The 68225-nt window shown below is 48.0% G+C and overlaps 7 protein-coding genes across 7 annotated transcripts in view; 1 reads left to right on the top strand and 6 right to left on the bottom strand.

Annotated features, from left to right (window-relative positions):
* The window catches only part of LOC137905643 (mitochondrial adenyl nucleotide antiporter SLC25A23-like), a 3888-nt gene extending 1496 nt beyond the window's left edge, over positions 1-2392 (bottom strand). The window contains exons 1-5 of the mRNA XM_068749885.1: positions 2105-2392; positions 1244-1396; positions 893-1006; positions 387-554; positions 238-263 (exon numbers count right to left, since the gene is read on the bottom strand). Coding sequence (XP_068605986.1) covers positions 238-263; positions 387-554; positions 893-1006; positions 1244-1396; positions 2105-2263 — 620 coding nt within the window. The 5' untranslated portion in view covers positions 2264-2392. The remainder of the gene's footprint in view (positions 1-237; positions 264-386; positions 555-892; positions 1007-1243; positions 1397-2104) is intronic.
* A 1221-nt stretch (positions 2393-3613) lies between these two features.
* Positions 3614-10153, bottom strand: LOC137905920 (major histocompatibility complex class I-related gene protein-like). Its single transcript, XM_068750204.1, has 7 exons — positions 10090-10153; positions 8482-8748; positions 7985-8263; positions 6827-7129; positions 5668-5772; positions 4498-4711; positions 3614-4239 (listed from the first exon to the last, which is right to left on the bottom strand). The coding sequence occupies exons 1-6, from the start codon at positions 10151-10153 to the stop codon at positions 4503-4505; spliced, it is 1227 nt and encodes a 408-aa protein (XP_068606305.1). The 3' UTR covers positions 3614-4239; positions 4498-4502.
* Positions 10154-17072: 6919 nt separating this feature from the next.
* LOC137905921 (mitochondrial adenyl nucleotide antiporter SLC25A23-like) lies at positions 17073-19559 on the bottom strand. The gene is made up of 6 exons (XM_068750205.1): positions 19479-19559; positions 18618-18770; positions 18265-18372; positions 17759-17926; positions 17485-17635; positions 17073-17391 (listed from the first exon to the last, which is right to left on the bottom strand). Exons 1-6 carry the CDS (start codon positions 19539-19541, stop codon positions 17213-17215), a joined length of 822 nt encoding a protein of 273 aa, XP_068606306.1. The 5' UTR covers positions 19542-19559; the 3' UTR covers positions 17073-17212.
* A 1429-nt stretch (positions 19560-20988) lies between these two features.
* LOC137905918 (major histocompatibility complex class I-related gene protein-like) lies at positions 20989-28143 on the bottom strand. The gene is made up of 7 exons (XM_068750203.1): positions 28080-28143; positions 26494-26760; positions 26018-26296; positions 24217-24519; positions 23054-23158; positions 21873-22104; positions 20989-21614 (listed from the first exon to the last, which is right to left on the bottom strand). The coding sequence occupies exons 1-6, from the start codon at positions 28141-28143 to the stop codon at positions 21878-21880; spliced, it is 1245 nt and encodes a 414-aa protein (XP_068606304.1). The 3' UTR covers positions 20989-21614; positions 21873-21877.
* Positions 28144-36017: 7874 nt separating this feature from the next.
* LOC137905641 (mitochondrial adenyl nucleotide antiporter SLC25A23-like) lies at positions 36018-39784 on the bottom strand. The gene is made up of 9 exons (XM_068749884.1): positions 39578-39784; positions 38717-38869; positions 38369-38482; positions 37863-38030; positions 37696-37739; positions 37088-37095; positions 36423-36536; positions 36160-36329; positions 36018-36041 (listed from the first exon to the last, which is right to left on the bottom strand). Exons 1-9 carry the CDS (start codon positions 39734-39736, stop codon positions 36018-36020), a joined length of 954 nt encoding a protein of 317 aa, XP_068605985.1. The 5' UTR covers positions 39737-39784.
* A 3332-nt stretch (positions 39785-43116) lies between these two features.
* On the bottom strand, positions 43117-53329 carry LOC137905640 (major histocompatibility complex class I-related gene protein-like). The gene is made up of 5 exons (XM_068749883.1): positions 53246-53329; positions 52952-52985; positions 45782-46021; positions 44403-44705; positions 43117-43344 (listed from the first exon to the last, which is right to left on the bottom strand). The coding sequence occupies exons 1-5, from the start codon at positions 53327-53329 to the stop codon at positions 43184-43186; spliced, it is 822 nt and encodes a 273-aa protein (XP_068605984.1). The 3' UTR covers positions 43117-43183.
* A 4272-nt stretch (positions 53330-57601) lies between these two features.
* LOC137905639 (all-trans-retinol 13,14-reductase-like) lies at positions 57602-65185 on the top strand. Its single transcript, XM_068749882.1, has 12 exons — positions 57602-57767; positions 59453-59635; positions 60126-60264; positions 60383-60485; positions 60995-61190; positions 61275-61472; positions 62464-62583; positions 62679-62817; positions 63340-63449; positions 63577-63743; positions 64788-64947; positions 65037-65185. The coding sequence occupies exons 1-12, from the start codon at positions 57602-57604 to the stop codon at positions 65183-65185; spliced, it is 1830 nt and encodes a 609-aa protein (XP_068605983.1).
* The last annotated feature ends 3040 nt before the right edge of the window (positions 65186-68225 follow it).

Raw genomic sequence — 68225 nt, 5'->3', positions numbered from 1 at the left:
AGGCTATTTTGCACATTTGAAAGACGCAGTTCTTCGTACACACTGTTAGTAAATCGGGTTGTACATTTATCTGTGTGTGTTTACTGTGCTATGAGGTTTGCACACTACACGCAGCGCTTTAGTATATCCGGGCCAAACACTCATCCAAATGCTCCTGGCCCGGCCCCTCTGTCAAAATTTCAAACCCAATGTTACCCGCACGTCAAAAAGTTTGCCCACCCCTGATCTAAGCAGTACCTCTGAAGCCAAGCGTTCTTCAGAGTCTTTCGATGGAGCAGGAACAGGCAGAAATAGTTTCATATGTAAAGGTGGCGAGTTGCGAAAGTAAGGTCAAACTTTAGCGGGCTATCTTTGAGCTTCTGATTTTGACTGTGGGCTGCACACACCTCGTACACGGCCAAATCGATGCCAGCATAAGGAATGATGCCGACTGTATTTGGCAGGTAGCCCCTGTAGAAAGCCTGGGCTCCCTCCACCTTCAGGATCTTCCTGGCACAATCAGCCACACCCGAGTACTGTCCAGTCGTCCTCAGTGTAAGACGAGTCTTCAGCACCTACACACCAGAGTGGAGAAGCAGGGTGAGGATCGACTGTACCCCTACGGCGTCTTTGTATTTATTTACTTTATTGTGCTGCTACGTGCACCATTAGAAATAAAGTTCACTTTAAGTCTAGGCACTGAACTTAGTGCCACAGAAATACACTGCAGAATGTGAGAACTTTATGCCTTTGTCGGTCCAGGAGTGTGACGGAGTCCACAGCCCTCACCTGGCTTAGAGGAAGCCACACCTGCGGTATGAGTGCAGCCACTGTATGAATGGATGAATGCAGGCTCGTGTTGTAAAGGACAGACCCAGAAAGGCAGCAGAGATACGATGACCTTTAAACTGACCTCCATTGGGTAGATGATGATCTGGGCAGTAGCTCCTGCCAAAGATCCAGCGATAAACCTTTCTTGTACCCTTAAAGAGCCCCCCTCTTTACTGCCCCGAATCAAGCACTTCATCTAAAGTAAAAGAAAGAATGGTTGGCGGGGAAAGACAGACGTGGGAAGGGCCCAGAGGGGGGGGGGGGGGGGGGGCAATAATATGATGCATTTGTGGAGAGAATTCAACTATCCGGACATGAAAATAGGCATTATTCAAGACTGGGTAGAGTTCTGGTCTTACATGTACCATTAGGTTTATTTATAAGGATTGAGTTCTAATTATTTCTTGTCATTGATTGGTTGGAGCGCACCGACCTGTTCATAGGCCATAAACTTAATGGCCGATTCAGGAGCAATCTTGAGGACATTGATCCCATTTCCCCTCCAGAGTGAGAACACGCCTCCTTCCTTGATCATTCCCCTCAGTCCAGACCAGAGATTCATTCCTTGAGATTTAGAACCATGTACCTGAATGCAAAAACAAGTCAATCATCTGAGTACAGTGGGTACAGATACAAGCTGCCAAACTGAGCTAGTTCAACAGGAAGGGGGTGCGAGGTGAGGTCCTTTATCAGGTTCAGGTCAGTGATGGCCCTGGGCAAAAAGCAGTTTTCCAGCCTTGAGGTGCGAGCTTTAGTTTAAAGGCTCTATAGTTGGTGACAGCCCAGAACCATTCAGTTTGACCACTGATAGGGTCATTTGCTTATTTTCATTTGTTTAAATGTAACCGTTAGATAAAGAACAGCCCCATCTGGTGGGCAGCGATGTTGTGCGCTCTGAAGGTATCGTGATGTCACTAAGTCAAGAGGTGGAGCCATGAACGTTATAAATAAACTTGTTCCGGGAAGCGGAAACAGTTGGTTGGAGGAAGCGCGCCAGACCAGCCGGTCCGGGCAGCGTGAGAGAAAATAGAAGCCTGGTGTCCGCCTGTTTCATTTCGGTGCGTTTGTAAATTAATATCACAATGTTAGAGACTTAATCTCTAACAACCACTCAGTCCCGAGGTGTGAATCAGCCTCGGTCATCCTCGCTGGTGGCTCAAACACTCTTAACGTCAGCTCCTCTAACCGTTTGTTTCACCGTCTCGACAGACAAAAACTCTCCGAGCACAAATGAGAAAAGCTTTGAGACAGCCCTTCACAAAAGTATAATCGTGAACTTTGTGAAATGACCCACCTGCAGGAAGACTTTTAGACGGTCCAATGGTGCAGTGCCTGTTCGGGACACAGCGCCTGCCATCGCCCCAGCAACCAGCTGCTTCCACACCAGACCTGAGCGCCGCTCACGCTCTGAGAACTCGTCTGGCACAGTCAGATGTTCTCCGATGTCAAACATCTGTGGCACCAGGAGAAATGTAAAGGACAACTTGTACCGGTATATCTTCCAGGTGGCCTTTAATCATTTGTGTTGTCGAATTCTTTGCAGGTTACAACTGAATGCATCACGTTTTCACTATAAAAAAAGAAGCAAGCTTTTTCATATGTCTTCTATCTGATCCTTTCTGTTCCAGTTTTGTTATGTCCTGATCTTTTTTCAGAATAGTTTTTATTTATTTAGTTCTATTTTATTTTTATTTTTGTTTACAGATGACAGTAATTACGGGGCAGAATGGTGGCGCAGTGATTAGCGCCGCCGCCTCACAGCAAACAGGTACTGGGTTCGATTTCCATTCTGTGTGGCGTTTTTTGTTCTCCCCGTGTCTGTGTGGCCCCGCAATGCGCTGGTGACACATCCTGGGAGTACCCCGCCTCTCGCCCGTAGTCAGAAGAGACGATTGTTTCATGTACAAGAAGATGTTGTTTTATTTTACCTCTATTTAAACAGGTAAGTTAATTGAGAACTAATTCTCATTTGGAACATGAGCCAATCAGAGATTGCAAACCCCGCCTCCAAAAGACTATTCGATCTTGTGAGACAGTAAACAGGGCTTCCGGATCAGAGGGGCCAAACCTGCTCTAGCTTGCTGCTCCGGAACGGGAAAAGATACAACTACAACTGTAACATATATGAAACCAGAATGAACTATGAGTGTGCACACCAAATTTGAAGTCTCTAGCTCCAGAATTGAGGTCAGGATGGACTCCTGAAAAATGCAGATTTTAGAACGAAAATTAGCTCTCAGATCCGGATTGTGATCCGGATTCGGCCGAAATTAGTCATGGTCATAGACCTTTAAGGAGTACTTATGTGTGATTTTTTCAGATCCATACCGCCATGCGTTTTGAAGAAATTAAGAAAAGTGCCCTATCTCGCAATGTTAAAGAATCCTTTAAAAACATTCTAGAATCTGGATCCAGACAGACAGACAAACAGACCCAATTGCAATACCCTTGCCTCCCCTTCGGCGAGGGTAATAAAGACTCCACAAAGAAAGGCCCCCAGCCGGATTTGAACCTGCGACCTCCATCCAAAACGCAGGATGGCTGTTATCAGTCTGACTATCAGGAACTGTATCATTTCTGTCACTGAACACAGCAGACTTACATGCGATTTTAGTTTTATAGATTGGAGACGGAGTGATGAGACTGGGAATATTCATGGGATTGGAGACGGAGCGATGAGACTGGGAATATTCATGGGATTGGAGACGGAGCAATGAGACTGGGAATATTCATGGTTTGGAGACGGACCACTCAGACTAGGAATATTCATGGGATTGGAGACGGATCAATCAAACAAGAAACGTGGGAAATGTGGGATTTTATTGTAAAGCAGAATTTCTGTCTAAAGAAAGGAACCAGCAGGACGACTTCAGCCTTCGTCTCGTTAACAACACAGGAAGTGATTGTGATCCGTGAACAGACAGGAAGCACTGGGGGAGGGGCGGAGTCCAGGAGGAACAAAGACACGCCCGTTTACTCCGACACCTCCGGACTCGTTAGTGTCCGAGTCCCGCCGCAGGTTCCAGGAGGACTGGAAGCAAAGGAAGGATTTCTGAGGACGGACAGCAGAGACGACTCTAGAGGCCGTCAGATGTCTCTCGTCTCACATCACATGACCCCAGGAGGACCCATAGGACAAAGGGAAAGCACAAACAACCCAGCAGCCGAAGAGTTAAAGTGTAATGATGGAGGACGTTCTAAGGACGTTGGATGAAGACAGTCTTAAAGATCCTGTTTGACGTCTCCAGAGAAGAGAGACGAGAACAATCCCCGAAATATTTAAATGACACCGTTTAGACTCTAATCAATAAGTATCGATCACTGGATCCTCGTCGCTGATATCTTTGATCGGATCGTGTTCTGGTGAAGACCCGGTGGACTCCAGTTCAAACAGGACGATGTGGGGACACCGCTCCTTGTCCCAGAACCCTGCGGAGACAGAACCAACAGAACTGAGCAGAAACGCCACGAAGCCACACCCGAACCCGATCAGTCCACCTTAAATGTCCAGGTGGACTCATTGTCTTTGTCCAACAACCTCAGATCCCTTCAGGTGAAACAACTTCACCTTTTGTTGTGGAAAAGACACCAAAGGTCAAAGACTATCTCGTCTCACAAGTCTGACAGAATAATCTCCCCGTGTCAGAAGGTTCTTCTACACATAGTGTCCCACACGAAGACACTCACTGCGTTCATTCTGTCCTTGTCCCAACGCCCTCCGGCTGGATGATGATCTCTGGCTGGATGACGACCTCTGGCTGGATGACGACCTCCGGCTGCATGTCCACCTCCGGCTGCATGTCCACCTCCGGCTGCATGTCCACCTCCGGCTGCATGTCCACCTCTGGCTGCAGTCTCTTCGTGAGCTCAGCGCTGTCCTCAGAAGGTGGACGAGGTTTACCTGGATAACAAAGACGCATCAGTCCACCGCTCACGGTTGCAGGTGAACGGATGCGAGTGGATCACCAGCAACACTCCATCAAACAAAAGTAGCTGCTGCTAAACAGAGGAGACGAAGAACGGGACGTCCTCCGAGAGGAACCGGGGACAGTTTAACGCTTGTGTTACAAAAAAAGTCCAATTCATGACCCTTTAAGTGGACAAAATGTCCACCTGTAAAATGTAATATTTTTCCTGACCTCATTCTGGACCTGATCCAGTTGGAGAGATAGACACCCCCCCCCCCCCCCCGCCCCCCCCCCCACCCTGCGTGTCAAATTCCATAAACATTGATAAATAATCAACTGAGATATTGAGGAGAATATTTTGAATCTCCATTGACTGCAATATTAACAAATAGTTCCAAGTGATCCAGAATCCAGGATCTCTTCTGGATCATCACCGAAATGTAATCATCTGTTCCTGGAAACATTCCCGACAAATCCTGGAAACTTCATCCAGATCCGTCCAGAACTTTTTGAGTTATCTTGCTAACAGCCGGACAGACAAACGGCGGTGGGAAATATGGGTTTTCAAATTTAAGCCCAAATTATCCCCCTTTCAAAAATCACCCCTCGGTGACCTTTTCTTGGACACTATGTAGAACAAATGGACATTTTTGTCTGAAGGGTCGTGGACAGGTTAAACAAGGATTACACAGTCAAATTATGGACGTTGAGATTTTGTGACTCCGCCTCACCAAAGAGGACGGTGGTTGTCCTGGAGGGAGCTTAGAATTTCTGAAATGGACTAAACTGTCCAGGAGTTACTCAAGGGTCAACACAGCACGACTGTCTTCCCTGGTCCGTCATCGTGGTTCTGGACTCTGAAGCTGAAACCACCTCCTGTTTGCTTCATCAGGTCAAAGTGTCCAATCAAAGCCAGGAGACAGAGACTGGTTCTGTCTGGGTCGCTCACCTGTCCTCTGTCTGTACAGCTTGAATCCAACGGCAGCCGTGAGGACGAGAAGAACCGCTACAGTGATGATGATGATGATGATGGCGTTCACGTTAGTGGGTTCCTCTGGAGAGCAGAAAACAACAAGTCAGAGAACAACGTCCATGTCCCAACAGAACCGTCCTGCAGACGGACACCACCTGGTTGGTGGTCCTGCCGTCCTGTTTAGGTGGTTTCATGTCCACCTGTCCACAGGAGGACGGTCTGTGCTGCTTTCTGTCCTGATGTTGGTTCCAGTCTCACGGAGACTCGTCCAATGTTCTAATGTTCTAGTGTGTTCTAATGTTCTGACAGAGGTTTGACTTTAAAACTAGAAACTTCTGAAAACTGAAATGGATCCAAAATACTTTTTCTCCAACTCTAGACTGAAACCTCCGAAGCGCTGGAACGCTGCGTCCCTCTGCTGAGGCTGGACAGTCCCACAGCTCTGTGGACCTGTCCTCATGGAGAAACACAAGGTTCTGATAACATCCTGGTCCACATCAGGAATATGGGGAACGTTTTACATCCCAGCTTCTGGAGAAACGAAGGAACGTGGTGAAGAACGCTGATTTCATAAAGGAGCGTTAGAATCAACGTGTCTTCCCACGGTACTGAAGGACTTCATGTTGGACCCGTGTCCCACCCTCCTAGCTTCACGTCAACATTCACTGGGTTCTGGATCGTCCTGCTAACAGATCCAGGTCCAACAGAACCTCCTCCGCTGTTCTGGATCGTCCTGCTAACAGATCCAGGTCCTATCAGAACCTCCTCCGCAGTTCTGGATCGTCCTGCTAACAGATCCAGGTCCAATCAGAACCTCCTCCGCTGAAGACATGAACTGACTTTACTGGCATCGTCCTGCATGAATGAAAGCCCAGTGGACATTGGACCGCCACCACCAAATGAACTATCACTGATTCAAAGGCTTCCGTCTTCTGTGCAGGTACCGGGTTAGGGTTCTGGTACCGTTGTCCAGGTCCCGGGTGGTTTATTGATTATCTGAACTCTAAAGTTACACAGAAAACACCAAACGACAGTGAAAGAAACAAAACTTCTGTCCATCTCTTCAAACCCATGATCTGGACCATCAGAGAGACAGAAATGTGTCCCCACCTTCACCCCCTGATCCCAGTCTCACCCCAGTTGGTCCAGATCTTTCCTTTGTCCAGTCTGGTGACCAAGTCGTCCTTCACACCGAAGAGCTGGAACACACAGTCGTACCTCCTCCAGTCTTCAGCCGCCGCCGATGAAAGGTCCAGGTCCACACTCATCTGGAAGGTTCCGTCATGGTTGGGGAGGATCTCTCCGTGCTCCACCTCCTCATGAAGCTCCTCCCCATCCTTCCTCCAGAAGAGAGCGGCTCTGTCTGGGTAGAAACCTGTAGCGAAGCAGCTGACGGGAGAGGAAGGAGTCTTCTGGAGGAGAAACACTGAGGGGAGCTCTGGAGGAGGAGACAAAGACACGTTAGAGAGGGGAGCTCTGGAGGAGGAGACAGAGACACATTAGAGAGAGGAGCTCTGGAGGAGACAAAGACACGTTAGAGAGGGGAGATCTGGAGGAGGAGACAAAGACACGTTAGAGAGGGGAGCTCTGGAGGGGGAGACAAAGACACGTTAGAGAGGGGAGCTCTGGAGGAGGAGACAAAGACACGTTAGAGAGGGGAGCTCTGGAGGAGGAGACAAAGACACGTTATAGAGGGGAGATCTGGAGGAGGAGACAAAGACACGTTAGAGAGGGGAGCTCTGGAGGAGGAGACAGAGACACATTAGAGAGGGGAGCTCTGGAGGAGGAGACAAAGACACGTTAGAGAGGAGAGATCTGGAGGAGGAGACAAAGACACGTTAGAGAGGGGATCTCTGGAGGAGGAGACAAAGACACGTTAGAGAGGAGAGATCTGGAGGAGGAGACAAAGACACGTTAGAGAGGGGAGCTCTGGAGGAGGAGACAAAGACACATTAGAGAGGGGAGATCTGGAGGAGGAGACAAAGACATGTTAGAGAGGGGAGCTCTGGAGGAGGAGACAAAGACACGTTAGAGAGGAGAGCTCTGGAGGAGGAGACAGACACGTCATCAGGAGTCACTGTTGTCGCCAGAGACACTGAAACGCAACGACGCAAATAAACCTCAGAGGAGAGGAGGCGACAAAAGAAGGGAGGAGCAGAGGAGAAGAAGACTGAAGGAGAGAGAAGGAGGACAGAGAGGTAAAGGACAGAGTGTGTCTCTGTGTGTGGGTCAGAAACAGCAGAGGAACATGAAGGTTGTTGGTTTGAAACTCCACCAGGTGATGTGCTTCTACCTGTTCTCAGCAGAGAGCTCCTCCCATACTCCAGATACTTCCTCCCCCACTCAGGACACTCCTGGGTGAGGTAATGCTTGTCGTATTCCATCAGAGCTCTATCATGATCCCATCTGTGTTTGGTGATGACAGCCTGAGGACTGGGAGCGATCCATGTCTCCGTCTTCAGGTCCAGGACGATGAAGTCTTCTCCATTATAACCGAACTGATTAAAACCAGTGACCTCTCCAGTCTCATCGTCCCACTCACAGCCGTACATCCGCTGGACAATGTGGACACCTGAGAGAGACAGACTCCAGTCATCGACCTGGTCCTCACTGGACCCAGCAGAACCAGCAGAACCAGCAGAACCAGTGTGTGTCCCGGAGCTTTAGAAACCCAGCAGTGATGCAAAAGCGTTCCTGCAGAGGTGTGTGTGTGCGTGTGTGTGTGTGCGTGTGTGTGTGTGTGTTTACTTCCTACAGCATGAACACAACATTTAATAAACACAAACAAACCTTCTGATTGGTTGAAGCGCTTCTTTAAAGTTTCCATGTTGAATTTGTACACTTCTTGTTTCCCCACATTGTTCCTCTTCTTTCGGGTCCAGTACTCTGGATGCTCTGCTGTGACTTTGTCCATCCAGTCCTGTTTGGGTTCTGCTCTCTTGGTCTTACTGTCATAGTGAACCATCTGGACGTCATCGATCAAACCAACGGACACAAACTCCGGGAAGTTTGAGACTCCAGAAGACGCCGTCTCGAAATACTTCAAAGAGTGAGTCTCTGAAAGAAAAACCAGAATCACGATCTGAAGGTTGAACCTGTTTCCACCTGATGACATCACTTCCTGCTCTCCACTCACACCTGAACCTGTGACCGATGACAACTTCTGGTTCTGATCACAGGTTTGAACTCTGAGGCTCCTGCAGCTGAAACCCAGCAGAACTTCTTCTTCTATGGTTTCACAAAGTCGCGCTGGTCATTTTCCACCATCAGCTGATAACTGGCATCATTTTCAAGGCCAGATGTCGGAGAGTTTGTGAATTAAAACGGTTTGACCCTAAAGATTTGGGTTTCAGCACCACAACAAATAAAGGTGTGACCCGGTCCCGAAACACCGTCAGGTCCTGATGGGCAGAACCTGCAGAACCCAAAGCCTGTTTCACTCACAACAGATTTTGTGATGAATATTTCTCATTAATATTGATACATTTAATATTTGAAGAACACGGTTCTATATAAGAAAAATCGCCAGTCTAACACCAGTTATAACACCAGTCAGCAGTTATTACAGCAGTTATAATACCAGTTATAACACCGGTTATAACACCAGTTATAACACCGGTTATAACACCAGTCAGCAGTTATTACAGCAGTTATAATACCAGTTATAACACCAGTTATAACAGCAGTTATAATATCCGTTGGATTCAGAGCGGATTCTGATCCTCTGACGTTCCAACATTCCCTCCATCATCAGCTGACGTCTCTTCCTTCTCGTCCTGGTTCTAACAGTTGGTTCTGTTCAGGTATCAACAGGAAGGTTCTCTGATTTGTTCTCTTTGAGTTCTGACACTTCCATTGTTGTTCTCCTCAGAACCTCCGCCGTCGTCTGAAGACGTGGACGTCCTGTTTCTGTGTCACGTCCAGAATGCTGAACAAATCCGTCCCCTGCTCATAGTTCGGTGTGGAAACCGTGCGGTCCAGTCCATGCTGGGTTCTGAGGCTGACACGGGTCAGAACCCATCCAAACGGATCAGGACATTTGTCAGCTGGAGAATAAAGCTGTCCACTCTCTGGTGGACAAACTCTATCATGAAGACGCAGCTTGGAAACCATCTCTAAACCGGTTTGTTGTTGGACCTCAGCAGAACCACCGACCGACACCAGCACACCTCCGTCATCAGGTCTGATGTCCGTCTGAGCCGGAGGTTCTGAACCCATCAAATTAAAGAGGACAAAGAAGGAAGCACTACCTCTGTCCTCCTGTCCCAGTTGGACCTGAAGTAAATGGACTTTACTTTAAGATGACGGGTCGGTACCGTTTGGACATTTCTAGACTCCTAACATGTCAGGAAGTCCAACAACAGAACCGTCAACCCAGACAGCAGGATAGAAACTCACCTCCCACCGCCCCAGGTACACCTGTACCCAGAACCAGAACCAGAACCAGAACCGAGGTCTTCATCGTGAACTGTCCCATCTGCAGCTCAAACAACAGAACAGCCACAAGATTCTTTAAAGCTTCCAGTCCGACCGTCAAGGGTGAAGTGAGGACAAAACCCGAGAGGAGCGGACTTCCCCGTCCGTCTGAGCCAATCAGAATTTAGTCTGAGCGATGACGTCACTTGTTACTCGGCAGAACTGTCACAGGTTGTGAATCAAAAGCGAAAGTAGAATGGATCTTATTTTAAGCTGCGTCAGAGTCTTTGTTTGAGCGTCTCAGCAGGTTCTGAGTTCTGGACGCTGAAAACTTCTGGACCGACAGAAACGTGAGCCGCTGTTGATGTTTGATCCAGATGCTGCTCCGCTTTCTGCTCCACTTTCACTGCGCTCGTGTTCCTGGTAGAGTCAATGCGGAATAATAAAAGTCCCACCTTGAGTTCTTCAGCTGAGACAACAGAACCCATGATCCGAACAGGGTCCATCTTTACCTGACAGGTTCTGCTGTTGGTGACGTTGAGGCTCGACCTGCTGGTCGTTACCTGAGCTCATCATTTAGCTTCAGGAAGGAAGTAAATGTTATTTATATATTATATATTATTCATGGATCACCTTCACAGACAACAAGCCACAAAGTGCTTCACAAGGAGAAGACAGCCTCCACGTGGCCTCCGCATGTCGCTGTTAGGTTTCTCCTTTTTCCCCGGTTCTTTTATTATATCTCGTGTTGGAGGTGTTTATTCAATAATGAGTCAGGATTATAAAACGAATCAAGTTTACTGAAGGTTTTCAGTAAGTACAAAGCTGGTAAGGAAACACAGCGCTGGACTCTCCTACAGACGCGCGGGGGGGGGGGGCAGTGAATGTTTCGGCAGTGGGCGTAGAACACCCTCCTCCTGGGAGGGGCCCTAACTTATGCCCACCGTGTATCAGTTAACAATGTGTGAGTCTTTATATGTGATTAATATATGTGTGTGTTTATTACCGAAAAGTATGTAGAGATGAAGAAACTAAGAGTGTTTGTGCAACCTGTGTATTGTGAGCGTGCTGCATAACTCAAATATCTAACAAAGCGAAACAAATGTCTTTATAACGTCCACCGTCCACAGCTCCAGCGCTAGCGCTTCTCCAGCTCAATGTCGAAGGCCTCACCACTGCCAAGATTGACATCCTTGAGCAATTGGCCCGAAAAAACAACGTGACAGCGATCACCCTGCAGGAGACCCACCAGGAAAACAAGAACATCCTGAGGGTCCCTGGGTACACCTTGGCTGGCCACATTGCCAGTAAACATCATGGCACGGCCACATTTGTGCGCATAGATATGTCGTGGTCAGCTGCCGGACAGTCTCCAGATGGTGCAGAGATAGAATGGATTAACACCAAAGTGCAAGACACTACCATCGTCAACATCTACAAACCACCGCCAAGCAGATTGGTCCCATTGTCCCTGCCGGATGTCCCTGCCCCTGCCCACCACTCAGACCGGGGTTGCAGCAGCTCCAACGCTGATGGTGACTTCCTGGTAAACTGGGCCTCCACTGTCGATGCTGCACTCCTATACGACCCAAAGGAGCCACACACGTTCTACTCTGCACGATGGAACAGCAACACCAACCCAGACCTGGCATTCGCAAAATGGCACAACGACCAGCCTCTCCCTGCAAGACGCATTCTGGACATGTTTCCCCGGTCACACCACCGACCGTCACTCATCACCATTCCATCTTTGGTCCAGCCTGTGCAAGGGAGGGATGTCAAGAGATGGAACTTCCAGAAAGCGAACTGTGCAGGTTTCACTAAACAAGTGACCAAGGCAGTTACTACCCTACCACACCCGTGTTCCACCAACCTGAACGACGCCTACAACTCGTACTGCAAAATGATGCTGGCCGCCGCCAAGAACAACATCCCCCACGGTGAACGTAAAGCCTCTGTTCCCTGTTGGGATGACGAAAGGCAGGGAGAGAGCAGCAGGAAATCTCTTCAGCAGACTGAAAGAGAAACGCAGGCAACGTTGGACTGAGACAGTGGAGTCAATCGACTTCACACACTCCAGTCAAAGGGAGTGGCAGACCCTAAAAAAGCTGACCGGAAGGTCAACAACCCCGGCACAGTGCCCCATTACTGCGAACTCCATTGCGTCGCTCCTGTTGAGTAACAGCTGCTTCCCGAACGCAGACAAGGACCTCACTCGAACAACATCAGCGAGAGTCCATGAACTGCACAGGGCCCCAGGGTGTGATGCCAACCTATCGGTTAACTTCTCAATGCAAGAAACCGAACAAGCCATAAAACATCTTAAGACTGGTAAGGCACCAGGGATAGATGAAACACCAAGGTAAGAAGGTAACTGACTGGCTCCGTTCCTTCCTATCTGCATGTCTCCAACGCCTAAAGCTGCCAAAAATCTGGCGCCGTGCCAAGGTGATCGCACTGCCGAATCCCAACAAGCCAAGCGATGACCCAAAGGGATACGGGCCAATCTCCCTTCTGTGTGTACCCGTCAAACTGCTGGAACGCCTCATCCTGGCTTGCCTTACCCCAGTGATCGACCCCCAGCTCCCCAAAGAACAAAAGGCTGGCGCCGTCTTCTTGGACCTCACAGCTGCCTGACACTGTCTGGCTGCGCTGGCTACATATGAAGCTTCTGAAGACCATCCCGGACAAGCACCTGGTGAGCTTCATTATGGAGATGCTGAGCAACCGCAGCTTTAAGCTCCAGACCAGCAACGGCCAAAGCAGTAGGGTAAGAAAGCTCAGGAACGGTGTCCCACAGGGCTCTGTGCTGGCACCGATGTTATTTAACATCTAGGGCGATGGTGGCGCAGGTGGTTGAGCGGGTCGTCCTATGATCGAGAGGTTGGCGGTTTGATTCGATTCCCGACCTTCACATGTCCACTGTCGTTGTGTCCTTGGGCAAGACACTTCACCCACATTGCCTGTGTGAATGTAGTGAGCGAGTGAATGTTGGTGGTGGTCAGGAGGGCCGATGGCGCAAATTGGCAGCCTCGCTCCTGTCAGCCTGCCCCAGGGCAGCTGTGGCTAGTAGCTCCACCACCAAGTGTGGTGTGAATGAATAATGCACAATGTGAAGCGTCTTTGGGTGCCTAGAAAAGTGCTATATAAAATCAAGCATTATTGTTATCTACATCCACGACCTACCCCTAACAACATCAAGGAAGTATGCCGTCCTTGTATATAAGTATGTCGTCTGGCTATGCAGACAACATGGCAATCCTGCTTATCAAACCCTCTTGGGAAGCAGTAGAGGAAGGCCTTACAGAGGATATGGCCATCCTATCCTCTTACCTGAAGGACTGGCGACTCAAGCTCAGTGTCAAAAAGACTGTTGCAACAATGTTCCACCTCTACAACAGGGAAGCAACACGTGAAACCAACATCATCGTTGCCGATGCACAGCTACAGTCCCAGTCCTCCCCGACACACCTTGGCGTGAAGCTCGACAGAACATTGTCCTTTAAACCAGCGGTCCCCAACCTTTTTCCTGACACGGACCGGTTTCTTGCCGGTCAATTATTTCGCGGACCGGGGGTGTAATTAAATAAAAAGAAAAATGAATATATTCTTAACAATAAACTTTATATTATGCACCTTGAATAACTATTATAAACAAGTATTACACCAATATCTAGTCACCATAAATTGTGGTCCCAATAATTACTTCTGTCCTTCATGTTCACGTTTTTTGTTTAATAAATACCACATTCTTGTGTTTTAATCCAGGGTTCAGGTCTTTTACTTCTGGGTTCTTGTCTTTATGTGCTGAAGCAGTTTTGAACCCTTCATTGCTCGTTAACAAAGCTAATCAGCTGTTGTAGATAAACCGTGTTTTAAGTCTGACTCCTGGTTTGTCTGTGAAAATAAGTTTTATTTTCTTCCTCCTCAGTTGGACTTTCCATTAGCAAAGAAGCTCTGCAAAAACGTTTGTTTTGTAATTTTATCTTCGCTAGTTTACGTCTGTTTTTAGTAACGTATCACGTAAAGCATGACTATTCACAGGTGAATGTTACGTTGGCAAAAATCTGGTTGTTTTTCAAAATAAAACACCTTTTAGACGCTAATAATCGATACAACTTAAATTGCATACATTATTTATTCTTTCTGTGCGGCCCGGTAACAAATGCCTCACGGACCGGTACCGGGCCGCGGCCCGGTGGTTGGGGACCACTGGTTTAAACAACATCTGGACAGTGTGAAAGGAAAGACCACTGCCCGTGCCGCACTGATACGGCGTTTAGCCGGAACCACGTGGGGAGCCTCCACCGAGGCCCTGGTCCTTCCTGCTACTGAATACTCTGCCCCAGTCTCGAGCCGTAGCACCCATTTCCAAAAGCTGGACGCTGCCCTTAATAGCACACTACGGACTGTCTCCGGATGCCTACGTGCCACTCCAACCAACCAACCGGTCCTTGCTGGAATCACCCCAGCAGAGATCAGGCGAGACGCAGCCATACTAGCTCTTGCTTGGAAGGCACATCTGAGCGAATCCCACCTCCTCCACAAGGTTGTCATGGAGACGCCACATCATACCCGCCTCAAGTCCAGTCGCCCTTTTGCCGCACAGGCCCAGGAACTGCTTCGCACAACACCAGCTGACATGTCTAAGGAATCCTGGGTGAAGGCCAGATGGAGGGACCAGTGGAAGGCGGCAGTACCATCCAGGCTCCACCGCTGCATTGAGGATCCAACAGATGTTCCTGGCCAGGACCTGCCCCGCAAGGATGGGAATACCCTCAACCGGCTGCGGACAGGAGTTGGACGCTTTGGTGCAACAATGCAGAAGTGGGGTCTTGCAGACAGTGCCCACTGTGAATGTGGGGATCCATCACAGACTGTGGACCACGTGCTGACCAGCTGCCCCATATACCGCCGGCCAAATGGTGATCAGGGCTTCATTGATTTGGACAATGACACACTGGACTGGCTTGCTGCTACAGAGCTGAAGGTCTAAGGACATACGACAGAAGAGGAAGTGCTACACAACACAACACAGGAAAGAAATTATACAAAGTTACAGGAACAAACATTGACCAAAGTATGTCTCCATGGTAACCCTCTGGCAACTGAGAGGCTCCTCCCCCTAAGGATGGCTCAGAATTAAAAAAAGATTTTCAGGTCATTTATTTAACCATTTTATGCATCACATTATTTTATGGATGAGTTTACTGTTGCTATGGGAACCCAAACAAACAGTGTTCAAAACAGATTAACTCCAGGAAAGGGAGCAAAGGAAAAATACAGAGATCATCGAGGATCAAGAAATATGAACGTCCAGAGACAAGACTTCCTGTTTCAGGCTTTTTCCTTCAAAATAAAACGACAGCTTTTTTCGGGTGGAATGAATTTCGAGTGGATCGCCAATGAGCAGATTAATGGATTCCCCCTTTGATCCGGATGAACCATGGTTTGTTCTTTCATGCATTCAGTATGCCTCTCTCATCAAGTTGAAAGGGCTCAAGACACGACACAAACTTTATGTAAATTTACCATGACATAATGCATCTTCTTTATGAGATAATGTAACATTTTCAACGCCAGCGGCTTCAAAACTACGTCGCCATTCCGTGACGTCGGCGACAGAACCACTCAGGTTACTACGACTGTGTTACGACCACTGTTAGGAGGTAATTACAAAGTGCAAAGGATTCCTATAAACATTTCCACATTCACATTTTCATAAACTACTTCAATGCTGGATCTTGTCTGAACATAGGGGGGTCTGAGCAATGTCGTTACCATACCCCTAACCCATTGACGTCATCAATGTGCACGCAAAAACATGGCGGCCACCACGTATGAATTTATGTTCTAAACAAAACGGATTTGATAACTGAGGAGAAATGTTTATATATTTTTGTAAATGTACTTTTAGACCGATTTGTAGTTACAGTCGAGGTTCCCTTTAAACTTTTACCCAGGTGCAAATAGTCACGTCTCCAGCGGCTAGCAGGTTGCTAGCAGAACTGTCACACCCACAACACCAGGAAGTTGGGAAACCATAAGGAAGACCCCGAAGGACAAAACTCCCTGGAGTGAGTTTATTGACAGGACAGGGTGTCCTCTATGTTCAGACAATATATAGTTTTCACCTTCTTAACGACACGTCATAATCCAAAGCAGCGTCTGGGCTAATCAGGCGTTTGAAGGGTTAGGGTTCGGGTTGGCCAAGGGTCACGCAGGTCGCCAGCCGAATTGTCTGAACACCGGGGTGTCTGGGCAATGTCAAGGCCATCATGCCATAATCAAAAGGCTTGAAATATTTCAGCTATACTGTAAAAGGGTCAAACTTTAAATTAACTTTTCCATAATCTTCTAATGGCCCTGTGATGAACTGGTGACTTTTCCAGGGTGTGGCCCACCTCTCACCCATAGTCAGCGGGGCTAGGCGTTACCCGGCTTCGGTTAAATGGCTGAACACAATGGGGCTCCTTCTCGTCTTCAAGAATGAATGAATAGTCCTCTCATTTATTGAGATGCACCCGGGTAGCCATTCATCCATTCATCCATTCATCTGCCGAGCGCTTTCCCGCTCTGCCGGTCGCGGGACTCGCTGGAGCCTATCCCAGCTTGCTATGGACAAAATGCATTTCACAATATTCCACCAAAGAAGGCTGAAATGTAAAATCAGCTTCAGCTCTCGTCTGATCACGGGCCAGTCTGGATCATTATCTCACATTTCGGGGTTCAAACCGGCGCCGACCACGGATGTCTGGAGCCAACACAGCAGAGATGGTTTCATCGATCGTCTCGTCTAATGGAAGATGGATGGATGTACGGATGCTGACATGGCATTTAAAGTTGAACAGTTAAAGCCCTCTTCATTACGAAACGATGGAGATTTATTCCATCCCAGCAGCATGTAAAGTACAGCACTCATTTTGGCTCCAAATAAAGTTAAAATTGCTATTTTTATTGGGGCAAAGAAGCCTAAGGGTAGTCAAAGACTTGAAACTGCATGTGTAAACAGGAAGTAGAACCCACAGCACTGTGACCTGCGTCTGTTCAGCGGCCCTTCGCTCTGAGGAGCTGCATCATCTCCTCTCTTCTGCTTCTCAGTCTACTAACCCACCCCGAGGATTTTCTTCATGCGCTCATACACTACGTAGGAGATGCTGACAGCTGGAATGACTTTGAGAAAGTTGGGGGTGATGCCTCGGTACAGGCCGGCTACACCCTCGTGTGATATGATGTACTTGAACTGGCCCACCATGGTCAGCTTGGGTTTCCCTTCAGTAATGGCTGAAAGAAAAGCAAAAGAGGTTGAGAGTTGACTCCTAGCTGGGCCATTGATTATGGAACAATATGTTAAGAACACGTCGGAATCCGTTTTACCTTGTGCCTGCATACGTGTGCGGATGAGAGCCAGGGGATAGGACGCCAGCTGTCCACAGGTACTTGAGATGGTACCACAGCCCAGGAGCACAAGAACTCCTGGATCTGCAGAGTCTAAGCAGTACCTCTGAAGCCAAGCGTTCTTCAGAGTCTTTAGATGGAGCAGGAACAGGCAGAAATAGTTTCATATGTAAAGGTGGCGAGTTGCGAAAGTAAGGTCAAACTTTAGCGGGCTATCTTTGAGCTTCTGGTTTTGACTGTGGGCGGCACACACCTCGTACACGGCCAAATCGATACCAGCATAAGGAATGATGCCGACTGTATTTGGCAGGTAGCCCCTGTAGAAAGCCTGGGCTCCCTCCACCTTCAGGATCTTCCTGGCACAATCAGCCACACCCGAGTACTGTCCAGTCGTCCTCAGTGTAAGACGAGTCTTCAGCACCTACACACCAGAGTGGAGAAGCAGGGTGAGGATCGACTGTACCCCTACGGCCTCTTTGTATTTATTTACTTTATTGTGCTGCTACGTGCACCATTAGAAATAAAGTTCACTTTAAGTCTAGGCACTGAACTTAGTGCCACAGAAATACACTGCAGAATGTGAGAACTTTATGCCTTTGTCGGTCCAGGAGTGTGACGGAGTCCACAGCCCTCACCTGGCTTAGAGGAAGCCACACCTGCGGTATGAGTGCAGCCACTGTATGAATGGATGAATGCAGGCTCGTGTTGTAAAGGACAGACCCAGAAAGGCAGCAGAGATACGATGACCTTTAAACTGACCTCCATTGGGTAGATGATGGTCTGGGCAGAAGCTCCTGCCAAAGATCCAGCGATAAACCTTTCTTGTACCCTTAAAGAGCCCCCCTCTTTACTGCCCCGAATCAAGCACTTCATCTAAAGTAAAAGAAAGAATGGTTGACGGGGAAAGACAGACGTGGGAAGGGCCCAGAGGGGGGGGGGGGGGGGGGGGGCAATAATATGATGCATTTGTGGAGAGAATTCAACTATCCGGACATGAAAATAGGCATTATTCAAGACTGGGTAGAGTTCTGGTCTTACATGTACCATTAGGTTTATTTATAAGGATTGAGTTCTAATTATTTCTTGTCATTGATTGGTTGGAGCGCACCGACCTGTTCATAGGCCATAAACTTAATGGCCGATTCAGGAGCAATCTTGAGGACATTGATCCCATTTCCCCTCCAGAGTGAGAACACGCCTCCTTCCTTGATCATTCCCCTCAGTCCAGACCAGAGATTCATTCCTTGAGATTTAGAACCATGTACCTGAATGCAAAAACAAGTCAATCATCTGAGTACAGTGGGTACAGATACAAGCTGCCAAACTGAGCTAGTTCAACAGGAAGGGGGTGCGAGGTGAGGTCCTTTATCAGGTTCAGGTCAGTGATGGCCCTGGGCAAAAAGCAGTTTTCCAGCCTTGAGGTGCGAGCTTTAGTTTAAAGGCTCTATAGTTGGTGACAGCCCAGAACCATTCAGTTTGACCACTGATAGGGTCATTTGCTTATTTTCATTTGTTTAAATGTAACCGTGAGATCAAGAACAGCCCCATCTGGTGGGCAGCGATGTTGTGTGCTCTGAAGGTATCGTGATGTCACTAAGTCAAGAGGTGGAGCCATGAACGTTATAAATAAACTTGTTCCGGGAAGCGGAAACAGTTGGTTGGAGGAAGCGCGCCGGACCAGCCGGTCCGGGCAGCGTGAGAGAAAATAGAAGCCTGGTGTCCGCCTGTTTCATTTCGGTGCGTTTGTAAATTAATATCACAATGTTAGAGACTTAATCTCTAACAACCACTCAGTTCCGAGGTGTGAATCAGCCTCGGTCATCCTCGCTGGCAGCTCAAACACTCTTAACGTCAGCTCCTCTAACCGTTTGTTTCACCGTCTCGACAGACAAAAACTCTCCGAGCACAAATGAGAAAAGCTTTGAGACAGCCCTTCACAAAAGTATAATCGTGAACTTTGTGAAATGACCCACCTGCAGGAAGACTTTTAGACGGTCCAATGGTGCAGTGCCTGTTCGGGACACAGCGCCTGCCATCGCCCCAGCAACCAGCTGCTTCCACACCAGACCTGAGCGCCGCTCACGCTCTGAGAACTCGTCTGGCACAGTCAAATGTTCTCCGATGTCAAACATCTGTGGTACCAGGAGAAATGTAAAGGACAACTTGTACCGGTATATCGTCCAGGTGGCCTTTAATCATTTGTATTGTCGAATTCTTTGCAGGTTACAACTGAATGCATCACGTTTTCACTATAAAAAAAGAAGCAAGCTTTTTCATATGTCTTCTATCTGATCCTTTCTGTTCCAGTTTTGTTATGTCCTGATCTTTTTTCAGAATAGTTTTTATTTATTTAGTTCTATTTTATTTTTATTTTTGTTTACAGATGACAGTAATTACGGGGCAGAATGGTGGCGCAGTGATTAGCACCGCCGCCTCACAGCAAACAGGTACTGGGTTCGATTTGCATTCTGTGTGGCGTTTTTTGTTTTCCCCGTGTCTGTGTGGCCCCGCAATGAGCTGGTGACACATCCTGGGAGTACCCCGCCTCTCGCCCGTAGTCAGAAGAGACGATTGTTTCATGTACAAGAAGATGTTGTTTTATTTTACCTCTATTTAAACAGGTAAGTTAATTGAGAACTAATTCTCATTTGGAACATGAGCCAATCAGAGATTGCAAACCCCGCCTCCAAAAGACTATTCGATCTTGTGAGACAGTAAACAGGGCTTCCGGATCAGAGGGGCCAAACCTGCTCTAGCTTGCTGCTCCAGAACGGGAAAAGATACAACTACAACTGTAACATATATGAAACCAGAATGAACTATGAGTGTGCACACCAAATTTGAAGTCTCTAGCTCCAGAATTGAGGTCAGGATGGACTCCTGAAAAATGCAGATTTTAGAACGAAAATTAGCTCTCAGATCCGGATTGTGATCCGGATTCGGCCGAAATTAGTCATGGTCATAGACCTTTAAGGAGTACTTATGTGTGATTTTTTTCAGATCCATACCGCCATGCGTTTTGAAGAAATTAAGAAAAGTGCCCTATCTCGCAATGTTAAAGAATCCTTTAAAAACATTCTAGAATCTGGATCCAGACAGACAGACAAACAGACCCAATTGCAATACCCTTGCCTCCCCTTCGGCGAGGGTAATAAAGACTCCACAAAGAGAGGCCCCCAGCCGGATTTGAACCTGCGACCTCCATCCAAAACGCAGGATGGCTGTTATCAGTCTGACTATCAGGAACTGTATCATTTCTGTCACTGAACACAGCAGACTTACATGCGATTTTAGTTTTATAGATTGGAGACGGGGCAAAGTGACTGGGAATATTCATGGGATTGGAGACGGAGCGATGAGACTGGGAATATTCATGGGATTGGAGACGGATCAATGAGACTGGGAATATTCATGGTTTGGAGACGGACCAATCGGACTGGGAATATTCATGGGATTGGAGACGGATCAATCAAACAAGAAACGTGGGAAATGTGGGATTTTATTGTAAAGCAGAATTTCTGTCTAAAGAAAGGAACCAGCAGGACGACTTCAGCCTTCGTCTCGTTAACAACACAGGAAGTGATTGTGATCCGTGAACAGACAGGAAGCACTGGGGGAGGGGCGGAGTCCAGGAGGAACAAAGACACGCCCGTTTACTCCGACACCTCCGGACTCGTTAGTGTCCGAGTCCCGCCGCAGGTTCCAGGAGGACTGGAAGCAAAGGAAGGATTTCTGAGGACGGACAGCAGAGACGACTCTAGAGGCCGTCAGATGTCTCTCGTCTCACATCACATGACCCCAGGAGGACCCATAGGACAAAGGGAAAGCACAAACAACCCAGCAGCCGAAGAGTTAAAGTGTAATGATGGAGGACGTTCTAAGGACGTTGGATGAAGACAGTCTTAAAGATCCTGTTTGACGTCTCCAGAGAAGAGAGACGAGAACAATCCCCAAAATATTTAAATGACACCGTTTAGACTCTAATCAATAAGTATCGATCACTGGATCCTCGTCGCTGATATCTTTGATTGGATCGGGTTCTGGTGAAGACCCGGTGGACTCCAGTTCAAACAGGACGATGTGGGGACACCGCTCCTTGTCCCAGAACCCTGCGGAGACAGAACCAACAGAACTGAGCAGAAACGCCACGAAGCCACACCCGAACCCGATCAGTCCACCTTAAATGTCCAGGTGGACTCATTGTCTTTGTCCAACAACCTCAGATCCCTTCAGGTGAAACCGCTTCACCTTTTGTTGTGGAAAAGACACCAAAGGTCAAAGACTATCTCGTCTCACAAGTCTGACAGAATAATCTCCCCGTGTCAGAAGGTTCTTCTACACATAGTGTCCCACACGAAGACACTCACTGCGTTCATTCTGTCCTTGTCCCAACGCCCTCCGGCTGGATGATGATCTCTGGCTGGATGACGACCTCTGGCTGGATGACGACCTCCGGCTGCATGTCCACCTCCGGCTGCATGTCCACCTCCGGCTGCATGTCCACCTCCGGCTGCATGTCCACCTCCGGCTGCATGTCCACCTCTGGCTGCAGTCTCTTCGTGAGCTCAGCGCTGTCCTCAGAAGGTGGACGAGGTTTACCTGGATAACAAAGACGCATCAGTCCACCGCTCACGGTTGCAGGTGAACGGATGCGAGTGGATCACCAGCAACACTCCATCAAACAAAAGTAGCTGCTGCTAAACAGAGGAGACGAAGAACGGGACGTCCTCCGAGAGGAACCGGGGACAGTTTAACGCTTGTGTTACAAAAAAAGTCCAATTCATGACCCTTTAAGTGGACAAAATGTCCACCTGTAAAATGTAATATTTTTCCTGACCTCATTCTGGACCTGATCCAGTTGGAGAGATAGACACCCCCCCCCCCGCCCCCCCCCACCCTGCGTGTCAAATTCCATAAACATTGATAAATAATCAACTGAGATATTGAGGAGAATATTTTGAATCTCCATTGACTGCAATATTAACAAATAGTTCCAAGTGATCCAGAATCCAGGATCTCTTCTGGATCATCACCGAAATGTAATCATCTGTTCCTGGAAACATTCCCGACAAATCCTGGAAACTTCATCCAGATCCGTCCAGAACTTTTTGAGTTATCTTGCTAACAGCCGGACAGACAAACGGCGGTGGGAAATATGGGTTTTCAAATTTAAGCCCAAATTATCCCCCTTTCAAAAATCACCCCTCGGTGACCTTTTCTTGGACACTATGTAGAACAAATGGACATTTTTGTCTGAAGGGTCGTGGACAGGTTAAACAAGGATTACACAGTCAAATTATGGACGTTGAGATTTTGTGACTCCGCCTCACCAAAGAGGACGGTGGTTGTCCTGGAGGGAGCTTAGAATTTCTGAAATGGACTAAACTGTCCAGGAGTTACTCAAGGGTCAACACAGCACGACTGTCTTCCCTGGTCCGTCATCGTGGTTCTGGACTCTGAAGCTGAAACCACCTCCTGTTTGCTTCATCAGGTCAAAGTGTCCAATCAAAGCCAGGAGACAGAGACTGGTTCTGTCTGGGTCGCTCACCTGTCCTCTGTCTGTACAGCTTGAATCCAACAGCAGCCGTGAGGACGAGAAGAACCGCTACAGTGATGATGATGATGATGATGGCGTTCACGTTAGTGGGTTCCTCTGGAGAGCAGAAAACAACAAGTCAGAGAACAACGTCCATGTCCCAACAGAACCGTCCTGCAGACGGACACCACCTGGTTGGTGGTCCTGCCGTCCTGTTTAGGTGGTTTCATGTCCACCTGTCCACAGGAGGACGGTCTGTGCTGCTTTCTGTCCTGATGTTGGTTCCAGTCTCACGGAGACTCGTCCAATGTTCTAATGTTCTAGTGTGTTCTAATGTTCTGACAGAGGTTTGACTTTAAAACTAGAAACTTCTGAAAACTGAAATGGATCCAAAATACTTTTTCTCCAACTCTAGACTGAAACCTCCGAAGCGCTGGAACGCTGCGTCCCTCTGCTGAGGCTGGACAGTCCCACAGCTCTGTGGACCTGTCCTCATGGAGAAACACAAGGTTCTGATAACATCCTGGTCCACATCAGGAATATGGGGAACGTTTTACATCCCAGCTTCTGGAGAAATGAAGGAACGTGGTGAAGAACGCTGATTTCATAAAGGAGCGTTAGAATCAACGTGTCTTCCCACGGTACTGAAGGACTTCATGTTGGACCCGTGTCCCACCCTCCTAGCTTCACGTCAACATTCACTGGGTTCTGGATCATCCTGCTAACAAGCAGATCCAGGTCCAACAGAACCTCCTCCGCAGTTCTGGATCGTCCTGCTAACAGATCCAGGTCCAATCAGAACCTCCTCCGCAGTTCTGGATCATCCTGCTAACAGATCCAGGTCCAATCAGAACCTCCTCCGCTGAGGACATGAACTGACTTTACTGACATCGTCCTGCATGAATGAAAGCCCAGTGGACATCGGACCGCCACCACCAACAGAACTATCACTGATTCAAAGGCTTCCGTCTTCTGTGCAGGTACCGGGTTAGGGTTCTGGTACCGTTGTCTGGGTCCCGGGTGGTTTATTGATTATCTGAACTCTAAAGTTACACAGAAAACAGCAAATGACAATAAAAGAAACAAAACTTCTGTCCAACTCTTCAAACCCATGATCTGGACCATCAGAGAGACAGAAATGTGTCCCCACCTTCACCCCCTGATCCCAGTCTCACCCCAGTTGGTCCAGATCTTTCCTTTGTCCAGTCTGGTGACCAAGTCGTCCTTCACACCGAAGAGCTGGAACACACAGTCGTACCTCCTCCAGTCTTCAGCCGCCGCCGATGAAAGGTCCAGGTCCACACTCATCTGGAAGGTTCCGTCATGGTTGGGGAGGATCTCTCCGTGCTCCACCTCCTCATGAAGCTCCTCCCCATCCTTCCTCCAGAAGAGAGCGGCTCTGTCTGGGTAGAAACCTGTAGCGAAGCAGCTGACGGGAGAGGAAGGAGTCTTCTGGAGGAGAAACACTGAGGGGAGCTCTGGAGGAGGAGACAAAGACACGTTAGAGAGGGGAGCTCTGGAGGAGGAGACAAAGACACGTTAGAGAGGGGAGCACTGGAGGAGGAGACAAAGACATGTCAGAGAGGAGAGATCTGGAGGAGGAGACAAAGACATGTCAGAGAGGAGAGATCTGGAGGAGGAGACAAAGACACATTAGAGAGAGGAGCTCTGGAGGAGACAAAGACACGTTAGAGAAGGGAGATCTGGAGGAGGAGACAAAGACACGTTAGAGAGCAGAGATCTGGAGGAGGAGACAAAGACACGTTAGAGAGGGGAGCTCTGGAGGAGGAGACAAAGACACGTTAGAGAGGGGAGCTCTGGAGGAGGAGACAAAGACACGTTAGAGAGGGGAGCTCTGGAGGAGGAGACAAAGACACGTTGGAGAGGGGAGCTTTGGAGGAGGAGACAAAGACACGTTAGAGAGGGGAGCTCTGGAGGAGGAGACAAAGACACGCTAGAGAGGAGAGATCTGGAGGAGGAGACAAAGACACGTTGGAGAGGGGAGCTCTGGAGGAGGAGACAAAGACACGTTAGAGAGGGGAGATCTGGAGGAGGAGACAAAGACACGTTAGAGAGGGGAGCTCTGGAGGAGGAGACAAAGACACGTTAGAGAGGAGAGATCTGGAGGAGGAGACAAAGACACGTTAGAGAGGGGAGCTCTGGAGGAGGAGACAAAGACACGCTAGAGAGGAGAGATCTGGAGGAGGAGACAAAGACACGTTGGAGAGGGGAGCTCTGGAGGAGGAGACAAAGACACGTTAGAGAGGGGAGATCTGGAGGAGGAGACAAAGACACGTTAGAGAGGGGAGCTCTGGAGGAGGAGACAGAGACACGTTATAGAGGGGAGCTCTGGAGGAGGAGACAAAGACACGTTAGAGAGGAGAGATCTGGAGGAGGAGACAAAGACACGTTAGAGAGGGGAGCTCTGGAGGAGGAGACAAAGACACGCTAGAGAGGAGAGATCTGGAGGAGGAGACAAAGACACGTTGGAGAGGGGAGCTCTGGAGGAGGAGACAAAGACACGTTAGAGAGGGGAGATCTGGAGGAGGAGACAAAGACACGTTAGAGAGGGGAGCTCTGGAGGAGGAGACAAAGACACGTTAGAGAGGGGAGCTCTGGAGGAAGAGACAAAGACACGTTAGAGAGGGGAGCTCTGGAGGAGGAGACAAAGACACGTTAGAGAGGGGAGCTCTGGAGGAGGAGACAAAGACACGTTAGAGAGGGGAGCTCTGGAGGAGGAGACAAAGACACGTCATCAGGAGTCACTGTTGTCGCCAGAGACACTGAAACGACGCAAATAAACCTCAGAGGAGAGGAGGCGACAAAAGAAGGGAGGAGCAGAGGAGAAGAAAACTGAAGGAGAGAGAAGGAGGACAGAGAGGTAAAGGACAGAGTGTGTCTCTGTGTGTGGGTCAGAAACAGCAGAGGAACATGAAGGTTGTTGGTTTGAAACTCCACCAGGTGATGTGCTTCTACCTGTTCTCAGCAGAGAGCTCCTCCCATACTCCAGATACTTCCTCCCCCACTCAGGACACTCCTGGGTGAGGGAATGCTTGTAGTATTCCATCCCAGCTCTCTCATGATCCCATCTGTGTTTGGTGATGACAGCCTGAGGACTGGGAGCGATCCATGTCTCCGTCTTCAGGTCCAGGACGATGAAGTCTTCTCCATTATAACCATACTGATGAAAACCAGTGACCTCTCCAGTCTCATCGTCCCACTCACAGCCAGACAGCCGCTGGAAAATGTGGACACCTGAGAGAGAGACAGACTCCAGTCATCAACCTGGTCCTCACTGGACCCAGCAGAACCAGCAGAACCAGTCTGTGTCCCGGAGCTTTAGAAACCCAGCAGTGATGCAAAAGCATTCCTGCAGAGGTGTGTGTGTGTGTGTGTGTGTGTGTGTTTACTTCCTACAGCATGAACACAACATTTAATAAACACAAACAAACCTTCTGATTGGTTGAAGCGCTTCTTTAAAGTTTCCATGCTGAATTTGTACCATTCTTGGTTCCCCACATTGATCCTCGTCTGTTGGGTCCAGTACTCTGGATCCTCTGCTGTGACTTTGTCCATCCAGTCCTGTTTGGGTTCTGCTCTCTTGGTCTTACTGTCATAGTGAAACATCTGGACGTCATCGATCAAACCAACGGACACAAACTCCGGGAAGTTTGAGACTCCAGAAGACGCCGTCTCGAAATACTTCAAAGAGTGAGTCTCTGAAAGAAAAACCAGAATCACCATCTGAAGGTTGAACCTGTTTCCACCTGATGACATCACTTCCTGCTCTCCACTCACACCTGAACCTGTGACCGATGACAACTTCTGGTTCTGATCACAGGTTTGAACTCTGAGGCTCCTGAAGCTGAAACCCAGCAGAACTTCTTCTTCTATGGTGTCACAAAGTCGCGCTGGTCATTTTCCACCATCAGCTGATAACTGGCATCATTTTCAAGGCCAGATGTCGGAGAGTTTGTGAATTAAAACGGTTTGACCCTAAAGATTTGGGTTTCAGCACCACAACAAATAAAGGTGTGACCCGGTCCCGAAACACCGTCAGGTCCTGATGGGCAGAACCTGCAGAACCCAAAACCTGTTTCACTCACAACAGATTTTGTGATGAATATTTCTCATTAATATTGATACATTTAATATTTGAAGGACACGGTTCTATATAAGAAAGAACACCAGTCTAACACCAGTTATAACACCAGTCAGCAGTTATTACAGCAGTTATAATACCAGTTATAACACCGGTTATAACACCAGTTATAACAGCAGTTATAACAGCAGTTATAACAGCAGTTATAACAGCAGTTATAATATCCGTTGGATTCAGAGCGGATTCTGATCCTCTGACGTTCCAACATTCCCTCCATCATCAGCTGACGTCTCTTCCTTCTCGTCCTGGTTCTAACAGTTGGTTCTGTTCAGGTATCAACAGGAAGGTTCTCTGATTTGTTCTCTTTGAGTTCTGACACTTCCATTGTTGTTCTCCTCAGAACCTCCGCCGTCGTCTGAAGACGTGGACGTCCTGTTTCTGTGTCACGTCCAGAATGCTGAACAAATCCGTCCCCTGCTCATAGTTCGGTGTGGAAACCGTGCGGTCCAGTCCATGCTGGGTTCTGAGGCTGACACGGGTCAGAACCCATCCAAACGGATCAGGACATTTGTCAGCTGGAGAATAAAGCTGTCCACTCTCTGGTGGACAAACTCTATCATGAAGACGCAGCTTGGAAACCATCTCTAAACCGGTTTGTTGTTGGACCTCAGCAGAACCACCGACCGACACCAGCACACCTCCGTCATCAGGTCTGATGTCCGTCTGAGCCGGAGGTTCTGAACCCATCAAATTAAAGAGGACAAAGAAGGAAGAACTACCTCTGTCCTCCTGTCCCAGTTTGACCTGAAGTAAATGGACTTTACAGGAAGAACTTTAAGATGACGGGTCGGTACCGTTTGGACATTTCTAGACTCCTAACATATCAGGAAGTCCAACGACAGAACCGTCAACCCAGACAGCAGGATAGAAACTCACCTCCCACCGCCCCAGGTACACCTGTACCCAGAACCAGAACCAGAACCAGAACCGAGGTCTTCATCGTGAACTGTCCCATCTGCAGCTCAAACAACAGAACAGCCACAAGATTCTTTAAAGCTTCCAGTCCGACCATCAAGGGTGAAGTGAGGACAAAACCCGAGAGGAGCGGACTTCCCCGTCCGTCTGAGCCAATCAGAATTTAGTCTGAGCCAATCAGAATTTAGTCTGAGCGATGACGTCACTTGTTACTCGGCAGAACTGTCACAGGTTGTGAATCAAAAGCGAAAGTAGAATGGATCTTATTTTAAGCTGCGTCAGAGTCTTTGTTTGAGCGTCTCAGCAGGTTCTGAGTTCTGGACGCTGAAAACTTCTGGACCGACAGAAACGTGAGCCGCTGTTGATGTTTGATCCGGATGCTGCTCCGCTTTCTGCTCCACTTTCACTGCGCTCATGTTCCTGGTAGAGTCTGTAAGTGTCCGTCTATGACGCATGACGTGTCACGTGACTGGGGCGACGCTGCAAGCCCCGGAACATGTATGGAACCGCGTATAAAGCCGGAAGAGTTCCGCCGGCGGGCGCGTGACGAACAGCTGGTCTCTGCAAACGCCGAGACAGGGACATGGTGCGCTAATAACCTGACGCCAAAGAAGAGCGCCAAACGATATTTTACGAGTTTGCACCCTTGGTATGCAGAGCGAGGTATGTCCGATACAATATGCTGTACCCTGCAATCTGACCGTTATGTTGAAACGCAGTATGCACTGACGAGTGGTTATGTTTTTTGTTTGATTATTTAGTTTCACGGTGTTTGAAGGTGCTTGAAGGTGCTTGAATAAAGTACGCAAAGCAACTACACCCGTTGGTGACTCTCTGCACTTATTTCGACGCCGGGGGCTGCAACAAGTTCTTCAGCTGAGACAACAGAACCCATGATCCGAACAGGGTCCATCTTTACCTGACAGGTTCTGCTGTTGGTGACGTCGAGGCTCGACCTGCTGGTCGTTACCTGAGCTCATCATTTAGCTTCAGTAAGGAAGTAAATGTTATTTATATATTATATATTATTCATGGATCACCTTCACAGACAACAAGCCACAAAGTGCTTCACAAGGAGAAGACAGCCTCCACGTGGCCTCCGCATGTCGCTGTTAGGTTTCTCCTTTTTCCCCGGTTCTTTTATTATATCTCGTGTTGGAGGTGTTTATTCAATAATGAGTCAGGATTATAAAACGAATCAAGTTTACTGAATGTTTTCAGTAAGTACAAAGCTGGTAAGGAAACACAGCGCTGGACTCTCCTACAGACGCGCGGGGGGGAGGGGGGGGGGGGGGCAGTGAATGTTTCGGCAGTGGGCGTAGAACACCCTCCTCCTGGGAGGGGCCCTAACTTATGCCCACCGTGTATCAGTTAACAATGTGTGAGTCTTTATATGTGATTAATATATGTGTGTGTTTATTACCGAAAAGTATGTAGAGATAAAGAAACTAAGAGTGTTTGTGCAACCTGTGTATTGTGAGCGTGCTGCATAACTCAAATATCTAACAAAGCGAAACAAATGTCTTTATAACGTCCACCGTCCACAGCTCCAGCGCTAGCGCTTCTCCAGCTCAATGTCGAAGGCCTCACCACTGCCAAGATTGACATCCTTGAGCAATTGGCCCGAAAAAACAACGTGACAGCGATCACCCTGCAGGAGACCCACCAGGAAAACAAGAACATCCTGAGGGTCCCTGGGTACACCTTGGCTGGCCACATTGCCAGTAAACATCATGGCACGGCCACATTTGTGCGCATAGATATGTCCTGGTCAGCTGCCGGACAGTCTCCAGATGGTGCAGAGATAGAATGGATTAACACCAAAGTGCAAGACACTACCATCGTCAACATCTACAAATCACCGCCCAGCAGATTGGTCCCATCGTCCCTACCGGATGTCCCTGCCCCTGCCCACCACTCAGACCGGGGTGGCAGCAGCTCCAACGCTGATGGTGACTTCCTGGTGGACTGGGCCTCCACTGTCGATGCTGCACTCCTATACGACCCAAAGGAGCCACACACGTTCTACTCTGCACGATGGAACAGCAACACCAACCCAGACCTGGCATTCGCAAAATGGCACAACGACCAGCCTCTCCCTGTAAGACGCATTCTGGACATGTTTCCCCGGTCACACCACCGACCGTCACTCATCACCATTCCATCTTTGGTCCAGCCTGTGCAAGGGAGGGATGTCAAGAGATGGAACTTCCGGAAAGCAAACTGTGCAGGTTTCACTAAACAAGTGACCAAGGCAGTTACTACCCTACCACACCCGTGTTCCACCAACCTGAACGACGCCTACAACTCGTACTGCAAAATGATGCTGGCCGCCGCCAAGAACAACATCCCCCACGGTGAACGTAAAGCCTCTGTTCCCTGTTGGGATGACGAAAGGCAGGGAGAGAGCAGCCGGAAATCTCTTTAGCAGACTGAATGAGAAACGCAGGCAACGTTGGACTGAGACAGTGGAGTCAATCGACTTCACACACTCCAGTCGAAGGGAGTGGCAGACCCTAAAAAAGCTGACCGGAAGGTCAACAACCCCGGCACAGTGCCCCATTACTGCGAACTCCATTGCGTCGCTCCTGCTGAGTAACAGCTGCTTCCCAAACGCAGACAAGGACCTCACTCGAACAACATCAGCGAGAGTCCATGAACTGCACAGGGCCCCAGGGTGTGATGCCAACCTATCGGTTAACTTCTCAATGCAAGAAGCCGAACAAGCCATAAAACATCTTAAGACTGGTAAGGCACCAGGGATAGATGAAACACCAAGGTAAGAAGGTAACTGACTGGCTCCGTTCCTTCCTATCTGCATGTCTCCAACGCCTCAAGCTGCCAAAAATCTGGCGCCGTGCCAAGGTGATCGCACTGCCGAATCCCAACAAGCCAAGCGATGACCCAAAGGGATACGGGCTAATCTCCCTTCTGTATGTACCCTTCAAACTGCTGGAACGCCTCATCCTGGCTTGCCTTACCCCAGTGATCGACCCCCAGCTCCCCAAAGAACAAAAGGCTGGCGCCGTCTTCTTGGACCTCACAGCTGCCTGACACTGTCTGGCTGCGCTGGCTACATATGAAGCTTCTGAAGACCATCCCGGACAAGCACCTGGTGAGCTTCATTATGGAGATGCTGAGCAAGCAGCTTTAAGCTCCAGACCAGCAACGGCCAAAGCAGTAGGGTGAGAAGGCTCAGGAACGGTGTCCCACAGGGCTCTGTGCTGGCACCGATGTTATTTAACATCTAGGGCGATGGTGGCGCAGGTGGTTGAGCGGGTCGTCCTATGATCGAGAGGTTGGCGGTTTGATTCGATTCCCGACCTTCACATGTCCACTGTCGTTGTGTCCTTGGGCAAGACACTTCACCCACATTGCCTGTGTGAATGTAGTGAGCGAGTGAATGTTGGTGGTGGTCAGGAGGGCCGATGGCGCAAATTGGCAGCCTCGCTCCTGTCAGCCTGCCCCAGGGCAGCTGTGGCTAGTAGCTCCAACACCAAGTGTGGTGTGAATGAATAATGCACAATGTGAAGCGTCTTTGGGTGCCTAGAAAAGTGCTATATAAAATCAAGCATTATTGTTATCTACATCCTCGACCTACCCCTAACAACATCAAGGAAGTATGCCATCCTTGTATATAAGCATGTCGTCTGGCTATGCAGACGACATGGCAATCCTGCTTATCAAACCTTCTTGGGAAGCAGTAGAGGAAGGCCTTACAGAGGATATGGCCATCCTATCCTCTTACCTGAAGGACTGGCGACTCAAGCTCAGTGTCAAAAAGACTGTTGCAACAATGTTCCACCTCTACAACAGGGAAGCAACACGTGAAACCAACATCATCGTTGCCGATGCACAGCTACAGTCCCAGTCCTCCCCGACACACCTTGGCGTGAAGCTCGACAGAACATTGTCCTTTAAACCAGCGGTCCCCAACCTTTTTCCTGACACGGACCGGTTTCTTGCCGGTCAATTATTTCGCGGACCGGGGGTGTAATGAAATAAAAAGAAAAAGGAATATATTCTTAACGATAAACTTTATATTATGCACTTGCAATAACTATTATAAACAAGTATTACACCAATATCTAGTCACCATAAATTGTGGTCCCAATAATTACTTCTGTCCTTCATGTTCACGTTTTTTGTTTAATAAATACCACATTCTTGTGTTTTAATCCAGGGTTCAGGTCTTTTACTTCTGGGTTCTTGTCTTTATGTGCTGAAGCAGTTTTGAACCCTTCATTGCTCGTTAACAAAGCTAATCAGCTGTTGTAGATAAACCGTGTTTTAAGTCTGACTCCTGGTTTGTCTGTGAAAATAAGTTTTATTTTCTTCCTCCTCGGTTGGACTTTCCATTAGCAAAGAAGCTCTGCAAAAACGTTTGTTTTGTAATTTTATTTTTGCTAGTTTACGTCTGTTTTTAGTAACGTATCACGTAAAGCATGACAATTCACAGGCGAATGTTACGTTGGCGAAATTCCTGTTGTTTTTCAAAATAAAATGTCGTGTCCCGTAGGGCCAAGGAGCAGATCCAGACCCCAAAAATGCGGAGACTGAGTTGGGAAATCAAAATACAGTCTTTAATGGTTCCCAAAAAACACAAAACACTCAGTCAAAAACTGTACTGAGGGGGTGGACAGGCTGGAACGTCCTAACAAGAAAACAACGCAAAATCACAGCCAAACAAAAGTGCAGAACCAACAGCTGGTCTGGTAGTTAACTCAAACAAACAAAATCAAATACTCAGCTGAGTTCAGAAACGGCAGAGAACGGAACGGCTTCACCAAAGAGCAGGGACTGGAACGGGAAAAACAGGAACAGATCGGAGGGGACGGGAGACATTTGGGTGATCTGGTGATTGACTGTGGGGACGGAGGAACTTTAAGCAGTGGGATAATGGGGATGATGGGTTTCAGGTGCGTCTGTAACTGCCGCTCCGTTCTCTGCCATGCCCACTGTCGAGAGAGAGGGAGAGAGAGAGGGAAGAATGAATGAAACCCCCTGAAACCCCAACATAAAACACCTTTAAGACGCTAATAATCGATACAACTTAAATTGCATACATTATTTATTCTTTCTGTGCGGCCCGGTAACAAATGCCTCACGGACCGGTACCGGGCCGCGGCCCGGTGGTTGGGGACCACTGCTTTAAACAACATCTGGACAGTGTGAAAGGAAAGACCACTGCCCGTGCAGCACTGATACGGCGTTTAGCCGGAACCACGTGGGGAGCCTCCACCGAGGCCCTGGTCCTTCCTGCTACTGAATACTCTGCCCCAGTCTCGAGCCGTAGCACCCATTTCCAAAAGCTGGACGCTGCCCTTAATAGCACACTACGGACTGTCTCCGGATGCCTACGTGCCACTCCAACCAACCAACCGGTCCTTGCTGGAATCACCCCAGCAGAGATCAGGCGAGACGCAGCCATACTAGCTCTCGCTTGGAAGGCACATCTGAGCAAATCCCACCTCCTCCACAAGGTTGTCATGGAGACGCCACATCATACCCGCCTCAAGTCCAGTCGCCCTTTTGCCGCACAGGCCCAGGAACTGCTTCGCACAACACCAGCTGACATGTCTAAGGAATCCTGGGTGAAGGCCAGATGGAGGGACCAGTGGAAGGCGGCAGTACCATCCAGGCTCCACCGCTGCATTGAGGATCCAACAGATGTTCCTGGCCAGGACCTGCCCCGCAAGGAGTGGAATACCCTCGACCGGCTGCGGACAGGAGTTGGACGCTTTGGTGCAACAATGCAGAAGTGGGGTCTTGCAGACAGTGCCCACTGTGAATGTGGGGATCCATCACAGACTGTGGACCACGTGCTGACCAGCTGCCCCATATACCGCCGGCCAAATGGTGATCAGGGCTTCATTGATTTGGACAATGACACACTGGACTGGCTTGCTGCTACAGAGCTGAAGGTCTAAGGACATACGACAGAAGAGGAAGTGCTACACAACACAACACAGGAAAGAAATTATACAAAGTTACAGGAACAAACATTGACCAAAGTATGTCTCCATGGTAACCCTCTGGCAACTGAGAGGCTCCTCCCCCTCAGGATGGCTCAGAATTAAAAAAAGATTTTTAGGTCATTTGTTTAACCATTTTATGCATCAAATTATTTTATGGATGAGTTTACTGTTGCTATGGGAACCCAAACAAACAGTGTTCAAAACAGATTAACTCCAGGAAAGGGAGCAAAGGAAAAATACAGAGCTCATCGAGGATCAAGAAATATGAACGTCCAGAGACAAGACTTCCTGTTTCAGGCTTTTTCCTTCAAAATAAAACGACAGCTTTTTTCGGGTGGAATGAATTTCGAGTGGATCGCCAATGAGCAGATTAATGGATTCCCCCTTTGATCCGGATGAACCATGGTTTGTTCTTTCATGCATTCAGTATGCCTCTCTCATCAAGTTGAAAGGGCTCAAGACACGACACAAACTTTATGTAAATTTACCATGACATAATGCATCTTCTTTATGAGATAATATAACATTTTCAACGCCAGCGGCTTCAAAACTACGTCGCCATTCCGTGACGTCGGCGACAGAACCGCTCAGGTTACTACGACTGTGTTACGACCACTGTTAGGAGGTAATTACAAAGTGGAAAGGATTCCTATAAACCTTTCACATTTTCATAAACTACTTCAATGCTGGATCTTGTCTGAACATAGGGGGGTCTGAGCAATGTCGTTACCATACCCCTAACCCATTGACGTCATCAATGTGCACGCGAAAACATGGCGGCCACCACGTATGAATTTATGTTGTAAACAAAACGGATTTGATAACTGAGGAGAAATGTTTATATATTTTTGTAAATGTACTTTTAGACCGATTTCTAGTTACAGTCGAGGTTCCCTTTAAGCTTTTACCCGGGTGCAGATAGTCACGTCTCCAGCGGCTAGCAGGTTGCTAGCAGAACTGTCACACCCACAACACCAGGAAGTTAGGAAACCATAAGGAAGACCCCGAAGGACAAAACTCCCTGGAGTGAGTTTCTTGACAGGACAGGGTGTCCTCTATGTTCAGACAATATATAGTTTTCACCTTCTTAACGACACGTCATAATCCAAAGCAGTGTCTGGGCTAATCAGGCGTTTGAAGGGTTAGGGTTCGGGTTGGCCAAGGGTCACGCAGGTCGCCAGCCGAATTGTCTGAACACCGGGGTGTCTGGGCAATGTCAAGGCCATCATGCCATAATCAAAAGGCTTGAAATATTTCAGCTATACTGTAAAAGAGTCAAACTTTAAATGAACTTTTCCATAATCTTCTAATGGCCCTGTGATGAACTGGTGACTTGTCCAGGGTGTGGCCCACCTCTCACCCATAGTCAGCGGGGCTAGGCGTTACCCGGCTTTGGTTAAGTGGCTGAACACAATAGGGCTCCTTCCCGTCTTCAAGAATGAATGAATAGTCCTCTCATTTATTGAGATGCACCCGGGTAGCCATTCATCCATTCATCCATTCATCTGCCGAGCGCTTTCCCGCTCTGCCGGTCGCGGGACTCGCTGGAGCCTATCCCAGCTTGCTATGGACAAAATGCATTTCACAATATTCCACCAAGGAAGGCTGAAATGTAAAATCAGCTTCAGCTCTCGTCTGATCACGGGCCAGTCTGGATCATTATCTCACATTTCGGGGTTCAAACCGGCGCCGACCACGGATGTCTGGAGCCAACACAGCAGAGATGGTTTCATCGATCGTCTCGTCTAATGGAAGATGGATGGATGTACGGATGCTGACATGGCATTTAAAGTTGAACAGTTAAAGCCCTCTTCATTACGAAACGATGGAGATTTATTCCATCCCAGCAGCATGTAAAGTACAGTACTCATTTTGGCTCCAAATAAAGTTAAAATTGCTATTTTCATTGGGGCTAAGAAGCCTAAGCGTAGTCAAAGACTTGAAACTGCATGTGTAAACAGGAAGTAGAACCCACAGCAGCGTGACCTGCGTCTGTTCAGCGGCCCTTCGCTCTGAGGAGCTGCATCATCTCCTCTCTTCTGCTTCTCAGTCTACTAACCCACCCCGAGGATTTTCTTCATGCGCTCATACACTACGTAGGAGATGCTGACAGCTGGAATGACTTTGAGAAAGTTGGGGGTGATGCCTCGGTACAGGCCGGCTACACCCTCGTGTGATATGATGTACTTGAACTGGCCCACCATGGTCAGCTTGGGTTTCCCTTCAGTAATGGCTGAAAGAAAAGCAAAAGAGGTTGAGAGTTGACTCCTAGCTGGGCCATTGATTATGGAACAATATGTTAAGAACACGTCGGAATCCGTTTTACCTTGTGCCTGCATACGTGTGCGGATGAGAGCCAGGGGATAGGACGCCAGCTGTCCACAGGTACTTGAGATGGTACCACAGCCCAGGAGCACAAGAACTCCTGGATCTGCAGAGTCTAAGCCAGACATGGGCAAATCACGGCCCGTTATGCTTTTCAATACGGCCCGCCGAACTTGTCCAATGACCAAAAAATTCAAAATCATAACTTTCATTTTGTCCCTGCAATACCCGTGATTGACCAGCAGATGGTGCACTGACCATCGATGTCTTGTAGCGTATTGCTCTGCTTTTAGTTTCGTTTCCCCGATTGCTGGTGTCCCGTCCCCTGTCACAAGACCCTGAAACCGCACCGCAGGAGCTGCAGTTGGAACTGATCGATCTTCAGTCCGACTCCGCCTTGAAGGATACGTTCAAGTCTCTTAACCTGAATGACTTTTATGCCTCACTTAACAAAGCCACGTTTCCAAACCTCCGGAGGATGGCACAGAAGGTGCTGGTGTTGTTTGGCTCGACCTCCGTGTGTGAGCAGACGTTCAGCGTCATGATCAATAAAGCCCGTCATAGATCCAAGTTAACGGACCAACATCTCAGATCTATCCTGAGAATAGAACAGCAAAAATAACTCCAGACTTTGATGCACTGGCCAAAAAGGGAGACCAATAACACTGTTCCCACTGAAATTGGTGAGTTTGTATGTTCTGTTATGAAAGAAAATGCATCTGGAAAGTTTGAACGTGCGTCTTTTAATGAAGTGCGCATTTATGCACAGCAGTGGAACAACAATGAGTGCAGCAGGAATGATTGAGATTTAGTATTTCGTGTTTTGATATGTTTTGAATGTTGAAAGTGATCATCTTTTTTCAATAAATGTTGGTTTATTTAACTTTACGCCTTCAAGTGAAATTTATTAAAAACAGACGCAATCACCAGGTTTGACAGATCACAGTGTCATTGCTATTTTAATCTTTTTACATTTCTCCTCACAGCGTTGTGCCAAAATATGTGTAAATGCCGCATCTTGCATATTCATTGAGACAAACGTACTACCTGGATAAAGGCTATTTTGCACATTTGAAAGACGCAGTTCTTCGTACACGCTGTTAGTAAATCGGGTTGTACATTTATCTGTGTGTGTTTACTGTGCTATGAGGTTTGCACACTACACGCAGCGCTTTAGTATATCTGGGCCAAACACTCATCCAAAAGCTCCTGGCCCGGCCCCTCTGTCAAAATTTCAAACCCAATGTGGCCCGCACGTCAAAAAGTTTGCCCACCCCCGATCTAAGCAGTACCTCTGAAGCCAAGCGTTCTTCAGAGTCTTTCGATGGAGCAGGAACAGGCAGAAATAGTTTCATATGTAAAGGTGGCGAGTTGCGAAAGTAAGGTCAAACTTTAGCGGGCTATCTTTGAGCTTCTGATTTTGACTGTGGGCTGCACACACCTCGTACACGGCCAAATCGATGCCAGCATAAGGAATGATGCCGACTGTATTTGGCAGGTAGCCCCTGTAGAAAGCCTGGGCTCCCTCCACCTTCAGGATCTTCCTGGCACAATCAGCCACACCCGAGTACTGTCCAGTCGTCCTCAGTGTAAGACGAGTCTTCAGCACCTACACACCAGAGTGGAGAAGCAGGGTGAGGATCGACTGTACCCCTACGGCCTCTTTGTATTTATTTACTTTATTGTGCTGCTACGTGCACCATTAGAAATAAAGTTCACTTTAAGTCTAGGCACTGAACTTAGTGCCACAGAAATACACTGCAGAATGTGAGAACTTTATGCCTTTGTCGGTCCAGGAGTGTGACGGAGTCCACAGCCCTCACCTGGCTTAGAGGAAGCCACACCTGCGGTATGAGTGCAGCCACTGTATGAATGGATGAATGCAGGCTCGTGTTGTAAAGGACAGACCCAGAAAGGCAGCAGAGATACGATGACCTTTAAACTGACCTCCATTGGGTAGATGATGGTCTGGGCAGTAGCTCCTGCCAAAGATCCAGCGATAAACCTTTCTTGTACCCTTAAAGAGCCCCCCTCTTTACTGCCCCGAATCAAGCACTTCATCTAAAGTAAAAGAAAGAATGGTTGGCGGGGAAAGACAGACGTGGGAAGGGCCCAGAGGGGGGGGGAGGGGGGCAATAATATGATGCATCTGTGGAGAGAATTCAACTATCCGGACATGAAAATAGGCATTATTCAAGACTGGGTAGAGTTCTGGTCTTACATGTACCATTAGGTTTATTTATAAGGATTGAGTTCTAATTATTTCTTGTCATTGATTGGTTGGAGCGCACCGACCTGTTCATAGGCCATAAACTTAATGGCCGATTCAGGAGCAATCTTGAGGACATTGATCCCATTTCCCCTCCAGAGTGAGAACACGCCTCCTTCCTTGATCATTCCCCTCAGTCCAGACCAGAGATTCATTCCTTGAGATTTAGAACCATGTACCTGAATGCAAAAACAAGTCAATCATCTGAGTACAGTGGGTACAGATACAAGCTGCCAAACTGAGCTAGTTCAACAGGAAGGGGGTGCGAGGTGAGGTCCTTTATCAGGTTCAGCTCAGTGATGGCCGTGGGCAAAAAGCAGTTTTCCAGCCTTGAGGTGCGAGCTTTAGTTTAAAGGCTCTATAGTTGGTGACAGCCCAGAACCATTCAGTTTGACCACTGATAGGGTCATTTGCTTATTTTCATTTGTTTAAATGTAACCGTTAGATAAAGAACAGCCCCATCTGGTGGGCAGCGATGTTGTGCGCTCTGAAGGTATCGTGATGTCACTAAGTCAAGAGGTGGAGCCATGAACGTTATAAATAAACTTGTTCCGGGAAGCGGAAACAGTTGGTTGGAGGAAGCGCGCCAGACCAGCCGGTCCGGGCAGCGTGAGAGAAAATAGAAGCCTGGTGTCCGCCTGTTTCATTTCGGTGCGTTTGTAAATTAATATCACAATGTTAGAGACTTAATCTCTAACAACCACTCAGTCCCGAGGTGTGAATCAGCCTCGGTCATCCTCGCTGGTGGCTCAAACACTCTTAACGTCAGCTCCTCTAACCGTTTGTTTCACCGTCTCGACAGACAAAAACTCTCCGAGCACAAATGAGAAAAGCTTTGAGACAGCCCTTCACAAAAGTATAATCGTGAACTTTGTGAAATGACCCACCTGCAGGAAGACTTTTAGACGGTCCAATGGTGCAGTGCCTGTTCGGGACACAGCGCCTGCCATCGCCCCAGCAACCAGCTGCTTCCACACCAGACCTGAGCGCCGCTCACGCTCTGAGAACTCGTCTGGCACAGTCAGATGTTCTCCGATGTCAAACATCTGTGGCACCAGGAGAAATGTAAAGGACAACTTGTACCGGTATATCTTCCAGGTGGCCTTTAATCATTTGTGTTGTCGAATTCTTTGCAGGTTACAACTGAATGCATCACGTTTTCACTATAAAAAAAGAAGCAAGCTTTTTCATATGTCTTCTATCTGATCCTTTCTGTTCCAGTTTTGTTATGTCCTGATCTTTTTTCAGAATAGTTTTTATTTATTTAGTTCTATTTTATTTTTATTTTTGTTTACAGATGACAGTAATTACGGGGCAGAATGGTGGCGCAGTGATTAGCGCCGCCGCCTCACAGCAAACAGGTACTGGGTTCGATTTCCATTCTGTGTGGCGTTTTTTGTTCTCCCCGTGTCTGTGTGGCCCCGCAATGCGCTGGTGACACATCCTGGGAGTACCCCGCCTCTCGCCCGTAGTCAGAAGAGACGATTGTTTCATGTACAAGAAGATGTTATTTTATTTTACCTCTATTAAAACAGGTAAGTTAATTGAGAACTAATTCTCATTTGGAACATGAGCCAATCAGAGATTGCAGACCCCGCCTCCAAAAGACTATTGGATCTTGTGAGACAGTAAACAGGGCTTCCGGATCAGAGGGGCCAAACCTGCTCTAGCTTGCTGCTCCGGAACGGGAAAAGATACAACTACAACTGTAACATATATGAAACCAGAATGAACTATGAGTGTGCACACCAAATCTGAAGTCTCTAGCTCCAGAATTGAGGTCAGGATGGACTCCTGAAAAATGCAGATTTTAGAACAAAAATTAGCTCTCCGATCTGGATTCGGTCGAAATTAGTCATGGTCATAGACCTTTAAGGAGTACTTATGTGTGATTTTTTTCAGATCCATACCGCCATGCGTTTCGAAGAAATTAAGAAAAGTGCCCTATCTCGCAATGTTAAAGAATCCTTTAAAAACATTCTAGAATCTGGATCCAGACAGACAGACAAACAGACCCAATTGCAATACCCTTGCCTCCCCTTCGGCGAGGGTAATAAAGACTCCACAAAGAAAGGCCCCCAGCCGGATTTGAACCTGCGACCTCCATCCAAAACGCAGGATGGCTGTTATCAGTCTGACTATCAGGAACTGTATCATTTCTGTCACTGAACGCAGCAGACTTACATGCGATTTTAGTTTTATAGATTGGAGACGGGGCAAAGTGACTGGGAATATTCATGGTTTGGAGACGGACCAATCGGACTGGGAATATTCATGGGATTGGAGACGGATCAATGAGACTGGGAATATTCATGGTTTGGAGACGGATCAATCGGACTGGGAATATTCACGGGATTGGAGACGGATCAATCAGACTGGGAATATTCATGGTTTGGAGACGGACCAATCGGACTGGGAATATTCATGGGATTGGAGACGGAGCAATCAAACAAGAAACGTGGGAAATGTGGGATTTTATTGTAAAGCAGAATTTCTGTCTAAAGAAAGGAACCAGCAGGACGACTTCAGCCTTCGTCTCGTTAACAACACAGGAAGTGATTGTGATCCGTGAACAGACAGGAAGCACTGGGGGAGGGGCGGAGTCCAGGAGGAACAAAGACACGCCCGTTTACTCCGACACCTCCGGACTCGTTAGTGTCCAAGTCCTGCCGCAGGTTCCAGGAGGACTGGAAGCAAAGGAAGGATTTCTGGGGACGGACAGCAGAGACGACTCTAGAGGCCGTCAGATGTCTCTCGTCTCAGATCACATGACACCAGGAGGACCAATAGGACGAAGGGAAAGCACAAACAACCCAGCAGCCGAAGAGTTAAAGTGTAATGATGGAGGACGTTTGAAGGACGTCGGATGAAGACAGTCTTAAAGATCCTGTTTGACGTCTCCAGAGAAGAGAGACGAGAACAATCCCCGAAATATTTAAATGACACCGTTTAGACTCTAATCAATAAGTATCGATCACTGGATCCTCGTCGCTGATATCTTTGATCGGATCGCGTTCTGGTGAAGACCCGGTGGACTCCAGTTCAAACAGGACGATGTGGGGACACCGCTCCTTGTCCCAGAACCCTGCGGAGACAGAACCAACAGAACTGAGCAGAAACGCCACGAAGCCACACCCGAACCCGATCAGTCCACCTTAAATGTCCAGGTGGACTCATTGTCTTTGTCCAACAACCTCAGATCCCTTCAGGTGAAACCGCTTCACCTTTTGTTGGGGAAAAGACACCAAAGGACAAAGACTATCTTGTCTCACAAGTCTGACAGAGAATAATCTCCCCGTGTCAGAAGGTTCTTCTACACATAGTGTCCCACACGAAGACACTCACTGCGTTCATTCTGTCCTTGTCCCAACGCCCTCCGGCTGGATGATGATCTCTGGCTGGATGACGAACTCTGGCTGGATGACGACCTCCGGCTGCATGTCCACCTCCGGGTGCATGTCCAACTCTGGCTGCATGTCCACCTCCGGCTGCATATCCACCTCTGGCTGCATGTCCACCTCCGGCTGCATGTCCACCTCCGGCTGCATGTCCACCTCTGGCTGCAGTCTCTTTGTGAGCTCAGCGCTGTCCTCAGAAGGTGGACGAGGTTTACCTGGATAACAAAGACGCATCATTCCACCGCTCACGGTTGCAGGTGAACGGATGCGAGTGGATCACCAGCAACACTCCATCAAACAAAAGTAGCTGCTGCTAAACAGAGGAGACGAAGAACGGGACGTCCTCCGAGAGGAACCGGGGACAGTTTAACGCTTGTGTTACAAAAAAAAGTCCAATTCATGACCCTTCAAGTGGACAAAATGTCCACCTGTAAAATGTAATATTTTTCCTGACCTCATTCTGGACCTGATCCAGTTGGAGAGATAGACACCCCCCCACCCTGCGTGTCAAATTCCATAAACATTGATAAATAATCAACTGAGATATTGAGGAAAATATTTTGAATCTCCATTGACTGCAATATTAACAAATAGTTCCAAGTGATCCAGAATCCAGGATCTCTTCTGGATCATCACCGAAATGTAATCATCTGTCCCTGGAAACATTCCCGACAAATCCTGGAAACTTCATCCAGATCCGTCCAGAACTTTTTGAGTTATCTTGCTAACAGCCGGACAGACAAACGGCGGTGGGAAATATGGGTTTTCAAATTTAAGCCCAAATTACCCCCCTTTCAAAAATCACCCCTCTGTGACCTTTTCTTGGACACTATGTAGAACAAATGGACATTTTTGTCTGAAGGGTCGTGGACAGGTTAAACACGGATTACACAGTCAAATTATGGACGTTGAGATTTTGTGACTCCGCCTCACCAAAGAGGACGGTGGTTGTCCTGGAGGGAGCTTAGAATTTCTGAAATGGACTAAACTGTCCAGGAGTTACTCAAGGGTCAACACAGCACGACTGTCTTCCCTGGTCCGTCATCGTGGTTCTGGACTCTGAAGCTGAAACCACCTCCTGTTTGCTTCATCAGGTCAAAGTGTCCAATCAAAGCCAGGAGACAGAGACTGGTTCTGTCTGGGTCGCTCACCTGTCCTCTGTCTGTACAGCTTGAATCCAACGGCAGCCGTGAGGACGAGAAGAACCGCTGCAGTGATGACGATGATGATGATGGCGTTCACGTTAGTGGGTTCCTCTGGAGAGCAGAAAACAACAAGTCAGAGAACAACGTCCATGTCCCAACAGAACCGTCCTGCAGACGGACACCACCTGGTTGGTGGTCCTGCCGTCCTGTTTAGGTGGTTTCATGTCCACCTGTCCACAGGAGGATGGTCTGTGCTGCTTTCTGTCCTGATGTTGGTTCCAGTCTCAGGGAGACTCGTCCAATGTTCTAATGTTCTATTGTGTTCTAATGTTCTGACAGAGGTTTGACTTTAAAACTAGAAACTTCTGAAAACTGAAATGGATCCAAAATACTTTTTCTCCAACTCCAGACTGAAACCTGCGAAGCGCTGGAACGCTGCGTCCCTCTGCTGAGGCTGGACAGTCCCACAGCTCTGTGGACCTGTCCTCATGGAGAAACACAAGGTTCTGATAACATCCTGGTCCACATCAGGAATATGGGGAACGTTTTACATCCCAGCTTCTGGAGAAACGAAGGAACGTGGTGAAGAACGCTGATTCCATAAAGGAGCGTTAGAATCAACGTGTCTTCCCACGGTACTGAAGGACTTCATGTTGGACCCGTGTCCCACCCTCCTAGCTTCACGTCAACATTCACTGGGTTCTGGATCATCCTGCTAACAAGCAGATCCAGGTCCAACAGAACCTCCTCCCCAGTTCTGGATCGTCCTGCTAACAGATCCAGGTCCAATCAGAACCTCCTCCGCAGTTCTGGATCGTCCTGCTAACAGATCCAGGTCCAATCAGAACCTCCTCCGCTGAGGACATGAACTGACTTTACTGACATCGTCCTGTATGAATGAAAGCCCAGTGGACATCGGACCGCCACCACCAACAGAACTATCACTGATTCAAAGGCTTCCGTCTTCTGTGCAGGTACCGGGTTAGGGTTCTGGTACCGTTGTCCGGGTCCCGGGTGGTTTATTGATTATCTGAACTCTAAAGTTACACAGAAAACACCAAACGACAGTGAAAGAAACAAAACTTCTGTCCATCTCTTCAAACCCATGATCTGGACCATCAGAGAGACAGAAATGTGTCCCCACCTTCACCCCCTGATCCCAGTCTCACCCCAGTTGGTCCAGATCTTTCCTTTGTCCAGTCTGGTGACCAAGTCGTCCTTCACACCAAAGAGCTGGAACACACAGTCGTACCTCCTCCAGTCTTCAGCCGCCGCCGATGAAAGGTCCAGGTCCACACTCATCTGGAAGGTTCCGTCATGGTTGGGGAGGATCTCTCCGTGCTCCACCTCCTCATGAAGCTCCTCCCCATCCTTCCTCCAGAAGAGAGCGGCTCTGTCTGGGTAGAAACCTGTAGCGAAGCAGCTGACGGGAGAGGAAGGAGTCTTCTGGAGGAGAAACACTGAGGGGAGCTCTGGAGGAGGAGACAAAGACACGTTAGAGAGGGGAGCTCTGGAGGAGGAGACAAAGACACGTTAGAGAGGGGAGCTCTGGAGGAGGAGACAAAGACACGTTAGAGAGGGGATCTCATGAGGAGGAGACGAAGACACGGTATAGAGGGGAGCTCTGGGGGAGGAGACAGACACGTTAGAGAGGGGAGATCTGGAGGAGGAGACAAAGACACGTTAGAGAGGGGAGCTCTGGAGGAGGAGACAAAGACACGTTAGAGAAGGGAGCTCTGGAGGAGGAGACAAAGACACGTTAGAGAGAAGAGATGTGGAGGAGGAGACAAAGACACGTTAGAGAGGGGATCTCATGAGGAGGAGACGAAGACACGTTATAGAGGGGAGATCTGGAGGAGGAGACAAAGACACGTTATAGAGGGGAGCTCTGGAGGAGGAGACAAAGACACGTTAGAGAGGGGAGCTCTGGAGGAGGAGACAAAGACACGTTAGAGAGGGGAGATCTGGAGGAGGAGACAAAGACACGTTAGAGAGGGGAGCTCTGGAGGAGGAGACAAAGACACGCTAGAGAGGAGAGATCTGGAGGAGGAGACAAAGACACGTTAGAGAGGGGAGCTCTGGAGGAGGAGACAAAGACACGTTAGAGAGGGGAGCTCTGGAGGAGGAGACAAAGACACGTTAGAGAGGGGAGCTCTGGAGGAGGAGACAAAGACACGTTAGAGAGGGGAGCTCTGGAGGAGGAGACAAAGACACGTTATAGAGGGGAGCTCTGGAGGAGGAGACAAAGACACGTTATAGAGGGGAGCTCTGGAGGAGGAGACAAAGACACGTTAGAGAGGAGAGATCTGGAGGAGGAGACAGACACGTCATCAGGAGTCACTGTTGTCGCCAGAGACACTGAAACGACGCAAATAAACCTCAGAGGAGAGGAGGCGACAAAAGAAGGGAGGAGCAGAGGAGAAGAAGACTGAAGGAGAGAGGAGGACAAAGAGGTAAAGGACAGAGTGTGTCTCTGTGTGTGGGTCAGAAACAGCAGAGGAACATGAAGTTTGTTGGTTTGAAACTCCACCAGGTGATGTGCTTCTACCTGTTCTCAGCAGAGAGCTCCTCCCATACTCCAGATACTTCCTCCCCCACTCAGGACACACCTGGGTGAGGTAATACTTCCAGTATTCCATCACAGCTCTATCATGATCCCATCTGTGTTTGGTGATGACAGCCTGAGGACTGGGAGCGATCCATGTCTCCGTCTTCAGGTCCAGGACGATGAAGTCTTCTCCATTATAACCATACTGATTAAAACCAGTGACCTCTCCAGTCTCATCGTCTCATCTGTCGGTACCTCTCTGCTGCCTCTGGAGTCACACAGGCCAAAAGGGCCTGATAGGACTCCTTCAGCTTGATGGCATTCCTCACCACCAGTGTCCACCAAGATGTTCGGGTATTGCCGCCACAACATGCACCAACCACCTTACGGACACAGCGCTGATCTCCGAATGGAGGTACGAAACATGGCTCACTCAGACTCAATGTCCCCTGCCTCCCCCGATACATGGTCAAAGCTCTTTCGGAGGAGATTCTGCCAGGTCTATCCGGCATCTTCCCCCACCATCGGAGTTGACTCACAACCAGGTGGTTATCGGTTTACAGCTCCGCCCCTCTCCGCCCCTCTCCGCCCTAGTGTGCCCAAGACATGCGGCCGCAAGTCTGCCAATACAACTATAAAATCGATCATCTAACTGCGGCCTTGGGTGTCCTGGGGCCAAGTGCACATATGGACACCCTTATGCTTGAACATGGTGTTCGTGATAGACAATCTGTGACAAGTATAGATTGTCCAATAACACTAACAATAAGACTTTTCCAATAACAAAAGACTTCTCGGGTTCTGAACAGGGGGGCCATTCCTCCCAATCACGCCCCTCCAGGTCTCACTGTCATTTCCAACATGAGGGTTGAGGTCTCACTCTCCAGTACCCCCTCCAAGGACTGTTTGGACTATCGGTGCAAACAACAGTCAAGATCCGTCCCCCGACCTGAAGGTGGAGGGAGGCTAACCTCTTGTTTATCGGGGTAAACTCCAATATACAGGCACTGAGCTGGGGGGCAATAAGTATTGCCACCCCTACCCGGCGTTTGGCAGTGTTGAAGAGCATAAATCTGCTTTTGTGGAGGAAGTAAATAAATGGCTTTAGGAGTTGCCAAAAGAGGTACTATGAAGTACAAGTTTCCAATGAGAGTACAAGATGTATACTGAAAACTGAAAAGTTCTGCTGTGGATATTAGACCAAGTGACAGTGTTTGAAATACATCCAATGTAAAAGCAAATAAACGCAGTACAGTGGTCAGCAAGTCCGTTGTGTTCAGTACCTCTTCAGTCAGAATAAAAGCGGAGGCCGAGACCGCAACATGTAAGAGTAACGAACATAATAAATGCTAGCTACAGCGCTAGGCTGTAGCATACGCCCTAAAATAGACTAAGTTACAAAAAACATACATGTAAGAGCCAATGTGAGCACGCTGGGGGGGGTGTGCGCGCTGGGCGTGTGCGCATCCACGCCACGGTGATTGGGGCGTGGCACAGCCGGTGTGGAGGTTTTATTTGTGTGTGCGCACCTGTGTGGTGTTAGTGTGTGGCCTTGTCATGGTGGTGGGCTAAGCGTGGGGAGAAACCTTTTTTGTTGACCGCATTAAACGCAGGATATACGCAACACGGGAACAACGACGGATTGCACTGGCTCAACGAGGTATTTAACGTCAACCGATACGACAGCCAACGTAAGTCGTCAATCTGCTTTCTATGCGAGCTGGAGCAGAATAAATGCGTCAAGACCTGTGCAAGTACTGCGTGCGCGTCGTCAATGTTTTAACCCCTACGACTCAGCCCACCGTGGCGTTTGAATTCATTTATATACGCCGCAATATTTGTCAACAAAAAAGACTCTGGGAATATAAATCAGAAGAATAAGGCGCTGTGTTGTTTATGCACTGCAGAGGTGCAATTTTTTGGATATTTTGTGAATGAAATATGGATCCGTATCATGAAACCAGGTCGAATGTAAGTGAAGCTGATGGAAAGAGACAATCAAAGCTTACAACCAAGGCATTTGAATATAAATTGGAGACGCTGCAAAATGAAAGAAGAGCAAAAGTAAAGAAGATTAAAGGCACAGTAAGGGAAATTACAGACCTCAAGAAACATAAAGAAAATGCCGAAAAGGTTCGATCATGTCTTGAGATTGTGTCCAGTCTGTTCAATGAGGCAAGTCAACTTCATAATGTTATTATTCCGATGGTTCCTACTGAAGAACAAATAAGACAGAACGCTTGGTTTGATAATGTTGAAGAGCATAAATCAACCTTTATGGAAGAAACATATAAATGGCTTTTGGAGTTGCCGAAGGCTTTTGATGCACCGCAGATCCCAGTAGAGCGCGCTGTTGAGCAAGCAGGTGACCTGCATAAAGAACCAGTTTCCATTAAGAATACAACATGTCTATTGAAAACTGAGATGAATCCAAAAGGTTCTGTCGTGGATGTTAGACCAAGCGACAGTATTTCAAATACATCCAATAGAATATCAAAGCACAGCATAGTAAGCAGCAGGTCTGTTGTATCCAGTATCTCTTCCATCAGATTAAGGGCAGAGGCTGAGACCGCCGCTCTCATGGCACGCCAGAAGCTACTGAAAGAGAAGCATGCTATGCAGGAACAACAAGACCAATTAAAGAGGAGAATGGAGGCAATGGACTTGAATATGGAATTGGTTGCTACTATAGCCAAAGTAAATGTGTTGAGGGCCGCGGAGGGCTCTCACGTTTCTGTTAAATCAGATGGGATGAACTCTTATTTAAACAAGAACACAAACATCAAGTTAAGTGCGGATGCTTCAACGTTTGTACCTGCATTCACCACCCAGCCATCAAGGATAGAGAACACTGTGTCGCTGGGTTGTGCTGCTGTGAAACCCAAAACAAATCACCAAACTGAGCTTTGTTCTGTTGTGTCTGGGGCCGGCCTGCAAGCGTTACCAGCAGATGCGTTTTACCCTGTTCCTTCCATTCAGTGTGATCTAACCGCACCTACAACAGAGAACATTGCTGATCAGCGTTTGATTACAGTGCTGGAGAAGCAGAATGAAATTACGTCTTTAATGGTTCAGCAACAGTCACTTTTCCTTTTGCCCAAACGAGATCTGCAAGTTTTCGATGGAGATCCATTGCAATATCAAACCTTCATAAGGGCATTTGAGCACAACATTGAAGACAGAACTAGTCACAAGGATTGCTTGTATTACCTTGAGCAGTATACCAGAGGTCAGCCCCGGGATTTGGTCCGAAGCTGCCAGCATCTACCACCTGCTTACGGATACAGTAACGCAAAGGCTCTGCTACAAGAACGTTTTGGAGATCCATTTAAAGTAGCCTCAGCTTACATGGACAAGGTGCTCTCATGGCCTCCTTTAAAGGGGGAAGATCTCAAGGCCTTACAAGCCTACAGTCTGTTGCTGCGGGAGTGTTGTAACACTATGGGAGAAGCTGTGGGTGACCTAAATGTGCCCACTAACATGCAAAATATTATGAAAAAGCTTCCATATAAGTTGCGAGATCGATGGAGAAGTGAGGTCTGTGACTTACAGGGAAGGTTCCATCGTAGAGCCACCTTTCATGATATTGTGGAGTTCATTGAGAAGCAAGTTAAGATCGCAAGTGACCCTCTCTTTGGGGATATTCAAGATTCACCTGGAATTGGAAGAAAAGAGGCTAAAGCTGTAACATCCCGGTGTGACACAAACCCTAGAGGTAGTAGTTTTGCCATCAATGTAGCACCTGTGGAAAGGAAAGTGGAGTCTGTGAACAAAAGAGAAAGGAACTTACCTGAAAGGGCGTGCTTGTATTGTGGTGCTGGACATAATTTGGATGTTTGTCTTCTGTTGGACAAAAGGACACAAGAGGAAAAAATGTTCTTTTTGAAGGAAAACAGGATGTGTTTTGGCTGTCTGTGCATTGGGCACGTGAGCAGAGATTGCAGAAAACGTTTGATGTGTAGAACCTGCAATCTGAAACATCTCACATTGTTGCATGTCCAGTCCAAAACAAAGCAAACAAGTTCTACGCAGACTAATGGTGACGAAGGGGCCAGAGAAGGTGCTGTGGTGTCCGTTCAGTCCAGTGGCTTAACTGGGGCCGGCAAACAGGACTGTGCGCTGTCTATACTGCCTGTGCAGGTGAAAAGCAAGAGAGGACATAAGACTCTGGTGACTTATGCGTTCTTGGATCCGGGAAGTACTGCTTCGTTTTGTACTGAACGTCTCATGAACCGGCTTAACCTTACCGGAAGGAAGATCGGGATTCTTCTCAGAACAATGGGGCAAGAAGAAGTTGTGGACAGCAACATGTTGTTGAATTTGGAAATAACTGACTTGGAGTCCAACCACTTTTGTGATTTGCCTGAGGTCTTCACACAGAAGAGCATGCCTGTCCACCGGGGAAATATTCCGCAGGCAAAAGATCTCCAACGCTGGCCACATCTGAGGCACATACAGATACCAGAGGTTAACGCAGATGTGGATCTACTTATTGGTACCAACGCACCTCAGGTGCTGGAGCCCTGGGAGGTGGTCCGTGGCGTAAACGGAGGCCCTTATGCTATTAAGACCATCCTGGGATGGACGGTGAATGGTCCACTGAGAGTTGATTGCCAGACGGAAGATGCGTGTTTAATGCCTGATGTCACAGTAAACCGCGTATCAGTGGCGAAATTAGATGAACTTTGGGAGAGACAGCTGAAGGTTGATTTCCCTGAAACTCTGCAGGATGAGCAACAGGGATTATCAAAAGAAGACGAGCGCTTTATGGAGTTGGTCTCTGATTCAGTTAAACTGGTTAATGGACACTACAGCATTGGTTTGCCATTAAGACGAAGATGCCTCAAAATGCCAAACAATAAGACAGTTGCAGAACAACGTGTGCTAGGTCTCAAAAAACGCTTGTCTAAAGATCCATCCTTTTGCTCTGATTATGTTACATTCATGACAGAAATGCTGGAGAATGGATATGCAGAGAGAGTCCCACCTGAGCAGTTATCCCGCTGTGATGGTCGAGTCTGGTATATACCCCACCATGGAGTGTATCACCCTACAAAGAAAAAGTTGCGGGTGGTTTTTGACTGTGGGGCCACATTCCAGGGAACCTCCTTGAACTTGCAACTTCTCCAAGGACCCGATCTAACGAGCCAGCTGATTGGTGTACTGACCCGGTTTCGCAAAGAACCTGTGGTGCTCATGGCAGATGTCAGGGCCATGTTTCATCAGGTCAGGGTGCCACCTGAAGATTGTGACTTGTTAAGGTTTTTGTGGTGGCTTGAAGGAGATTGTGAAAAGGAGCTGGTGGTGTACAGGATGGTGGCACATTTGTTTGGTGCCACGTCTTCTCCGAGCTGTGCCTGCTTTGCTCTTCGGAGGTGTGCTGAGGACAGTCAAAGCCAATTCAGTCCCATCTCAATTAACACTCTGCTGCATCAGTTCTATGTCGATGACTGTTTGGTGTCCATTGCCTCTGAAGATGAAGCCTTGTCTCTCTGTAAAGAGCTCAGGGAGTTGTGCGCTAAAGGTGGGTTTCATCTCACGAAGTGGATAAGTAACTGTCGAACAGTCCTTGCTGCTATTCCTCCAGAAGAGAGAGCCAAAGAAGTGAAAGATCTGGATCTGGACAGTGACGCCTTACCTGTAGAGCGAGCATTGGGTGTGCAGTGGTGTGTGCAGTCAGATGCCTTCAAGTTTAAGATCATAGTTAAGCCACGTCCGCTCACAAGAAGAGGAATCTTGGCCATTGTCAGCTCGATTTACGATCCTCTTGGTTTCCTGGCTCCCGTTGTTCTATCAGCCAAGAAAATCCTCCAAAATCTCTGTAGGAGACGTTTGGGGTGGGATGATCCATTGCCACCCTCTGTAGCCAGAGAATGGATGACTTGGTTAGAAGACCTCAAGTATCTGGAGCGGTGGGAGGTCAGTCGGTGCCTTAAACCTGTGGACTTTGGCGTCACTGCCTTTGCTCAGCTCCATCATTTTGCAGACGCAAGTGAGGAAGGATTCGGGACAGTGACATACCTATTACTTCATGATATAAGGGGGAGGACCCACTGCGCTTTCGTGATGGGCAAGGCACGTGTAGCTCCGCTCAAACCAGTTACAATTCCTCGTATGGAGCTGACTGCTGCGGTGGTAGCCAGCCGGATGGACAAGCTCTGGAGGAGAGAACTGCAAATGGAGCTGAAAGAATCTGTCTTTTGGACGGACAGCACTTCTGTTTTGACATATGTGAAGAGCGAAACATCAAGGTTCAAAATCTTTGTAGCAAACAGAGTGTCGGAAATACACAAGCTGTCCAAAGCAACCCAGTGGAGATACGTGCGTACTTCGAGCAACCCGGCAGATTTGGCCTCCAGAGGTGTCGAGGTCAAGTCCTTCCTAAAGGCGGAGGTATGGATTCATGGTCCTGATTTTCTTCTGGAAGTTGACGCCAACTGGCCATTGAGCCCTGAAAATATGGGAGAGCTGTTGGTTGAAGACCCGGAGGTCAAAGTTGTGGTGGCGAATGCAATAAAAGTGGATCAGGTTGATCCTGTGGAGATGTTCATCAGCTACTTTTCTGCGTGGCACAGTTTGATAAGGGCAGTTGGATGGTTTCTCTAGTTTAGGGGTTTGTTGCTGTTTCTGGTACGTGAAAGACGGCTTACGGAAACTCTCGCCAAAACGAAGCGTAGTTTAGGGGAGCTGAACGACGGCATGCAGGTCCGGATGAAATTATGCAAAGCTCGAGGGCCAAAGGATGTTCTTACGGTGGAAGATTTGTGCACTGCTGAGAAGGCTGTGATCCAGTTTTGTCAAAGAACTAGGTTTCCTAAAGAACTGGCAGATTTGAAGAAAGGTGAATGTGTGAAGAAGGCAAGCAATCTCTATAAATTAAACCCTATCCTGGATGATGGCCTAATCAGGGTTGGTGGGAGGCTGAGTAATGCAGCCATGCCGGCTGAAACGAAACACCCAGTTATCCTGGCTAAAGACTTGCACATCTCCAGTCTAATTCTCAGCCATGTGCATCATGAAACGGGCCACAGTGGACGCAATCATATGCTTTCTCGCCTGCGCCTAAAATACTGGATTCCTGGTGCTTGTGCCGCTATCAGAAAGGTTTTGGCGAAGTGTGTTACCTGTCGTCGTCTGTCTGCAGCCCCTGGACGTCAAAAAATGGCCGACCTACCTCACAGCAGACTAACTCCAGATGAACCCCCTTTCAGTCGTGTTGGCTTGGATTGTTTTGGACCGTTTGAAGTGAAGCGTGGGCGTGCTGTGGTCAAGAGGTATGGGCTCATCTTTACGTGTCTGGCTGTACGAGCAATACATCTCGAAGTCCTTTTCTCATTGGACACAGATTCCTTCATTAATGGACTCAGGAGGTTTATTGCCAGACGTGGCCAAGTTCTGGAAATACGTTCAGATAATGGCACAAACTTTGTCGGTGCTGAACGTGAATTAAGAGTGGCTGCTGACAATTGGAACCACCACCTCATAAATGACATGCTGCTGCAAAGGGGTGTGAGGTGGGTGTTCAATCCCCTCGCTGCATCGCACCATGGGGGTGTATGGGAGAGATTGATCCGGTCCGTTCGAAAGGTCCTGAACTCAGTTTTGAGAACTCAGTCTTTGGATGAAGAAGGTTTAGTGACTGTGCTTTGTGAGGCTGAAGCTATTGTTAACAGCCGTCCGATAACGAAAGCGTCTACAGATCCCAACGATTTGGAGGCATTAACCCCTAACCATCTACTGCTACTTAAATCACAGCCATTGTTACCACCTGGACTGTTCGAAAGAACGGACGTCTATGCTCGTCGGCGCTGGAGACAGGTGCAGTACATGGCCGACCTATTTTGGAAGCGGTGGTTGAAGGAGTACCTTCCAGGATTACAAGAGCGACAGAAATGGAACAGGACTCGGAGGAACTTTGTGCCTGGGGATGTCGTGATACTTGTGGATGACATGGCGCCACGTAATTCATGGATTACGGGAAGAATTTTGGATGTTGTTATGGACAAGAATGGATTGGTGCGCACTGTGCGACTTAAGACTAAATCTAGTGTTTTGGATCGTCCGATCACAAAGGTCTGCCTTCTGCAGGAAACGGATGAGCAGTGAAGGTCTATTGGACTATGGACATGTACTCAGAACTTTGACGTGACCTCTACGACTATGGACGATTCTATTGACTGGACTCTGACGGCCATGCTGTATGTCGCTTTGTGCCTTTGGTATGTGTTTGTCTTTCCTCTGTGAGTTTGTGGTGATGGGTAATTATTGTCACTTAATAATTAGGGGCCGGAATGTAAGAGCCAATGTGAGCGCGCTGGGCGTGTGCGCATCCACGCCACGGTGATTGGGGCGTGGCACAGCCGGTGTGGAGGTTTTATTTGTGTGTGCGCACCTGTGTGGTGTTAGTGTGTGGCCTTGTCATGGTGGTGGGCTAAGCGTGGGGAGAAACCTTTTTTGTTGACCGCATTAAACGCAGGATATACGCAACACGGGAACAACGACGGATTGCACTGGCTCAACGAGGTATTTACCGTCAACCGATACAACAGCCAACGTAAGTCGTCAATCTGCTTTCTATGCGAGCTGGAGCAGAATAAATGCGTCAAGACCTGTGCAAGTACTGCGTGCGCGTCGTCAATGTTTTAACCCCTACGACTCAGCCCACCGTGGCGTTTGAATTCATTTATATACGCCGCAATAATACAAGTACAGAAAAAAAAACAGCAGCATCAGGAGTGGTTACACAGATGTGTATTAGCAGCAGTAAACCTAATATAATCACGCAGTGCAAACAGAATAGTCAAGCTGCCGACCAAACATCTGGGTCGGCAGCTTGAGCTTCCTCAGCTGCTGCAGGAAGAACATCCTCTGCTGAGCCTTCTTGAATTTAACTCTTATTCAGCTCTGTCATAACATTCACATTGTGGCGACCACTTAGAATAGGTCTCTCACCCAAGAGGTTCATGGGTAATGGGCGTGGTGTGGCGCTCCTAATGTTTTGGCGCTCCGTTTGCATTCAGTCTGTCGTTGGCATCTGAAGAGGAAAGAGCTAATCCACCTTCGTCTCTGAGTCGTTCCTCATCCTGCCACATTGGTGACCCCGAATTGAACATGTTTGAAGAAGCAGACGGCAGCGTTTCCTCGTCGGCCATGTCGGCCCGACTCGCACAACCGTCCGGTTTCACCGCGTCTGTGAAACTCCTGGAGTTCTGGCACAACGACCCGGCTCCGTGGTTCCAGCACGTCGAGGTGCTTTTCCACCTTCGAGGAAGCACCGAGGACGACTCAAGGTACTACCTGGTGGTCGTGGCCCTGGAGCAGCAGTCCACACGCCGCGTAATGCAGCTGTTACGTGCCCCTCCACCGCACGGGAAATACGCCGCGCTCAAACAGCTCCTGCTCCGGAGATTCAGTCTGTCCGCCGCGGAGAGAGCGGATAAACTACTGTCTCTGCCCGGATTGGGCGACGGTTCAGCAGTCGCCCAATATGCTGTCGCTGTTGGGCTCGGATGAAGGCGGCTTCATTTTCCCGCAAATTTTCCTGCGCCAGCTTCCGCCTCCGGTGCGCGCGGCCCTGGCCAATTCCCCGTGCCATGCAATTGAGTGCTGCCAACGGATCGACTATTGGGACATTTGGGACCAGGTCTGCATCTGTCTGTTTCCATGTCCGCAGTTTTGAGTGGGACTTCGTTATAGCCTCCACGCCTGTTCCTATCATCGGTGCAGATTTTCTGTGTGCCAATGGTCTACTGGTTGATGTTGCTAACAGACGATTGATTGATGCTGTGTCTTTCTTAACTTTTCCATGCCAGACAGGGGGATCTGGGTGGCTGATGCACGCCAGTTTTTCAACGTCGGGCGATGCGTTTCTGCGGTTACTGGCAGATTTTCCGTCGTTGACCACACCGGCCTTTTCTACCGCGGTTGCTAAGCACGGGGTAGAGCACTACATTCCCACTGTAGGTCCACCGGTGTTTGCACGCGCACGGCGCCTCGACACCATCAAGTTGACTTCGGCGAGGGAAGCGTTTGATACCATGGAGCGTCTGGGCATAGTGAGGCGTTCGAACAGTCCTTGGGCTTTGCCGCTCCATATGATACCCAAAGTGGATGGGTCGTGGCCGCCGCTTAAACAATATTACCGCACATGACCGTTATCCCATTCCACATATCCAGGATTTTTCCGTTCACCTGGTGGGAACAACGGTTTTCTCAGAGGTAGACCTGGTGTGCGGTTATCACCAGGTTCCGGTGCGTGCAGAGGATGTGCCCAAGACCGCTGTCATTACTCCGTTCGGGCTTTTTGAGTTCATGCGCATGCCTTTTGGCCTGAAGGGGGCGGCACAGACATTTCAAAGACTCATGGACTCAGTGAGTCATTCCAGTGAGGGGGGGGGTCATGGATTGTGCCCTTTTAAGATGTACAGAAAGGTCTGTGGCGATATCCTCCTCAGGTGGTTCCGTCCATGACGCAGTGTGAGAAACACACACAGCCAGTTATCTGTGTGCTTCCAGTCTCGTGTTCTGCGTGGAGAATGAATTACCTCCTCTACTCTTTGTGGAAATTTGGAGAAATTTCCAAAATGTCATGTGCGTGTATTCTCCTTTCCCCACACTTCATCCCAGCCTTCATTTAAGAAAGGTGGAGCTTGTAGCTTAGCCAAAGTCCTTTCTTTTTAAATTAAATTGAACTCTTATCCAACTCTAGCATAAAATGTACGTCATCAAAATAGCTTTCAGGGCTACGTTCCAGTGAGAAATAATCTCACGGATTGTGCTTTATGAAGATACCCACAATGAATTTATTCCAAGTGAATCAAAGCGTCCTGTTGTTCAACTGTCCCAAAAATGAGTCAGTGTGTGAATGACTAAAATAAATAAATATAAAGGCCGAAAGTATCTGCAGTATAAATGAAATATAAGTGACCCTGTCCAAAATGTCTCAAATGGTAAATGGCCCCATTTTCCTGTTTACTCAACTGGAATTATGCGGCGCAGGTGGTTGAGCGGGTTGTCCTGTGACCGAGAGGTCAACGGTTCGATTCCCAGCTCCGGCATATGTGTACACTGTTGTTGTGTCCTTGGGCAAGACACTTCACCCACATTGCCTGTATGAACGTAGTGAGCGAGTGAATGTTGGTGGTGTCAGGAGAGCCTCGCTCCTGTCAGCTACAATAGTAGCTTCACCACGCTTGGTCATTAGTTAATGAATAATGGATAATGCACAATGTAGAGCGTCTTTGATTGTCCGGGAAAGCGCTAGATAAAACCGACGCATTATTATGATTATTGATCTTTATGCGTGTGAACTTAAAGTAAAACCTTTGATTGAGAATGGGTTTCCATGTAGAACGGCCACCGTGGCTTCTGGAAAGGCCAAATCAAACTTCTGAGCCTGCGTCTATTTGCCCTGAGAGCCAGGTTTATACCCCTTTTGCCTCTTTTCAGCATAGAGGGAGTCTTGTTGGTTTCAGATATACAGAAAGGTCTGTGGCGATATCCTCCGGTGGTTCCGTCCATGACGCAGTGTGAGAAACACACACACAGCCAGTTATCTGTGTGCTTCCAGTCTCGTGTTCTGCGTGGAGAATGAATTACCTCCTCTACTCTTTGGAGAAATTTCCAAAACGTCATGTGCTGCTGTATTTCCCTTCATCCCAGCCTTCATTTAAGCGAGCGCTTCCTCTGCAGTTTAGTCAACTTTCTCCTGTTCCACATTTGACCTCTGACTTTCCCCTCTTCCCCATCCGCTCTCCGTGCTGTCGGTTTTCTTTGTCCTTTCTGTGCCTTGGATTTGTTGGTCGGCTGTGAGTGGCTGCGATGTGGCTGTGGCTGCTGGGTGCGCTGGGCTGCCTGCTGCTCATGGTGCTCTTCGCTTACTTCTTGACCGTTGGGCAACGCTACAGAGTGTTCGATGAGAAGTGCGTGAGGCGACCAAAACCGCTGGTCACAGACAGGAGGCAGAGGGACGAGAGGCTGAAGACAGGTAAGAAATCATGGTTCTCTACGGAGCCCCCGCTTAGGGGGAGGAGGAGGAGAAAAGAAATGAAGAGGAGGGAAAAAAAAAGTGTAATCCCGAGAAATCTACCGGTAGTTTGTCGGGATCCCGACTTTATAAGTCCCGAGTTAGTTAAAGTCAGTATCCCGAGAAGGTATCACGGAACTCCGTGAAACTTCTTCGTGGCGCTCATGTTTTTAGAGGCCTGATTGATGATGAACACTCTCAGTGCGGTCGAGCTACTAATAGCGTGCATTTGGCTCTAGTTCACATTAAGCCACTCTTACCTCACAACAGCATCTCATTCTGTAGCCAAACATCTGCAGATGACATCAGACCACATCACAACGGTCCGGTGAACATCCAGAACTCCTCACGTGGGGCACCCACCTGGTTTTTACTGTAGTGGCATCTTGTGTCCCTTTAATGCAATAACACGTACCTTTAGCAATCGAATTCACATTGATCTCAAGAGCTGACTAGTTATTCATGTATGTCCTTGCCAGAGGTAATGATATATCAAATGCATGTATTGTTTTGGATCCGGATCATCGTCAAAATGTTCTAAATTGTTCTCATCATTATGCACTAATCATAAAAAGTAAAAGTGAATCAGAGTTGATTTGATTGGCACACGGGGAGACCATGCAGGCTCCTCACAGAGAGGCCGCAAGTCAGATTCAAACCTGTGACCTTCTTGCTGTGAGGCAACAGCGCCGTCACTGCGCCACCGTGCTGCCGTCACTGATTTTTGAATCCGTAAATGGGTTTTCAATGTTAAAATGTAATATTGTTTCCTGACCTCATTCTGGGTCAGATCCAGAAGACATTTAGCATGCTAGTGCGTAATGGACCTCTTTATGATTGTGACGTTTGGTGAGTGAATTGAATGCATATTTTACAAGATATGATTTTTTTTGAAAAAGCCTCCATTATAAGTAAATAGGAAAATGCAGATTTCTTCTCTTTTTTTTTAATCCAGACGTGTATCTGGATCACTGGACAGACCAAGAACCATCTTCAGATCGTTTTTCACCAAGCTCCATCTCCGCAATCCTGCTAAATGCAAAATCAAGATCCTTCCAGTAATTTTTTAGTAATCTTGCTACCAAACAAACAAACAAACAAACAAACTTGGTGGAGCTAACTTCCAGTGAGTAAACAGATATTCATCCAGATATTTGTATATCTATTTAAGGTAATTGAATGGAACTTTTATTGGGTACTCTGAGGTATTTTAATACTGTAAGTCAACCTGGCCTTATTTAATATGACAGATAAGATCAACTTTATTGATCCCTTAGTGGGGAAAGTTCACGTCACAGCAGCTCAAAAGACAATATAAAGTGAAAATTAGCGAAACATGAATTACAGTACAATAGTTATATTGTCCATTATATTATATACACGCTGTACAGCTAAAAGGCAGGGAGAATATTAATGTTACCATAGTGTAAACATCCAAACATGTAAACAATGTAAACATCAACAATGGTTTGCAGTAGTATCCATAGGCACAAATACATTTCCATAAATACTGCTGGGATGACAGATTCCCACAGTTATGTCACCTGGACATTACGACTGCCCTGTCAGTTCAGCTCGGATTGTGATCCGGCGCTCTCAAGGCCATCCTCAGACTGATGTTGGGATGCAACGTGCTTTCCCTGCAGGTTTTCGTGTGGACCGCGTCCCCCCTGCCCTGGATGCGGTGGTGATTGGCAGCGGCGTGGGGGGTTTGACAGCAGCGGCGCTTCTGTCCAAAGCTGGGAAAAGGGTTTTAGTTCTGGAACAGCATGAGCAGGCCGGAGGCTGCACGCACACCTTTGAGAATAAGGGATTCGAGTTTGACGTTGGTAAGAATGCTCGGAACATGAACAGCCGTTCCTTCCACGGGGGGGGCACAATGCGTAAATGGTGATGCAACAGTGATGGCTACTTCACAGGACTGTGCCACCATATCAGTGTATACTTGCTGCAAATCACATGCACAAACTCTGATTGGTTTGAATTTTGCCTGATACACATCTGTCTTTTGACCTCGTTATCAGTAATTGATAATATTACCAACCCCTGTAGTTTTTATACATCAATAGTAACGGGTTCTGTCGCCAGCCATGCCCCGTCCTTCCAAAGGTCCATGCTGCTGTCGTCACCTATTCTATCAAACAAAAACAAAAGGCAGGTAAAAACCAGTCAGTCAGTGCATACTAAAAAGATTCAATTCATGAGCCACACGTATGATTTTAGACAAGCGTGATATGCTTCTCCTGCCACAACAAAACCATCGATTTTTGGTCATTTGAACTACCCACTTCTATTTAAACGCTCTACTGCTGCCACCAGGTATTCATTACCTGGGCCAGCTTCATGAGAACAGCTTGCTGAGGGTTGCTCTCGATCAGATCACAGAAGGGCAGCTGCAGTTCACGCCGCTGGAGCAACACTTTGATACGGTGCTGCTGGGCCAGCCTGACCAGCGCAGGTAGGGCGTGTCTTGCTACGCGTCTTCCTCATCCTTGTCTATGTTTTTTTTTTTTATCCACACTTCTGAACTAAAGCCCCGCCCCCCACCCCCCACTATCGCATTATTTCGCTTTCAGGGAGTATCACATCCATTCAGGGAAGACAGAGATGGCGGCTTGCCTGAAGAAGCAGTTCCCAGAAGAAGGGGAAGCCATTGATGACTTCATGAGATTGATGAAGGTAGGGCGAGAAAATAAAAAGTGAAGTCAGCCGAGTTTAAGAACTTTAATAAACTGTCTCTTTGGCAGACCACAAGGCTCATACCTGAGACCACCCCTAAAGCTCTTCACCATGCTGGCGTTCACACCAACGATTTATGACATTTAGCACTCTTATTGATCCGAATATCTTCCTCTGCCGGCACACTACGAGATAGAGAACATACTGCATATATGTTCCTTTCATCTTTATTGTATGACTATATAGGTTCATCTGTAGGCTAAAGGATTTCTGACTATTTACCGTATATCCATGAAAGAGCCACCTGCTGCTATTCTGTCATTATTCGCCCTGCTGTTGTTGACTCTGTAGCAAGTTGAAAAAGTTGGCCTGTCAAAAATGAATGATAAAGAGTAAAGTAAAAAAATATAAAATGATGCAAATGTCATAAAACACTCATAAAATGACATTTGTTCTTTATTTTTGATTGTCATTAATAAAAAAAAATCATGTATTTTGTCCTCTTGCAGCAAGCCGCACGGAAAATGCCAATTATAGCCTGCTTGAAATGGATGCCATATTGGCTGGTTAACTTCCTGATTCGGACTGGCCTATTAGATCGAATCTCTTCGGTATTCAGTCTCGCAACAACCAGCCATTCAGAAATGATGTCCCGCCTCACACAGAACAAGGACCTGCAGGCACTGTCTGCCTACCTGTTTTATGGTAATTGAAATGCACACTTGTCTGCATAATAGATCAAAGACGCTCTTCAAGTCCTGTACAATGCTCTGTGTCATGTGATCGCAGGTGTGCCTCCTAAAGAGTCCAGCTTTCTCATCAATGCACTCCTTCTTCACCACTACAAGCGCGGCGCATACTACCCACGCGGTGGAGCCAGCGAGTTTGCATTTCACATCATCCCTGTCATCCAGCAGGCGGGTGGCGCTGTGCTGGTCAGGGCGCCCGTCCAACGCATCCTCCTCAACCAGCAGGGGAAGGCCTATGGTGAGAAGGGAAGGGGGTACACAGATTATGATCATGGTAATGAAATCAGGAGAAGACATTTTATTACTAGTGCGATTATCTGTCCATGCAGTGGAAAAAAGTAGGCTGTTGCTTTGAAGTATTTGAATCATATCCTGAACGGAACAATTTGTTTTGCTCGGTTACCAACACGGGATGCTTGTCTTTTAATTTGTAAAAGCTGGCAAGAGAAGGTAGTGGAGAAACTGCACCAAAATGTCAGAGCATCCATCTTTTTAAGCTTTTTACGGTTCCTAATTTCAGCTCAGGATAAAGGAGCGTGCTACACCCACGATCATCACTGATGGAGTTTTAATGGAACTTGTTTTGTGGCTGCCCTAGAATGGTACCAACTAGCATTAACTCAAGAATCCTAAATCCTCGACCACGCTGGCGGACAATGTATCTGCTTGGAGCAGAATGCGTCTCGCTGTCTGTTTCTGGCGAGTATGCATTGACAAATGTTTATAGCATAGTGCTAGTACTTTTACCAAACCCGAGGAGTATCACAATTGCCTTTTAAACGCAAGAGTGTCACAAGAGTGTCACAAATAAGATGCTCCACGGCGAGCTTTCGTGGAAAGATAGGTGTGATGTATAACTCAGCAGCATCAGCACAAAATAAAATAATAAAATAACAATTAGCCGTCTCTGATACGTGACGGTTTATCATGACCGCTAACACGATAACGTCCCAGCTTGGCTACATGGCTAACACGTCACAAAATGTTACAACCCCGGTAAAATGATATTTTCCCCAGGACAAAGACAAAATAACGGCATCTTCATTCAACATGAAATAAATCAACATGCAATATGGACAACATCTCTCTGCTGCCATCTCTCTTTATTGGCTAACTGTCCACCGATAGCGTGAGCGGGGTCCTTTCCTGCGCTGCGCCAGCGGGGGTGGGATCCACCGGTGCATTTCAGCCAATGTTGTACAGCTTTTTCATGTGTTTGTGTGTTTTAGGTGTGTCGGTGCTAAAAGGGCAAGAAGAGATTGAGGTCTTTGCCCCAGTTGTCATTTCCAATGCTGGGATCTTTAACACCTTCCAGAAGTTTCTGCCTCAGCACATCCAGGACAAACCGGGTAACAGAATGGAATCTGTGGACGATGTGACTGCAGATGGTTGACGGCTCATCCTTCGCTGTTGGATGTGTCCTGCAATGTGGTTGTTTGCACAGAAATCCGGTCGCTGCTGGGCATGGTGCGTCATGGGATGGCTTCCTTCTTAGTCTTTGTTGGTCTGGATGGATCAAAAGAAGAATTGGGTATTCCTTCCACCAACTTCTGGATGTATAAAGACAATGATCTGGATTCACTGTAAGAATTCTCTCTACATATTCCCTATATATCGTCCTTCGTCTTTTGTATCATTGTCTTCCTCACTTCCACTGGCAAATTTTCGCGTAAATTTACAGCGAAATTAAAATTGTGATCCGTTTTGAAATGTTTGTTCATAATTACCCCCCCCCCCCCCCAACTACAGGCTTTTATACAGTTAAGAGCATACTTTATATGTTGCAGGCACATTTTTCACTGCTATATTTTATTATGAAAAATACAGAAAGGAAGTACTTTGTCATGGTCCCGCCCTGAGATCATGCTACCACTTTAAAAGTAGGCCTTCATGCTGTCACGAGGGGAGGTGTGGGGCCTGTGGCTTGTGTCGGAACTATCTTCTAACTTTTTCTTACCTGGGCTCTTTGGACTAAACGTTTGAAAGGGACTGAACCCTGTGGTCATTTCGAGAGGGCAACATATAGAACTTGAACACAGCCATGTTCAGTAGCTTTAGCAGCTAATTGTCTGAGGAATAATGCATGTGTGTCTGTTTGTGGAAAGTATGCAGCAATACTCTTCTCTGAGTCGAGATGAGGTACTGGGGAACATTCCCATGATGTTCATCACCTTCCCATCTGCAAAAGATCCTACGTGCAACATCAGACATCCAGGTAACGGACATGCCACCAAGTTCCCGTTCATCTGTGCCATCTCTCTCATCACGTCTCCTTGTTCAAGGATGTATGTGGTTCAATTGACTAAATTATTTCTACGACTTCCTTTCACGTCTCTTTGCAGGCAAGTCCTGCATGACGTTGTTAACCATGGCTCGCTATGATTGGTTTGAGGAATGGGAGGGGACGAAGCTGGGGAAAAGGGGACAGGACTACCTGGATCTGAAAAACTCCATGGCCCAAGAGCTGGTGGACTGGGCGCTAAAGATCTTCCCTCAACTACGCGATAAGGTTTGAGAGAATGTGTGTGTACTAATGAACAGATTGCATTACTCATTATTAAAGAACATTCCACCAATAACTGTAAACAAAGACATGAAGTTATGAATGAAAACTTATTTGTATTTGTATCGGTAAAATAACATGACTCTATGAATCCGGAGAGCAGCAGAGGAAGCTACATTTAATCATTTCAAACTTGAGCTAGTTTAGTTTCTGAGACAAGGTTTACGTTGTAAATGTTCCGAAAATAAAAAGTTGGGATATTTACTTTTTGTTGGCGGGGGGGGGGTCATCCGCACTGAAGCCAAAACGACCAGAGAGACAACCATCGGCACTTTCACTTTGGTCTCAAGCTGCTGAAGTTATGACCAAAGGCCCATTCAGAAGCTGGAGGATTGGGCGAAAGTTTAGCTCAATGAACCAATGTGAGAAAAGAGGAAGTGGCTTCATTTTGGCAGAACTGTCCCTTTAACATGTTGCTAATATGTCACTGTTTTTCTCTTTGTGACAGTAAAATCAGAATTAATAATGGAATTAACTATATTTTTTAGTTCAGGATTTGGACCAGCTTGTACGGTGGCCCTGAATGGCAAAACACAACAACAAATCGTAGAGCACACAACTCAGCAAACAAGAAAAAAGAAAAAACACGCACAATAAAACGAAAATCTCGCAAACAAAAGGTTCTATCGGAAAAGCGCGGTACCTGCCGTAGCCAGGGTGTGGATGCTAATTGGATTGTTTTTCTGACAGCTGGAAAAAGTGGAAATTTATATTTAATTATGGCTGCCACCAAAGAAATTATCAGGAATTATTTTGATTCTGAATTATTTTTTTTCTTATTTGCGTGATTTCTTTTCATTGTGTGCTCTACAATTAGTTGTTGTGTTTTGCCCTTCAAGGCCACCGTAGTCTGTGGGATCTCATTTCTTTCTTTATTGGCTGGAAAACTATTTCACTTACTGCAAAAGACAATGAAATACAATCTAAAGTTTCTTTATGTGTGTGATTGTGTGTGTGTGTGTGTGTGTGTGTGTGTTTGTGTGTGTCCAGGTGCTGATGGTGGATGCTGCCACCCCTCTAACCAACCGCCACTATTTGGGGGCTCCAAGAGGTGAGATGTACGGTGCTGAACACGACCTGGAGCGGTTTACTCCAGAAACGATTGCTCGGACAAGATCGCAAACAGCCGTCGAAGGACTCTACCTGACAGGTGACGTGGCCAACAGATAGTCGCATGTGATCCGGCCTGTCCAGCCGCTGATGGTGTGTGTGTGTGTGTGTGTGTGCGTGTGTGTGCAGGTCAGGATGTGTTCTGTAATGGCATGGCTGGTGCGCTGCACGGGGGGCTGCTCTGCGCCTCCGCCGTGCTCAATCAGATCCTCTACATTGACCTCCTAGCCCTGAAGATCCGCCTCAAACACAAACAGACCAATCACAAGCTGGCCTGAAGACGGGGTTGCAGTGGAGAGTATGTTCTTTCTCCCACTAAATGTTAAGACCCTAACATATTGAAACCAGTTAACCAGCCATTCAAAGAGATGTAATAAACCTTTGGTATGGGAAGCTTTCTGACTCCTCTTTTTCTAAAGGAATGTCTTCAATCTGTTGGCAACCGATTTAAATAAGTCATGCAGGAATATTCCTGGAGGAGAGGCAGAGAGCTCGACTGTGTAAAACGTGTTTTTGATCCCAGTTTTTATTTTGTGTATCACAGATCTTTGAAATGAGCTTGAGGGCGTCATGTTGAATCATCATTTATTGGTTACACTTTTTGCATCCCACATCCAGCTGATTCTCCTCATCCTTACGTTTTACAGGCCCTCTGATGCCGTTCACATCACATGATTTCTTGCTTGACATCGTTTTTTCTCTCTGCCCACACAGTCAAGGCAGATGGCCGACTTGGGTTCTGCTCAAGATCTCTACTTGTTCAAATTATTTATTTTTTTCTGATGTAAATTATTTGTTTCCCTCCCTGAGCTGCCACCTTATCGTGGTGGAGGGGTTTGCGTGTCCCAATGATCCTAGGAGCTCAGTTGTCGGGGGCTATATGCCCCTGGTAGGGTCACCCATGGCAAACAGGTCCTAGGGGAGGGACCAGGCAATGGGTGGCTCGAAAAACCCCAATGATGAGTTCAATAATTGGTCCTGGGCTTCCCTCGCCCGGACGCGGGTCACTGGGGCCCCCTCCTGGAGCCAGGCCTGAGGGTGGGGCACGATGGCGAGCGCCTGGTGGCCAGGTCTTCACCCATGGAGCCCGGTCGGGCTGAACCCAAAGAAGCAACGTGGGACCTTCTTCCCGTGGGCTCACCACCCATATGAGGGACCAGAGGGGTCGGGTGCAATGTGAGCTGGGCGGCAGCCGAAGGCGGGGACCTTGGCGGTCCGACCCTCGGCTCCAGAAACTAGCTCTAGGGACGTGGAACGTCACCTCTCTGGCGGGGAAGGAGCCTGAGCTGGTGTGCGAGGTTGAGAAGTTCCGACTGGATATAGTTGGCCTCACCTCGACACACAGCAAGGACTCCGGAACCACTCTTCTTGAGAGGGGTTGGACTCTCTTCCACTCTGGAGTTGCCACTGGTGAGAGGCGCCGGGCAGGGGTGGCAATACTTATTGCCCCCCGGCTCAGTGCCTGTATGTTGGAGTTTACTCCAATAAACGAGAGGGGAGCTTCCCTCCGCCTTCGGGTGGGGGGACAAAACCTGACTGTTGTTTGTGCCTATGGTCCAAACAGCAGTTCAGAGTATCCACCCTTTTTGGAGTCCTTGGAGGGGGTACTGGAGAGTGCTCCTTCTGGGGAGCGACATGCCTTCCAGTGAGGAAGCAGGGCCTGGGGACTCGGGGATGAGCTCCTCTATCTCTGGGGCCGAGGTTGCTGAGGTAGTTAAAAAGCTCCTCGGTGGCAAGGCCCCAGGGGTGGATGAGATCCGCCCAGAGTTCCTTAAGGCTCTGGGTGTTGTAGGGTTAGGGTTAGGGTTGACACGACTCTGCAATATCGCATGGACGTCGGGGGCAGTGCCTTTGGATTGGCAGACCGGGGTGCTGGTCCCTCCGGGGGTGTGTTCCAACTATAGAGGGATCACACTCCTCAGCCTCCCCGGTAAGGTCTATTCAGGGGTACTGGAGAGGAGGGTCCGCCGGATAGTCAAACCTCAGATTCAGCGGGAGCGAGAGATTGACAGACGGATCGGTGCAGCGTCTGCAGTGATGCGGACCCTGCACAGATCCGTCATGGTGAAGAGAGAGCTGAGCCCAAAGGCGAAGCTCTCGATTTACCGGTCGATCTCCGTTCCTACCCTCACCTGTGGTAACGAGCTTTGGGGAGTGACCAAAGAACGAGATCCGGGGTACAAGCGGCTGAAATGAGCTTCCTCTGTAGGGTGGCTGGGCTCTCCCTTACAGATAGGGTGAGAAGCTCAGTCATCCGGGAGGAGCTCGGAGTAGAGCCGCTGCTCCTCCGCGTTGAGAGGAGCCAGATGAGGTGTATCTATTCAGGATGCCTCCTGAACGCCTCCCTGGTGAGGTGTTCAGGACACGTCCCACCGGGAGGAGACCGCGGGGAAGACCCAGGACACGCTGGAGAGACTATGTCTCTCGGCTGGCCTGGGAACTCCTCGGGATCCCCCCGGAAGAGCTGGAAGAAGTGGCCGGGGAGAGGGAAGTCTGGGCTTCCCTGCTTAGGCTGCTGCCCCCGCGACCCGGCCCCGGATAAGCGGAAGAAAATGGTATGGAATTATTTGTTAGCATTTTTGTCTTTGGAAGCTAGTAAACAACTGAGAGAGAAATTTCCCACGTTATGAAGAATATCTGCTGATTTTAAGCTTCCGTCGTTGCAGCTGAACACAATGTCTGTTAAATTCACTCTGCTCTTGGTCCTCATTATGGTCTCCCTGTCCCGTAAGTATCACTGAATGCAGGATACTGGATGTGTGAGCTGAAACCACTTCAACAAGAGCATGAAGGATGAGGATGAAAATTCTAATATTTGTAACATGACTTCCAGAATAATGTTGTAATCACATGGACGAATAACATATTTATCCAAATGTATGTCTGCAGTTTGGATGTCCAGAAGGCCATGAGCCTTTTTGTGGATCTGATGGAGTTACCTACAATAGTGAATGTGAACTATCCTACGCTGGCTTAGAGAAACTATTAAATAACATATTTATCCCAAAAAAAGGAAATCGGGAAATTTGCATTCCAATTCAAAGCTCCAGCTGATTGGAACAGTCTTCCATCCTCCATCCGCTCTATAAGATCTTATATGTTTAAAAATGCCCTATTGTTACATTTTCAAAAGGTTTGCAACTGCTTTTAACTTTGTGTTGCTATGTATCTTATGTACCGTATTTTCCGGATTATAAGTCGCAGTTTTTTTCATAGTTTGGTCGGGGGTGCGACTTATAAATCGGAGCGACTTATATATGCTTTTTTTTACAAAATCTGTGAGCGCAGAGACAGTAGCCTACACATTTCTATAACAGG

This window comes from Brachionichthys hirsutus, chromosome 16 (genome assembly GCF_040956055.1).
Source record: "Brachionichthys hirsutus isolate HB-005 chromosome 16, CSIRO-AGI_Bhir_v1, whole genome shotgun sequence".
NCBI classification, from domain to species: Eukaryota; Metazoa; Chordata; class Actinopteri; order Lophiiformes; family Brachionichthyidae; genus Brachionichthys; species Brachionichthys hirsutus.
Note: the sequence above shows the minus strand (reverse complement) of the source record. Positions and strands in the feature narration are given on the sequence as shown.

Excerpts from the sequence above, each read along its gene's own strand:
- LOC137905921 (XM_068750205.1), bottom strand. The coding sequence starts at position 19,541 with ATGGCAGGCGCTGTGTCCCGAACAGGCACTGCACCATTGGACCGTCTA. Across the intron at positions 18,771-19,478 it reads GTCTAAAAGTCTTCCTGCAG|GTACATGGTTCTAAATCTCA; the intron begins GTGGGTCATTTC and ends TTTTGCATTCAG. Across the intron at positions 17,636-17,758 it reads TCGATTTGGCCGTGTACGAG|ACTCTGAAGAACGCTTGGCT; the intron begins GTGTGTGCCGCC and ends CTCCATCTAAAG.
- LOC137905640 (XM_068749883.1), bottom strand. The coding sequence starts at position 53,329 with ATGGTGCGATGCAGCGAGGGGATTGAACACCCACCTCACACCCCTTTG. Across the intron at positions 44,706-45,781 it reads GAGCTCTCTGCTGAGAACAG|AGCTCCCCTCAGTGTTTCTC; the intron begins GTAGAAGCACAT and ends CTCCTCCTCCAG. Across the intron at positions 43,345-44,402 it reads AAAGATCTGGACCAACTGGG|AGGAACCCACTAACGTGAAC; the intron begins GTGAGACTGGGA and ends TCTGCTCTCCAG.
- LOC137905641 (XM_068749884.1), bottom strand. The coding sequence starts at position 39,736 with ATGTTTGACATCGGAGAACATCTGACTGTGCCAGACGAGTTCTCAGAG. Across the intron at positions 37,740-37,862 it reads TCGATTTGGCCGTGTACGAG|ACTCTGAAGAACGCTTGGCT; the intron begins GTGTGTGCAGCC and ends CTCCATCGAAAG. Across the intron at positions 36,042-36,159 it reads GCATGAAGAAAATCCTCGGG|TTTCAAGTCTTTGACTACGC; the intron begins GTGGGTTAGTAG and ends TTACACATGCAG.
- LOC137905920 (XM_068750204.1), bottom strand. The coding sequence starts at position 10,153 with ATGAAGACCTCGGTTCTGGTTCTGGTTCTGGTTCTGGGTACAGGTGTA. Across the intron at positions 5,773-6,826 it reads AAAGATCTGGACCAACTGGG|AGGAACCCACTAACGTGAAC; the intron begins GTGAGACTGGGA and ends TCTGCTCTCCAG. Across the intron at positions 4,712-5,667 it reads GCTGTACAGACAGAGGACAG|GTAAACCTCGTCCACCTTCT; the intron begins GTGAGCGACCCA and ends TTTGTTATCCAG.
- LOC137905918 (XM_068750203.1), bottom strand. The coding sequence starts at position 28,143 with ATGAAGACCTCGGTTCTGGTTCTGGTTCTGGTTCTGGGTACAGGTGTA. Across the intron at positions 24,520-26,017 it reads GAGCTCTCTGCTGAGAACAG|AGCTCCCCTCAGTGTTTCTC; the intron begins GTAGAAGCACAT and ends CTCCTCCTCCAG. Across the intron at positions 22,105-23,053 it reads GCTGTACAGACAGAGGACAG|GTAAACCTCGTCCACCTTCT; the intron begins GTGAGCGACCCA and ends TTTGTTATCCAG.
- LOC137905639 (XM_068749882.1), top strand. The coding sequence starts at position 57,602 with ATGTGGCTGTGGCTGCTGGGTGCGCTGGGCTGCCTGCTGCTCATGGTG. Across the intron at positions 61,191-61,274 it reads GTCTGCCTACCTGTTTTATG|GTGTGCCTCCTAAAGAGTCC; the intron begins GTAATTGAAATG and ends ATGTGATCGCAG. Across the intron at positions 62,584-62,678 it reads GCACATCCAGGACAAACCGG|AAATCCGGTCGCTGCTGGGC; the intron begins GTAACAGAATGG and ends TTGTTTGCACAG.